Source organism: Coenobita brevimanus, chromosome 22 (assembly GCF_032717465.1).
Source record: "Coenobita brevimanus isolate Jiangsu-jjx chromosome 22, ASM3271746v2, whole genome shotgun sequence".
Classification (NCBI taxonomy): Eukaryota; Metazoa; Arthropoda; class Malacostraca; order Decapoda; family Coenobitidae; genus Coenobita; species Coenobita brevimanus.
The window spans coordinates 20,945,810-21,017,898 of record NC_136975.1 but is presented as its reverse complement, the minus strand read 5'-3'; positions in this window follow the sequence as shown (position 1 = coordinate 21,017,898).

The window sequence follows — 72,089 nt, the reverse complement described above, 5'->3', positions numbered from 1 at the left end:
GAGTTAATGAGAATGAGAGGGCAAGAGAGGGAGTATGTCTGATAAGCAAGAAGTGGAAGGAGAATATAAGAGAGTATGGAACAGTGGATGCAAGCATTGTATGGGTGAGGATGAAAGTAGGTATACAATCATGGGCGATTGTGTGTGTGTATACGCCAACATTGGACCGAGTGGCAAGAGTGAAAGATGAGTTTTGGGCGAGTGTAGAAGCATGTATGGACAAGTTTGAGAGGAGTGAGAGAGTGTTTTTGATTGGAGACATGAATGACAAAGTCGGGAATGTATGCGTGGATGGAGTGGTTGGTCAGTGGGGTGTGCCAGCTGAAGTAGATGGGAATGGTACTGCTTTGTTGGACATCTGTGCTGGTAAAGGGTTAGCAATAGCTAACACCTACTTTTGGCATGAGATGATCCACAGGTATACATGGAGAGTTATGAGGAGGATGGATGGTGAACTTGTTGAACGAAAGGCAATGATAGACTGTGTGTGTGGATGAGCGAATGAGAAGACAAGTGGTGGATGCATGAATGTGGAGAGGGTGGGGGAATGGAATCTTGGACCATCACTTAGTCATGGCCAAGGTAAGGCTGCAAAGAAAATGGTTCAAGAGACGAAGGGGAAGACAGGAGGAAACAGCTCCTGTGAGAAGAGTGGAGAAATTGCAAGACAGTGAGAAAATGACAGAGTATAAGAGCATAGTGGAAGAATGATTGGGAAGGTATGAATTAGAGCAGATTGAAAATTGTGCAAATTAGGGACCTTGCAATTGATTCGCGTTTATGTACGTCGATGGGATTGGCAGTGACAAAACGTGTGGACGTTAAAGAACGTCGACGGGACGCCGCGGGTTAATTATGTTATCACTCACACTGATAGTAGTAGGTGGGTGCTCATTGTCCACTCACCTGATATAGTCCTGTCTACTTCTTTCTGCATGCCTACTATGCCCTATTATTCTGTGTCCCTCCTCATCTCTCCATATTTCTCCCATACTCCCTCTCACTGCTACTCTTCTTTTCACTTTAGGCAGCTGTACACTAAATGACAAGCCAAATGGGTGGAGAGGCAAAAGCGGCGTCCACCCAGGAACCACACCTCCACGCTAATCCCCGAGACTCTCTGAGGCGAGGTGCTGTAAATATCATGGAAATGTCAGTTCACTGCATAAGCCTATCCTGCAGGGGTGGTTACTTGCTTGGAATTGCTAGATCTGTTTGATCAGACAGACTGTAGTACCATAACAACAATTGCAACAACAGCTACAGGGACAGTCAGTGGAGCCCATTTCTCTGAGAAGAGCAACGTAATTTCCAAACCACTTTTCACAGTGAGTTAAGTTTTCTCATCATTGATTAGGGTTTCACAAAAAGGTTTCCCGATCCAGAATTTGTAATACGATCCGGATCAGTCCCAAGTGTTAATCGATTGTTCCATGGGACATGGGCTATCTACCCACCAAATTTGGTCCAAATCTCTCTTTTAGTTTTTGAGTAATCCTGCTAACAAACAAAGAAACTAACAAACAAATAGGAGTAAATGCATGCTCTTCTTGTCAGAGAGAATTACAACAACCCTCACTGACACACTCTCATTACAAGACCATAATTAAAAAAAGAAAAAGAATATTTTGCATTATATTGACACTTTCAGTAAGATGATGCCTTTTTCACTTAATTATTTGCAACCCATAGAAGATATTATGCAGTTAAAGAGAGGTATTTAGAACTGCAGGATTTACATGTTGCCTCCACTAATTCTCTCAGTACGAAAGACATTTTGAAAACATAATACTATTGTATTCATGTATCAAGAATAAGAAAATCACATTACTACAAATACCCCAATATGGATTAAGAACATCTTTAATAGTTTAATACTCGCCACTCGCACCCACACAATCTCATAATAAAAAGCCATTACTCAGAATCGCACAGTCACCTTAATCTAACGATGTATTTTCATTGTTCTTTTTGTATCCAGATAATTCAGTTCAGGTTATGTAAATCTTTTTGGACTGAAAGAAGTAATACAAATAAAACAAGTTACAGTACCTATTTACTTAGTGTGTAATCACAAAAAGAAAGCTTCGCCATAACTTTTTATGGCATTGTCTTTGTAGTTATGCAAATGCAGCTTTTCACATAATATTTCTGATAAATATATAATTTAGATTTATGCAGATTTTAAAATTAATACACACACAAAAAAAAGTAGAGAAGTATTTTTTGTTGTTGTTTGTGTGATTATCTGCCAAATAGCTATAACATAAATAGTTTTTTGAGATTACTAAGTATGAGGTATGAAATTTTGGCATCATAAACTGTGACTTTTAAAAGTAGTTCTAGGCCATTCATAGTTGGAACATGTTCTTAGATTAACCTAGGGTAGCTTCTTGTGTAATATCAACAAGACCTGACGACAAAGCTGTGGAAGAAATAAATGAAGCATAGCTACATTTTTCATTTGCTTCAATAACTGGCTAACTGTATGCTTAATTGTAACCATAGTCCTTTAAAAGATTGAGAAGGATCATAAGATTATTTCTGTAAAGTTACAGCTGTACGGGTGTTGTGGCTTTTCCTTAAACTTGTTACAAAGAAAACTCTGAGTATATTTGAATTCGGTACCTTTCACTAAGCTAAATGGCAAAATATTCAGGCAAAATTCTCTGCAAACTTTTTTATCATAGGGTTTTCAACCGAATAGCTGGATTCCAATAAGTTTCTGACATATTTCAATTGCAAATATGCAAGTTTTGCAATAAAAATGAGTATACGACCTTCAAAAATAGGTCTACATCATTTAGTTTGCCCCAAGTTCTTGGGTTACCCTAGGGTACCTTCTTGCATAATATCACGAAGATCTGAGAAAAAAAAAAAGGGGGGGGCAAAGAAAAGTAATAATACTTACCTATCTATCTATCTATCTATAGCCCGACGCCCTAATCCTGCAAAGGGTGGCCGCAGACAAAACGCCTCCAAGTCACTCTGTCACCCACCATTTGACTCCCCTCCCCCCAACTCACCCCCCCTCCCTCATATACCTCTCAACTCCATCCCTCCACCTCATCCTCGGTCTACCCCTCCCTCTCCCTCCCTCCACTTCACCCACATACACCCTCTTAGTCAGTCTTTCACTCTCCATCCTCTCCACATGTCCAAACCACCTCAGTGTATTTCTCCTAATCTTTTCAACCACATCCACATCTACCCCACAACGTTCCTTCACTTCTTCATTCGTCAACCTGTCCCTCCATGTCACTCCACATGCTCCTCTCAAGTAACTCATTTCCACTGCTCTCACTCTTGACTTGTTCCCCTCTTGCAAGGTCCACGCCTCGCCTCCAAACGTCAGGGTAGGGATCACAATACCATCATGCAGAGACTTCTTAACTTCCATACTCACCTCCCTATTTCTCATCACTGCTTTCAGTGTGCCAACAACCTTCCTTCCCTGCTGTACCCTTTCAAAACAATAAATTTCACCATATATATATGATGAAGCTTAATCAAATATACATCGCCAGATTGAACAGGGTGAAGTACTAAATCTAGGGACTGTCACCTGAAACTATTGAATAAAAGCCTTAACTCTCACAGCTCACAAGAAGTCTTATCACAATGATGTTATTGGGGAAAAGTATACTATCAAACACTTCCATGACTTTTTCTCATTGCTATCTAGTTTAATACGCCATGGATTGATGGTAACATTATTAACTCTGTCAGGAGGCTTTGGCTCAGTTATGTCAAGTAGATTAGTAACTCAGTTATTTTTTGCTACTAGCACTTACACACTCTTATCACAAGAGCGCCAACCCTTTACCGGGCACACGTTGAAATAATTGAATACTCTTTTTTTTTTTTTTTTTTTTTTTTTTTTTTTTTTACCTTAGGCCGTGTTAATTCAGCCCTCTCTAAGACTTTTTTAGTCTTGTGATTTTTTCGAAAAAATTATTTACAGTGTAAATCACAGTTAATGACGTGCTCAAATATGGTCCCTCCCCGGTCAATGGTAAAAAATGACATGGTAAAATTTATGATATTGGATAAATAAAGGCAAAGAAAAACAGCACAATGTTTACTATATTATTAAAATACAATATTGTAAAGAACAATACCGGGTACTTAAAAAAGTAATATGATTATTTTTGTGAAACCTTATTTACCACTAAAACTGGCAAAAACTGGCTTTTCCTTGTAATTACACTTTAGGCAACAGTCTCATGGTACTGCAGGAAGCAGTTTCTTTCCTCAGTGAGGCAAAAGTGCACCCTGCACACCCTGCAGAGGAAGCTGGAGCATATGATGTCCCCCTTTTTACTGCAGAACTTGCAGGTCTGTCGTGTAATTTAGATGGGGACATGAAACAGCGTGTTGTTGAAGCACACTGAAGCATCCAGTTTGTGGCTGCTCTGTCCTTGAATGGCTGAGGGGAGGTCCACACTGTTGCTGGGGCCTGTGGATGCCACTGAGCTTCTATGGGTTCGAAGCACTGAGGGTTTCTTGCAGCAGGTTGAATAAAACACATCTACCTGGAAGTCCTTCAGTGACATCCCATTTTCATTCTGTGCCTTGCAGTCCTGGCAATACAGCAATTAAGCACTGGTGATGCAGAGGTCAACAATGTAGGCAAACAGCCTCATGTACCACCTTTTTGACTTCATGTGGGTTTTGCACAGGCAGACCAACATGTCACTCTTGTCTGCTCCCCTTGTGTTGGCATTGTAGCTCTTCACTACATTTGGGCTGGGTAAATCCTCCTTTTTCTTTGTCTTGTTGCAGTACCTCTGGCATGTGGTCACTGGCTCCACCCAGGTCAATTGACGGTATGGTAACAATCTTATTGTCCGTCCACTGGAGGGCAAGGATACCGTCGTCACTTGTGATGTAGTTGTAGGCACCACGAGGGACACTCTTTCTCTCCATTTCCTTCACTAACTTCAGAGAAGGCTTCCCAGTACTGTTGTCCCTTGCAGTTCTTGTGTACCTACAGTCTTTCCCCTGGAGATACCTCACAAGCTTCAAGCTGGTAAAGAAGTTGTCCACAAAGATATCAGTGGTTGAGGACATGGTCATGGTGCTGGTCAGGACAGAAACTATCTGGCTGGTGTTTCCGAGGGCTTCTTGTTCTGGGGTCAGGGGGACACCATGGCTCTGGAGGATCGTCTTGCCTTGGTAAAGCACCATATCATGGACAAACCCATCCTCAGAGGCTCTGGAGAAGAGCTTGAATCCCCATTTGTCTGGCTTGTTCTTGATGTACTGCCTCAGGTTCCCTGCAGTACTCCCCTTGTAGCCCACCATTACCTCGTCGATGGACTACTTGAGGGTTTGAGACACGCTACGGAAGGCTGTGTTGATGAAGGTGAAGAAGGGCTGGATCTTGAAGAAGTGATTGATGGTGCCAGGTAGCTGTGAAATGTCACTGAAATGCAGTGTCCTCCTCAGAAGTCAAAATCTCTTTGACGACATTACTTAAGCCACTTGGGGGACCTTGGGTCTGACAGACCAGTAGTCTCATGGTGACGGAGCTCCAATGACACCCATGTTCACTAGCAGAACCACAAAATTCACAACTTCATCATCGGTGGTTAAGGTGGTGTCGACGTCCTTTTGGATGGTATACAGGTTGGTCTCGTGTGATGTGCTTGATCCTCTGGGTTCTGAAGAATGTGAGGAAGTAGTGTTGTGGAGTCTTCACATACAGAGGTTCAGGGTGTTCAAAGGTGGGCTGGGCTGGATAGGTGATGTCCTCTTTATTCCAGGTTGTAAGTCTGGTAGGTGCTTTTTTGGACTATGGCCCCTTCCCCTTGGACCCTCGTGGACTGCTGACTCCCTCCTCTTCTTCCTAATCCTCGTCCTCATCCTCAGATGATAGTGCATCCACCATCTGAAGTGGAGGCCTGACACACTTCCTCTTGGGGGCAGGGGGCGCATCACTTGGGCCTGGAGTCTCTGGGTCATGGTGGGGCTCTGGCAGGAAGTAAGGTTCAGCTACGTCATTGTCATCATGCAGGCCTTCTTCCTCACTGACTTGGGGATGGCTGGCACAAGGGCATCACCATGGCACTGCTTGTGGCGGTAGAAAATCTCCGTAGGCAGCTGCGGGAATGAAAATAGCTGCTGTAATATGTGAAAACTGACCGAGATTACACTAATGCCCCTATTTCACAAATAAAAAATCAAATAAGTGGGTCAGTGATTTCACTGGATCACATGAAAATGTTATGAGTGGCCACAAGCCATGTATCATTGGGTACCATTTATCAAAGTTATAATGAGTTACACATAGAGAACTACCAAAAATAATGCTTATACCATGATCTGGGATATGTCTGTATATAAGGCCTTCTTCACTAACACTAGTTTTATGGCATTCAGGCATATGTCCATGTATGGGGCCTTCTGCTGTAACACTGGTCGCCTATAGAACTGGTCTATGTCTGTATTTGAGCACTACTATTTTTGCATGTCAGTTACACAACTTTCCACAACTTGCACATAAATTTCACCTACATCAGTGTTTAGTACAACTGTTCACCTGTATCATGTAGGCATTTCATCAACTTAGGAAATTATGAAGAGAGGCAGGCTCGTGGTCGTCGGAACATCTAGGGGCAAACATACACACTTTGTGAGATCTGGGAGAAGACTGATGTTTGAGGCACTCTGGTCTAATCCTGGAGTGGATAATGCTGTGACGTCATGGTCTGTGACGTAGCTGATTGGCTGGGTTGCTTGACGTCACGGAATACACACACCAGTCGGCTCCAGGGCGCAGTTTTGGACGCCCACTTAAGTGCTCATATATAGTCATCTGCCCCTAACAGAGAACTGAATATCTTGAAAGCAAGAAGCACGTAAAGAGATCAGTGAAGATGAAATAGAAGGAGGTAAATGTTGATTAGAAAGAGAATGAATGCAAACTACTCTGAAAATAGGAAGTTATTCTGGAAAGAGGTGTGGAAATATAAATGTGAAAGAGGAAAGAAATGTGAAGATGTGAAGGATGCAGGTGGTAGATTATAAATCCATGGGGATGAAGTAAGGTTCAGATGGAAAGAATATTTTGAAATCTTGATGAATGGGAATACAGAGAGCAGAGCCAATGTGAACATGACTGCTTTTGGGGGTGTGCAGAGAAGGAATGCAGTGCCAAGAAACGTGACCCTGGCACAGGTGAAGAGCACTGTGAAACAGCTGAAATATGGGAAAGCAGCTGGGGTTGATGGGGTGCATGCATAGCAATTAACTGTAGTGGAGAGAGCAAAATGAAGTGCTTGTTGGAGATATGTAAGAGGGCATGGATGAGTGAAACTGCCAACAGAGTGGAAGAAGCCCATGATTGTACCCGTGGACCAAAAAAAAAAAAAAAAAAAGGTGAGCGAAGTGAGTGCAAGAATTATCATGGCATAAGTTTATTGAGTGTGGTAGGGAAGGTATATGGAAGAATTATTATAAAGTAAGAGAGATATCAGAAGTCCTATTGACTGATGAACAGGGTGGCTTTAGGAGTGGCAGAGGATGTGGATCAAATATTTGTAGTGAGACAGATAGTCAAGAAGGCATGTGAGAAGGACTATAAGGTGTTCATGGCATTCATGGATTTGGAAAAAGCACATGCCAAAGTAGACAGGGAAGGGTTCTGGAAGGTTTTTCACATATACAGTGTAGATGGTATGATGCTAGGTGCTGTCAAGAGTTTTTATGATGGTAGTGAAACATGTGTAAGGGTTAATGGGCTTCTAAGCGTATGGGTCACAATTGGTGTGGGCGTGCGTCAGGGTTTTATGATGTCCCCATGGTTGTTCAATAGATACATATGGATGGGGTGATGAGAGAAATAAAAACACGAGGAATGGAGAGGGGGATGGGGTTGGTTATGAATGGTGATGGGTAGAATATCTTAACCCGAGGCATCCAGTCGACGTATGGGTACATTGCAACATTTTGCATTTGCCAGTCCCGACGACGTATTGGTACGTTGCGCAATTGCAAGGTTCATAATTTGCACAATTTTCAATTTTCGCGCGTGATTTTTCGTACATATACACGGGACACCTTCCTCTATTCCTCTACAAGATGCCATGCAGGTACAATGCCTTACACCGCATAACCTCCCCCCCCCACATCCCATTGTCTCGGCAATTCACCTGTTACCAGTGACCTGGCCAATAAAGACATTCAGGACCAGAGTGATTCCACGATCGATGACAATGTGGAGGACAAAGTTTACATAGCATTAGAGGAAGAAACAGTCAGAAATAATGATCAGGTAACGTGGCAAAAAAAGGTCAGGTATGGTGATCAGTTAGTGAGTGAGACAATGCTTATAATGCCTATATTACTGTTTGAAAACCAATATACTCTCATATTACATATAAATTCGTACCAAGTAAATAAATAAATAACGTTTATGAGTGGTGTGAAATAGTTACCCTCCCATAAAACTCGTTTTCTTTGGTGCCAGCCTGCTAGAAAACCCAATAAGGTATGGAGGTACTGCTACCTGGATAGAGTATTTTAAATCTCAGGTGAGCGATTTCTCTATGAATTTTCGATGTTTCTCATCAAAAGCAGAGGTTTTAGCTAAAAAAAAAAAAAAAAAAATCGAAAATACCTCGGGACTGGGGGGTGTCAGAGGTGCGAAATAGCTCGGGATGTGACGGGTTAAATTCGTTGTATGCTGGTGTTGCAGTACTACTTGCAAATACTGGACAAGAACTTGGCAGACTAATGCAGAGCTTTACTGATGTCTGTGAGCATCGTGCCTTGAGAGTAAATGTAGAAAAGAGTAAATTGATGGTTATTGAGAGAGAAGGTGACTACCACTGCGGTGTTACAGTGAAAGGAGAGAGATTGGAATTGGAGAAAGTTCAAATACCTGGGTACAGTGATAGGCAAGAGAGTAAAATATGCAAAAGAAGTGGAAAGCAGAGTGACACAAGGAAGGAAAGTAGCTGGTCCAATGACGGCCTTGACAAGAAACAGGCTTGAGTGTTGCAACTGCACGAGGCTTGCATGAAGGAGTGTTAGTGCCAGCTTTAACATATGGATGTAGGACCATGGTGTGTCATGAAAATGAAAAGTCAAAAGTGAGAGCAGTGGAGATGGGACTGTTGAGGAATGTATGTGGAGTACAGAGTGTGGACCGGATGCGAAATAATGTGATTCGTGAAAGATGTGGAGTGAGGAAGACTGTGGACACCAGAATCGAAGACAGGGTACTGAGATGGTATGGTCATGTGGAGATAATGGATAACAATAGAGTGGTGAAAAAGGAGTATCTGAGCGAATTTGAAGGAGGGAGGAGGCGGGGTAGGCCAAGAAGGTGGAGGGATAAGGTGGATGAGTGTGTGAGGAAGAAATGTTTGGAAGTTGGTGAGAGTCGGGGGACTGACAAGAGATCAAGCTGGCTGGATGTATATTGTGAGAAGCGCGTGATCGGGGATTTGTCACCCCTTTTTAATGTGACAGCATCCGGACTGACTCTATTGGATAAGTTTATGTGAAGCTGCAGAAAGTGGTGAATGTTTTTGATGTATCAGATAGAGCCAGGATTCCGGGGGCTTGAATGGTGAGTGAATGGAAGCGTGACCCATTGGACTGGGCAAATTTGGGCTGTCTGGACATTGCTACTCCTTACCCTGCCCTAAGTTGGGAAAGGAGGTCTGGATGATGATGATGATAATTATTGTGAGGCTATTTTTATGTGGGTCTTCCTATGTCTTGATTGTGTTAATATTGATGGTAGACTTCCAGTAAAAAGGATTAGATATATTCGCAATAGAACGTTTCACTACGAAAGGCCTTTCTTAATCTGAATAAAATTATCAGGTAGCAGTTAGAACAAACTAAAATGACGTCATCGGAATTCAAGAGATTAAAGAGCAATTACTCTTAATCTGCAGGTTACAAATAACATTTGTGATATAGTTCATTATTGGTAGGATTTCATTAAGAAACAGGTACTTTAATCAGCAAAGTACAGTCGAAGACAAAGGTTGGCTTAGTGTTCCATATACATCTGCATCACGTTTTGGCAATATCCTTCATTCCTTCCTAACGCATCCTGTCAAAGAGAAACACCTACAAATATCTATCTGTCTATCTATCTATCTATCTATCTATCTATATATATATATATATATATATATATATATATATACACCATCATCATCCGTTTGAGTATCCACTGCAGGACCGGCCTATCCCGACCGAAGTCGGGACGATACAGCCAATATATCTTTACCAAGTGGCTTAGGCTGTCTAGTAGAGATTGTATGCAGGGAGAGAAGTGCTTGTAAGTGTAACTGTAGTGTTGGAGTGGCTTTGGATGTGTGTGTAGTCTGTGAACCAAGTGTAATCGGCCCGCGCAAGCCAACTGGGTGCAAGCATACTTTACAGTAAGGGACACTGGTTCAACCACAGCATCCCTTGTGTCCGCCAATGTAGTACGTGGCTATATGAACACTCCCAAAGTTTATTACCCTGGCGGGATGCGAACCTGGCTCACCCGTGTACGAAAATGCACAGTCTACCACTGTACCACAGAGGCTCATATATATATATATATATAATAAAAAATAATAATTTGGTTTTACGCCAGGTATCTCCGAAGGGCTAAGGCGTTGCCCATGGGTAGAGGACTTTGGACTGGAGCGTGTAGCATTTTATAACCGGATGTCCTTCCTGATGTCTACCAATGACCCTTGAGTGGATTTGATCCTCCGACCCTTCCCATCAGAGCGGAGCGCTCTCAACCACTGAGCCACGGCTGCTACAACTTCATATATATATATATATATATATATATATATATATATATATATATATATATATATATATATATATATATATATATATATATATATATATATATATATATATATATATATATATATATATATATATATATATATATATATATATATATATATATATATATAATATATATAATATACATATAATATATATATATATATATATATATATATATATATATATATATATATATATATATATGTATATATATATATATATATATATATATATATATATATATATATATATATATATATATATATATATATATATATATATATATGTATATATATACATATATATATATATAATATATATATATATATATATATATATATATATATATATATATATATCAATCTATATACCTAGTTTGCTTCCCCCAAGGAAAGGGATGTAGCCGAGACGACGACACACTCCCCATTTACTCATCCATTCAAACACATTCATTCGCATCTTAGCCCCAAAGGGGAGAACGGACAGATCCTCACTGCACCACACCACACAAGGGTCAACTGAGGAATGCAATCAGTGACATCCGCAGCAGGGCACGACAGCAGAAATGGTTTACCCCTGCCACATCATAAAAGTCCCATCCCCTTACCCTCACCTGACCTGACTAGCGGATCAGACTAAATGCGGGAGAATATCCCCTCAGGGCTGCAGCATCACTTATTCATTCACAATTTTTCTCCATTTATTTCTCTCATGCACAGCCACTCTTCCTTGCTCAACAGACATCCCTCTCGCATCCAACGCTCTCTTCACAATGTCCATCCATCCTATTCGTGGTTTTCCTCTCAGCCTTACACCTCTCACATCAGATCTAGTTATCTTTTTCACCAATCGCTCATTATCCATTCTCTCCATATGCCCAAACCATCGCAACACCCTCTGCTCAACTCTACCAGCCATCTCCCGAACAACTCCAGTTCTCCTTCGCACTTCATCATTTCGCACCCGATCCATACGTGTCACTCCACACATACTCCTCAGACACCTCATCTCCAATACATTCAAACTTTTCCTCTCTGCTACACCCATTTTCCATGTTTCAGCCCCACATAATGCAGTCGGTACCACAACACCCTCATACAGCCTTCTCTTTACATCCTTTCTAAGTGAACAACATTTAAACACTTATTTCATTCCTCACAGCACCTTTCCTACTTCATTTATTCTAAACTTCACTTCTGATCTATTCTTCCATCCACAGCAACATGTGACCCTAGATGTTTAAAACAATCTACCTCCTCAAGCATTTCACCATTCAAAACTATATTCATCCCCCTACCATCTATCAACCTCGTACACTTCATCACTTTACTCTTATTCTCATTTACTTTCAATTTCCTCCTTTCACACACCCTTCCAAACTCCTCTACCAACTGTCTCAATCTCTCCTCTGAATCAGTCACCAGTGCAGTATCATCTGCAAACAGCAGCTGCTTCAGAATCCACTCTCCACCATCAACATGCACCAGATTCAGACCTCCACCTAAAACTCTTGCATTCACCTCTCTTACAACACCATCCATGTAAATATTAAAGAACCAAGGCGACATCACAAATCCCTGCTGCAGCCCCACTCTCACGGGAAACCAATCACTCACAGCATTTCCCACTCTTACACACGCTCTACTATTTACATAAAACTTTTCACCCCTTTTAGTAACCTACCATCAAGTCCCTACAATCTTAAAACAGTCCACAAAGCCTCCCTATCAATTCTATCGTATGCTTTCTCTAAATCCATAAATGCCCAAAACACATCCTTACCTTTCACTAAATACTTTTCACACTCTTGTCTCACAGCAAACACCTGATCAACGCATCCCCTCCCTCTCCTAAAGCCACATTGCTCATCACCAATCACTCCATCTGTACCCTCTCAGACTCTCATAATTAACACCCTACCATACACCTTACCTACAACACTCAACAGACTTATACCCCTAAAGCTAGTACATTCATACTTATCACCCTTGCCTTTATACAACGGGACCACACAAGCAATTGTCCAGTCAATTGGCACCATACCTTTTTCAAAGCACACATTCAACAATCTTACTAACCAGTCAACAATAGTCACTCCACCACCCTTCAGGCATTCCACAGCACACCCATCTATACCTGCAGCTTTCCCAGTTTTCATCTCCTTTACTTCCTTCTCCACTTCCTCCTTCGTAATCAAAGAATCATTTAACTCTCCCAACACATTTATCCCTTGCACCCTTCCATCCGCCACAATCTCAGCCACCCTTTCCTCCTTTACATTTAACAGTCTTTCAAAATACTCTGCCCATCTCTTCCTTACTGCACCCAGTTCAAATTAACATCCTTCCATCCTCTGATTTTACTAGTTCTTCCTTCCCAGACTCTCCCTTTCGCACCCTTTTCACCTCCTTCCAAAACATTTTCTTATTCTGTTGAAAATTCTCTGTCAGCTGCCTACCCCACCTCTCATCTGCTGCCACTTTAGCATCACGCACAGCCCTTCTCGCTCTATTCCTCTTTTCCTTATACCTTTCATATGACATCTCATCCTTCCTTTCCAGCCACACTTCATATGCACGTCTCTTCTCAGACACAGCCATACTTACTTCCTCGCACCACCATTCACTTCCTTTTCTTACACCACCACCCACACGTCTCACACCACACACCTCTTCTGCATGCCCCACCACAGCACCCTTAAACAACTGCCATTCCTCCTCCACGCTGCCATTTTCCCGATCTTTCACTGCGTTCCACTCATCTTTCAATTTCTCCAGATACTCTATCTTTTTCTCTCTTTTATCCAATTCACTCACTTTCAAAATCTCCCTGCCAAACCTAACCCTCCTAGCTCTCACATATCTCTCACCTACTCTTAACTTTCCCTCCACCAGGTAGTGGTCAGACATACCTCCACCCTCCCCTCTCAGAACTCTCACATCCAACAATCTTCCTATTACGTTCCTAGACACAACCACATAGTCCATCAAAGCTCTATCAACAACCCTTCCACCCTCCTGTCTCACCCATGTATACTTATAAATATCTTTTATTCTCAAACAGCGTATTCCCAATCACCATCTCTCGCTCAACACACATCGTTATCATTTGTTCCCCATTTTCATTTCTTCCAGGCACACCATGCATACCAACTACGCCTTCAACTGCTACATTTCCCACTCTAGCATTCAGATCTCCCATCATTACCACATTCACATTCGCTCCAAAGCTCTGCAGACACTCATCAACATCATTCCAGAAAGACTCCCTCTCTTGTTCATCCCTTTCACTACTAGGCCCATATGCACTCACAGACACCCACAACTCACGTTCAAATTTCGCTTTCACCCACATCAGTCTCGATGACATCTTCCATTCAGTCACACATTGCCGTACTTCCGAACTCACTAACAAGGCCACACCTTCTCCTGCCCTTCCTCTATCAACACCTGACAATCTTCCATTCACACTTCCAAACATAGATTACCCCTTCCCTTTCATCTTCGTTTCACTCAAAGCTAACACATCCAACTTTCTTCTCACAATCATTCTCCCAATCTCTCTCTCTCTCTCTCTCTCTCTCTCTCTCTCTCTCTCTCTCTCTCTCTCTCTATATATATATATATATATATATGCTGATCTTTTATTAACATTGGATTATTAGTCAGCAGAGGAAAGTGGAAAGGGGAAAAGGGGAAATTTTAGTCTAGTTTTTGTATCTATGGGCTTTCTCAACAGGTAACAGAAAGAAGAAAAATGTAAGAAGCAAGAGAATTGAAACACTGTACTGGGAAAACATATATTCATGAGTGCACGTGTATCAGTATATGTGCATATGAACGTGTTTCAGCTTCTGTGTACCTGTTTAAACTCCATAATTGTCTCAAACATTAAATAATAGCAGGATATACTTGTAAATATTCTTTTGTCCATATCAAATACATAAAGGCCTATCAGTCATTAATGCATCCGATTTCCCCAGTCTCTGAATTGAATAGTCAGACATATGAGAGCTGGCAGGGTTAGACAGCAATATAACTGTCACGAATAATGTATGGAAAGAGGACTGATGAAAAGATTTAACTGGTAAGCTGGAGATCAGGTGAAACTGATGGAGTTGTCTGAAAATGTTGAGTAATATTGGTAAGAGCATGATATATTGAAGTACCCTCTCTCTCTCTCTCTCTCTCTCTCTCTCTCACACACACACACACACACACACACACACACACACACACACACACACACACACACACACACACACACAGTCAATTAATCAACTGTACATATCATGCATTTACTCAGTAATCTTACCTCACCACACTACACTTCACTGTACTCCAAAGCATCACACTTCAGATTTTTTTTTCTTCAGCCAAACAGCACGAACTAAGCACACCACATGACAATACAATACTGTACACATTGCACCATTAAAACACACTTCCCAACTGTACAACATGAATTTATTTAATTCCACAAGATACCTTCAAATTCACCTCGCCACAATAAATTACACCACATCACACGACAAAACACAATAGCACAATACAACATACTATAGCACACCAATCCACAAACTCCCGTCTTATGCGCCCCACCCCACAACGAAACACCATCAACCTCATTCCACCACACCGGAGGACACCACACCATAGGCTGATTTGAAAAGGTGCCGTATCACGTCACACCTATTTATTTCACGCCACACCACAATCATCACAAAGTATCATCATCCTAATCACACCACACCACAGGACACCACACCATAGACTACCATACGATACTACAGTGCACACTAATATCGATTGGATCATACCATATTACACCTACCCATTTCACATCACATCTCACCTCACCACAAAATATTGCCATCCTTTTCATACTGCATAATGGAATACCACACCACAAATACCACGCCACACCAAAGATCACACCAGAGTAAAATACATCAGAATAAACACCATCCTTCCACACCTGCATTCCATAATATAACACCGCATAGTTATATGAACAATACAGTTCATATAACTACGCATAGTACACCGTCAAAAGCTCCAGCACCACAACTTTTACCCTACAGGCAGCGTCAAATCAAGGATGTATTCTGCAAACCCACTGCTCTGCTTGCCCGCCAGTTGATATAATTCATTAAGGGGCAATTGTGAACGTTCATTACTGCTCTGAATTTGCCCACGAAGCGACAGCCTGTTTTTTATTAATTTAGTTTTATTTTTTTTCCGAGGTGTGTCCGACTCTGGGCATAGGCTTCACAGTCCGTTACCAAGGCCCAGTAGTCCTACAACAACACTCCTCGACATGTCATCACTTCGGCGCTAACACCCACCGTCCATATTGAATACATGTCAGGCTGTCTCATAAAGGACTGGTGTATTGGTATTAGCGGGTGTATTTTTACATGTCTACGGGTGGTCTGGTAGATCAATAAAGTCTGTTTTAAAGGAATTCAAAACCTTAAACTGTTCCCAGCATCAGCGGGGATTCGATCCTGTTTCCATTAGGACTACAGGCCAACTCTCAACCGATTCGGCCACCGCTTATTGTGCCTACAGTGTATGTGTGTGTGTGTGTGTGTGTGTGTATATATATATATATATATATATATATATATATATATATATATATATATATATATATATATATATATATATGTGTGTGTGTGTGTGTGCGCGCGCGCGCGCTCACTTGAAAATGTCTGAAAATGTCCAGATAGGGTGACCAAGGAGAGAGAGAGAGAGAGAGAGAGAGAGAGAGAGAGAGAGAGACAGATAGACAGACAGACAGACAGAGGTGAGGAGGGGAAAATGAGTTGACTGAAGAAGAATGAAATTTGAGGTGAGAAGGGGAGGAAGGAGGAAGCATTCATGCATTAAAATATCCAAATATTTAAGATGTCTATGTAAAGAAAATGAATTCAGTGATCCTATTTTATTTCCCACCTCGTTTTAAAACTATAGTATCGGTCGTTTTCTCCCTAACCTAACCTATAGCCCCCTCCACCTTTCCCACATCTTCCCTACCTTTTTCTCTTCCTTACCTCACCACCCCCTATCTCGAACCCTATCCTACAGCCTTCACCCTCAAACTTTGCCCTTCACCACCCGTTCTCCTCTACATCTTCTTGTTACAGCTTTCAACATTTCTTTGTAGTATTAATTAGTTTCCCTCTTTTTCACTTGTCCTGTACTTCCCCTTCCCCTTTCCCCACCTCCCCTAGCCTTTCTCCATTCTTCCTAACCACTCGCTACCTCCTCGTCTTTTCTTTCATGACCCATTATTTGCATTCCCCTCATACAGCTTTCATCCACTTTGCTGGTGGCGGACAGTGGTATAATTGTTAGCACATGCAGTGCGCAACTAGGAACAGTTGGGCTCGATTCTCGAGCAGGTCAGAGTCTTGGTGAAAGTTTGCTTCCCCTTCTATATCTCTATTTTCACCGAGTGGCAAAATCTAAGAAGTGGATGTAAAATCGATACTTGTTATCGTATTTTGGGGACATTGTGACGCTAACAATGTTGTCCTCTTTAATGACCTTTGTGTTGTGGACAGCCACTAACCCTAAGCTTCCTTCTTCAGCACTTTCTTAACCTTTTCATGATCGGAACAACTCTAAGATTTTAAACCAGCCATTGCTAGTCAACTTATTCGGCTAAGAGTGCCTTCTAAGAGCCTGAGTGTTAATGGTACTTGTATTTACAATCCAGATTCCTATGATCTTTGCTCTTCAGAGAGTTCATTTCATTACCTGCAACAAAATGTTGCAGTTGCTCCAACTATGGGTGTGCCCATCACATTTCCCTCTCTCCCTTCCCCCATGCACTCCCCTCCACTTCTCCCTCTCCCTGTCACCACTCTCCGACTTCCCCTCTTCCTCTCACACTTCCCTCTCCCCCCTTCCTCTCCCTCTTCTCCCTCTCCCCTTCCCTTCTCGACTACCATCTCTCTCTCTCTCTCTCGAAAAAATATATATATATATATATATAATGTTTCAAAATGGTTGCAAAATTCATAATTTTTGGCTCGTAACTAACTCAACATAAAGCTTCCAACCAACCGTTTGCAAATGTTATTGATGATGCTCGCTAGAGAGAGAGAGAGAGAGAGAGAGAGAGAGAGAGAGAGAGAGAGAGAGAGAGAATGGGGGGAGCCAATATGATAAAAGTTCTGCTTTGTGCTCTCTATTATTCATGCTGATGATGGTACTGATGCCATTTATGATGATGGCGAATATTAGAAAAGCGTAAATAGCCCTGAGGAAATACTTGGGTCTTTCCCGTTAACCCTACTTTCCGTTAGGAACGAAATATTTCTACTCCATATTTAACTAGACCTTTAAAAACTTTAGTGATTAAAACACGTAATTAGACATCATATTATTCATTAGACCTCACTAAATTGGCTTTTTTGGGAGGGGGGTGGAGGAATCTTGTTACCTTCAGACGTCTGTATTCAAGCAAATACAGACTACTAACACTGCTTGTTAACCAAGAATATATCTACCTACTTCGAGTGAAAGTCTCCTTTTTTTTTTTTTTTTTTTTTCTGGCCTATCAACCATTGGAGCCGAAGCCCATGGTTAATAGGGCCGGATATATATATGTATATACATTTAAACATATATACATATATATACAAACATATATATATATATATATACATACACACACACACACACACACACACACACACTTCCATGCATACATACAGACACACTTTCATGCAAACGTACATATATATATAATAATTTTAATTTTATTTATTTTTTTGTATTTTTATTTTTTTAATTTTTTGGGGTTTTATATTTTTTATACCTTATAAAGACAAACTAATCTAAAGACCCTAAAACTAATCACCTAACAGACAAATCGCTAACCTATACTAAATCCTACAAAGACAAATAGCTAGACTTACACTAATGGTAAAAACACCTCGACTAACAGAACACCATCGACTGCAGATATGTAATGCCTTTCTACATGACATAGCTGCACTCATCACCTGGTGATTGTCAGTCGACGCACAACCTAATATAGAGGACATCAATATATGAAAGGGAACCAGACGAGTCAGGAACATTTCCATATACGTCAGCTGTCAGCCCTAATTAGAATAACTTAAGCAAGATGGTATACTGTATTTACATAATATGTACAAAAAGTGAAGAACCTCGGCCAACAGACCACCATCGACTGCAAGTGTCCAATATCTTTCTATATTGAACACTTACACTCATCAGCTGGTGATTGTTAGTCGAGGAACGAGGTTTAATGTAGGGGACATCAATATTAGAAATAGATCAGTGGGTGAAGGAACTATTTCAAATACGTCAACTGTTAACCCTAATTAACAGTACTATATATACATATTTACAGGTGATAAAAACTATAACCATACAGTAAAAAAGTCACATCACTCTGATCAGTCCGGTCTCTCTCAGGAAAGCCATCAATTTATCAGTCATAACAATGTCCCCATCACCCAGGATGGTGGAAAGGGTGAAGGGGACGTCTTCTGCACCGCAGTAATTTATAAGTGAAGCACGTTCACGAATAAATCGCCGACAGCGCAGGATACTATGACTGATAGATAACACCGCATTACAGATGTCACAGTGCGGTGGGAAGCGTCTTTCCATATATGGTTTCATGTGAGTTAAAATGGTGGCATTAAGCCATAGCTGTGCTAATACTTTTTCCTCAAAGCGACTAGAGCGCTTGGCGGTGTCCCAGTCGCCTAGGCACGGCTTACAAGTTGGAATATTTAGTCTGGTTCGCTGACCTTGCCACAGAAGATTTATTGATTTCTTTTCGAGAGATAGACTCGACCGTAGATCACGAGGAACGTCCCAAGTCTCCTCGAGCCCTACAGCCGACTTTGCAAGTAAGTCAGCCTGCTCATTGCCGTAGATACGACAATGACCAGGCACCCAGATCAGCGTGAATGACTTGTTGCATGAATGCAACTTATTAACGATGCAGCCCTGGATCTCGTGAGAGTCCGCAGTACAAGATGCAATTGCCTGAAGGGCTGATTTTGAATCTGAAAATATGACAAATGAGTCATGCCAAGAATTGAGAGCACAGTCTATGGCTTTGTCAATAGCAAAAAGTTCGGAGGTAAACACAGATGTATGAGTCGGCAACCGATACCTAAGTGCACATTTAGTCGACCACACACTTGCACCCACACATTCAGTCGACTTGGGGCCGTCGGTGTACAATTGATGGGACCCCAAGTGACGAACAATGATGTTACGAAACAAGTGGTGGACCTCCGCCTACGGCGCCTTGGCCTTTGGTGCTGGGAGCCATGATACATCCACTGTAAAGCCGGGTGATTCCCAAGGCGCTATATTTTTAAACACCAACTTGTCAGTCACTGGGGTCCACACCAAGCTCCTGAGTCAGTAAGTGGAGGCGAACGGCAAGTGGCCGACGCACCCCCTGCAGAAGGTGGTGGTATTGACGCAGGGGGGTACAGGCCACATTGCCGATATAACTTTTCCTAAATGTCCTTACGCCGTAGGACAAGGCCAGGTGGTCATGGCGAATACGGAGGGGAGGCACATTCGCCTCCACTTCCATACAAGCCACACGAGTACACCGGACGGCTCCAAGACATATTCGCAAACATTTAATCTGTAGCACATCCAATCCTTTCAGCGTTGCATCGGATGCCGAGCCATACACCTGTGTGCCATAGTCTAGCTTTGATCGAATAAGGGACTTATACACCATTAATAAAGATTTTCTGTTGGCACCCCAGGTAGTATCCGCTAGGTACTTGAGGACATTTAACAGTTTATCACAACGAGCAAGCAAAGTATTAACGTGAAGTTTAAAATTCATTCTACGATCAAAATGTATTCCTAAAAATTTTACAAAATTTGGAAAAGGTACCGCCTGATTATCCAAAGTTAAGCACAAATTAGGTACGTTACGATTAGTGAAGACTATAGCAGCACACTTACGGACGGAAAACTTAAATCCCCACTGCAAGGCCCTTTGGTGGACGGAGTCAAGGGCTGCTTGAATCCGCCCAGCCGAAAATTGTGCATTACGGGAAGAGTGCCTTATTGCACAATCGTCAGCATAGAGCGAGTATTTAAGATTCCTCGGGATGGGAGCTGATGACAGAATATCATTGATCATAATGCTAAATAAAGTAGGACTAAGCATACTTCTCTGTGGCATCCCGTTCTCCTGGATAAATAAATCCGATGTTACGTTACGGGGCAATTTGGCAGAGAAAGTTCTGTCCCATAAGAATTTTGAAATAAAAATAGACAAATTTCCTCTTAAACCATAAGCATAGAGCTTCATTAGTATACCGCGTCGCCATGTCATGTCATAGGGTTTATGGATGTCCAAGAACACCCCTATCATGAATTCTTTATTGGCAAATGCCTCTGCAATACAATGCTCCAAATTCATTAAATGATCTAGTAAACTTCTGTATTTACGGAAGCCACATTGTTGATCATTTAACAAATTCTTTGACTCTAAAACAAAAAGAAGCCTATTGTTTACCATACGTTCCATGACCTTACATAGACAAGAAGTCAACACAATAGGACGAAATGAAGTGGGATTCATAAGACGACCAGCCTTGTTGGGTATCGTATGACGAGCGCAAAGTGCCATGAGTTTGGGAACGTTCGAGACGCCCAAATCTCATTGTACAATGCTAACATCTTAATCAGGTTGTCCTGATTAAGATGCTGGATCATACCGTACGTGATGGTGTCTGGTCCAGGGCTGGTGTCTTTACAGGATTCAAGGGCAAGGAGCAGTTCATCTAGCATAAACTCTTGGTTGTACGGGGAGTCTATGTCTTCTGTGGCAAAGTCTAATATCTGTAGCTCAGCCATGCGTTTATGATGTTGAAAACGCTGAGCTACTTACATGAGAAAAACTCCTGGCGAGGATGTTAGCAAAGTCCATGGACTCGTCAAAGATGTTATTATTTACCTGAAGGGTGGTGATCGGGAAATATGGGCCTTTATTATTTAATATTCTTATAGTGGACCAGACTTTACGTAATTGTGTTGTACGAGTCACCGTGGACACAAAGGACCACCAGGAGTCACGTTTGGCCCTTTTTATTATTCTCCTTGCCTCAGCCCGTGCCTGTTTGAACGCAATAAAATTTTTCTCAGTGGGCTGACTATCAAAAATCCTGTATCTCCTATTGCGTTTTCTTAATGCTTGTCGGTAATCCGGCGTCCACCAATGTGCTCTATGCTTTGCATGAACTGTAGAAGTCTTGGGAATAGCAGCCTCAGCTGCATGTAATATGGAAGCAGTTATATTTTCGACCTTAACATCTATGTTCTCCCCAGATTTATCTAAATTGGCAATCCTTGAGAAGGATCTCCAATCTGCTTTCTTATAGTTAAATTTTGGAGGTGGAGGGTCCGAAATGATGTCATGTGTATAAGAAAGACAGATGGGTAAATGATCACTTCCCAAGGAGTCGTCGTAAGGGTCCCATGAGAAATCTTGATGTATACCAGGGGAGGCCAAAGATAAGTCAATGGCCGAAAAGTTACCAGTACGATCATCTACACGAGTCGCTCTACCATCGTTCAGAAGACAGAGGTTGGACTGTAGTATTAGAATGGCCACTTGCTCCCCACGACCATCGATCTTCAAGCTACCCCATTGATAATGATGGGCGTTAAAATCGCCCAACACTAACTTATTGCCAGGGAGATGTTCAAAAAGTGAATTTAAAGCATCACTATCAATGGGGCCATGTGGAGGACAGTACAGAGAGCAAATAGACAGATACATGTTATTAAACTTTACTCTGCACGTGACCGCTTCCAGAGTAGAATTTAGAATCACTTCCGTTTGTGGGTGTGATTTGTGTGCGTATATGGCGACTCCATGACCTTCATATCTTCTATACGAGTGGTAGTGTTTTAACTGTGGAGGATCAGGGTGATCCTCCAGGCACATCTCCTGTAAACAAATAATGTTTGGCCTGTGTATTGACAGCAAGATTGCTATATTTGGTAACTTATTCCCGACACCTCTACAATTCCACTGTAATACAGTGAAAGCGATGGTTTAAGATTTACGTTGGGGGCCAGTGTGTTTAGGCTTTTTTTGCTGCCCGCCAGAAGGCGAGCGACTACCGGCGGACCTATCCCGGTGCTTGCTTATGGAAACCTCCATATTTTCATCAATTACGAGGGTCCCGGATTCCACCGAGGAAGAGCTACCCTTCCTCTCCCTCGCTGGGCCAGGAGCAGGAAGAACACGAGGACGTGACTTAGTAAGGGTGGTCATATTACTCTTGCAAGAGTTGTCAGACTTCGTTTTAGGCTTGACTGACTGAGAAGCAGCAGCAGCCTGAGAGTAGGAAGTTGTAACAGGGGTATCAGGTTGAGAGGTGGATTGGACAGGAGGCTGAGATGGAGAGGTAGAATGTGTGGCAAGAGGAACCGGTTCAGGGTCAGTCTGTGTCCCAGCAGCGCACATCATGATGTCCCCGCCGAAGCATAGGACCTATTCGGCGTAGGAGTTGCATGCAACTCCTTCACCTTTTTCCTTGCTTCATAGTAGGAGACACCCTCAGTCGCCTTCACTGTGCAGACCTCTTTCTCCTTCTTCCACTTGGGACAATCCCTAGAGGAAGTGGAGTGAGCACCCTTACAGTGGAAGCAACAGATAGTCTCTGATGTGCATTGCTCAGCATCGTGACCCTGTGTTGCACATTTGCCACAGACTGACTGTGACGCCCGACAATTCTTAGCAATGTGCCCATATAATTGACACTTCATGCAACGGAGTGGGTTGGGGATATAAGGTCTGACATTAACAATTTCATAGCCAACTTTGACATGTGCCGTGAGTGAAACTTTGCCGAAAGTCAAAACAATGGTGGCCGTCTTCGTCCTCATGCCTTCGGAAAATCTAGTTATAAACTGGGCATCGATGACATCTTGCTGAGCAAGGTTCTCTATGATGTCTTCCTCACTCATCACCATGAGATCCCTGCAAGTGATAACCCCCTTGCAGGAATTCATGGAAGTTGGGATCTTGGTTTCGACATCATTGATATGAAACTTACGCAGCTTCAGCAAGTCTTTAACTTGGGAGGAATTACTAGTCTTGACAAGGAGGTTAATTACTAGTCTTGACAAGGAGGTCTCCATTTGCAAGTTTTTTTTACTTGTTCCACCTCCCCAGCACAGCCATCAATAACCTTCTTGATCATGAAGGGATTGAGACTGCTCAAGGGAGTGGAACCTAGAGCATGAACAATCACAAACTCCACATTTTTTACATTTATGTCCAGAGGCAAACGAGTCTGGGGCCGTTCTGTTTGGGGGCTGTCAGTCCGTTGATCGGTCGGGGGTCGGTCAGGACCACCTCCCCCCCTGAGGGGGGGGCATCCTCCATAGTACCATTCCCCCCTAACGAGGGAAGTGGGAAGGAGGAGAGAAAACGAGCAAGGGACTATCACCCTGGGACCTAACACCTAACTCTGAGGTTGCCCTCTCAAGCCACTACAGGGAGGCCCGACCGTGTCCGTTCATGCCCCAGAGCGATCAGTGGGGGGGACCCTCCATGGGCGATAAGCAAAGGTAAACTCAGTAAATAGGAACAGACACCTACTGTTCCAAACTATTAGGGAGGGGAGGAAAGTTAGAAACTAACTAGCCTAACGTCACCAGAAGGGTGAAAAAAAAAGCTAATGCCGGTGAGGCAGCCCTGAAAACTAGAGAAGAGCGCAACGAAAAACACGTCTACACTCCTCACGACCATGCATCATAGTCCGAAAGTCTCCATAAAACTGAACGCAATCGCTTGGTGGTGGCAATGAGAGACTTCACCAGGTCCTGTTTCAGAAATCTGCCACGAGGTTCGCTTCTGTCGCCCAGCTCTAATGCGGGGTAGGCACTGAAAACGTAGCCAGTGCTTAATTTCTTTTTAATTTTGTCACAAAGTAAAACACCTCAAAACATATTGTACTCATCAAATTACCCAGATGGCATGATATGCTACAAAGAAATTACAATATGGGAGCCCTTTGATTATATATAATGTATTATAAATGTCATTTTGTAAATTCAGCTTTCGTCAGTTTACTCATCTCTGTAAGTATAGAGACAAAACCTAGGGAATTTCACTAGAACCATCCATGAAACAAGATAACAGTGATTAAAATATTTGTCATTCGTTAGTATCCACAAAACAAAATAGATGTGTAGCCACATATTTAGCAGCACCTTTCGATATGCTGCCCTGCCTGACGTATGACTTTTCCTAACAATACGGACCTGTTGGACGTCTTGGATATCATAGTAACCAAAGTCTATCACAAAAATTTTTTAAATGTTCCCCTGGCTCCACTGCACAGTTTAGTAAGTTTACACTTCAACTCCTCGTACTCTGTTATGGTTATAGTGTCGTACCGCACTGATGTTTGTTTGGATTAATATGGCTGATTCACCAACTAACCAATCGTTCAGTACATTATTTTCACAGGAACTGCTTACTTCTTAAAATCATACTAAAACACACACATCGGAAGTCCGGAAGGTAATCTCCTTTTACTAATTGCACAAGATTTATTTGAATATATGTAAATTTACGGCACACTATTTTAGTTCCCAAGCTAAGATTCTCTGAAAGCTTGGTTATTCTTTCTTTACAGATATATATATATATATATATATATATATATATATATATATATATATATATATATATATATATATATATATATATATATATATATATATGCACTTGAATGAATAGGAAAAAATATTCCTATAAATAGCTATCTATCTATCTATCTATAGCCCGACGCCCTAATCCCGCAAAGGGTGGCCACAGACAAAACGCCTCCAAGTCACTCTGTCACCCACCATTTGACTCCTCCCCCCAACTCACCCCCCTCCCTCATATACCTCTCAACTCCATCCCTCCACCTCATCCCCGGTCTACCCCTCCCTCTCCCTCCCCCCACCTCACCTACATACACCCTCTTGGTCAGTCTTTCATTCTCCATTCTCTCCACATGTCCAAACCACCTCAGTGTATTTCTCCTAATCTTTTCAACCACATCCACATCTACCCCACAACGTTCCTTCACTTCTTCATTCGTCAACCTGTCCCTCCACGTCACTCCACATGCTCCTCTCAAGTAACTCATTTCCACTGCTCTCACTCTTGACTTGTTCCCCCTCTTGCAAGGTCCACGCCTCGCTTCCATACATCAGGGTAGGGATCACAATATCATCATGCAGTGACTTCTTAACTTCCATACTCACCTCCCTATTTCTCATCACTGCTTTCGGTGTACCAACAACCTTTCTTCCCTGCTGTACCCTTTCACGGACTTCATCCCCCAAAGTTCCATCCTTACTCATCACACTACCCAAGTACTTGAATGCACTCACATTCTCCATATCCTCACCATCCAACCTCACTGCACACTCTGTGACTTCATTCCTCTCAAACACCATAACTTTACTTTTGTTTACATTAACTTTCAGCTTCCTCCTCCTACACACTGTCCCAAATTCATTCATCAGACCTTGCAACTCCCATTCATCTTCACTCAACAATACTGTATCATCAGCAAACAGCAACACTGGAAGCTTCCAAATCTCACCCTCATTCATTAGGGCCACCCCCACATCCACTGCCATACCTTGCACCTCCTTTACAACCCCATCCATATATATATATATATATATATATATATTAAACAGCCATGGAGACATCACACACCCCTGTTTCAGTCCCACATTAAGATCAAAGAACTCACTCAGCTCACCATCCACTCGCACCGTAGCCCTAGCTCCCTCGTACATACTCTTCACAGCACTCAACAATTTCCCCTCCACTCCATATATTCTTAATACCTTCCACATACCTTGCCTATCTATTCTGTCATAAGCTTTCTCCAAGTCCATGAAGGCAGCATACACTTTCCTTCCCTTCTCTAGATACTTCTCCACTAAACATCTTAGAACAAATATCTGATCTACACACCCTTTTCCCTTCCTAAATCCCCCTTGTTCTTCTCCAACTAGCTCCTCTGTCATATGCCTAACCCTATCAATGAGTATTCTACCATATATTTTACCAGTGACACTAAGAAGGCAAATACCCCTGTGGTTACCACATACTTCTCTCTCCCCTTTTCCTTTGTACAGAGGAACAATTATACCTGATTTCTAGTCCTCTGGAACCCTTCCCTCTTCCCAAGCCAATCTACACAACTTCCATATCCACTCCACAACAATCTCACCCCCATACCTAAGCATTTCACCACACACTCCATCAATTCCTGGGGCCTTTCCCAGCTTAATCTTCTTCATCGCTTCCACTACTTCCGACCTACTGATCTCTTCCTCCCTCCTCTCATCTCTTCTTCTCCCAGCCATTCCCCAACCACTTATACTCACACTGCTCTCACTCTCTACATTCAACAAATCCTCAAAGTGCTCCTTCCATCTCCTCAATTTCTCTCTCTTCTCCACCAACAATCTATTATTCCTATCTTTCACTCCCCTACTATTTCCCCTTTCACATTGCCTTACTTTCTTTACCACCTTCCAAAACAATTTCTTACTCTCCCTCCATTTCACACTCAGATTCCTCCCAAACTCTTCATCCACTTTCTTCTTACTCTCCTTCACCAGTCTCTTAACCTCCCTTCTCCTGCTCACATATACCTCTCTCTTCTCTCTCTCATCTTCTCCCCTACCTCTACTCGCCAACCATTCACCATATGCCTTCTTCTTTTGTTCCACAGCTCGTTTCACCTCATCATTCCACCATGCTGTCCCTTACACACCCTTGCATCTCCTCCTCACTCCACAAACCGCCTCACACTCTGTGCTTATCTCTTCCGTGAATATCTTACATACGTCTTCCACCCCTTCCATCTGCTCTAGCTCATACCTTCCCAATCTTTCTTCCACTATGCTCTTATACTCTGTCATTTTCTCACTATCTTGCAATTTCTCCACTCTTCTCACAGGAGCTGCTTCCTCCTGTCTTCCCCTTCGTCTCCTCAACCACTTTCTTTGCAGCTCTACCTTGGCCATCACTAAGTGATGGTCCGAGACTCCATTCCCCCACCCTCTCCACACCCTTGCATCCAACACTTGTCTTTTCATTCGCTCATCCACACACACGTAGTCTATCATTGCCTTTCGTTCAACAAGTTCACCATCCATCCTCCTCATTACTCTCCATGTATACCGGTGGATCATCTTATGACGAAAGTAGGTGTTGGCTATTGCCAACCCCTTACCAGCACAGATGTCCACCAAAGCACTACCATTCCCATCTACTTCAGCTGGCACACCCCACTGACCAACCACTCCATCCACTCGTACATTCCCAACTTTGCCATTCATGTCTCCAATCAACAGCACTCTCTCGCTCCTCTCAAACTTGTCCATACATGCTTCTACTCTCGCCCAAAACTCATCTTTCACTCTTGCCACTCGATCCTCTGTTGGAGCATACACACATACAATCGCCCATGCTTGTATACCTACTTTCATCCTCACCCATACAATCCTTGCACCCACTGTTCCATACTCTCTTATATTCACCTTCCACTTCTTGCTTATCATCAGACATACTCCCTCTCTTGCCCTTTCATTCTCACTGACTCCCGCACATATACCTACACCGCATTCCCATTCTCTCATCCTTTCACCTTTCCATTTAGTTTCAGTCAATCCACATATATCCACTTTTGCATCCTCAAGCACCTGGACAATCTCTCTCTCTTTCACTTCATCATTCACTCCTCTCACATTCCACGTTCCTACCCTCAGAATGTCCTTTGTCCGTTCCTTAGTCGTCAACGTATGGTCCGTCCGGGTCCGAGGCGCTTTATTTGCTTTTTTAGTTAGTTCTTTTTACGGGGATGGGTACTAACCAACCACCAACCCTTTTAGTCGCCTCGTACGACAAGCAGGGATACTGGGGGAGTATTCTTGAACCCCCCCTACCCCCAGGGGTAGCAATATTATTATAAACTTAGTATTAGGTACAATTTCTCAGATCTTTAAAACCCGGCAAAAATATGTAATCAAGGCTGGGCGACGCTAGACCACATAGTGGCAGACCTCTGAAACAGGGTTTGGTGAAGCCTCTAATTAGAGACTATAAAACACGTCATCGGAGTCAAATTGGTTAAAACCTTTAGTTGACTTTGCTAGATCTTTAGCACAAACTGTTTCACACACACACACACACACACACACACACACACACACACACACACACACACACACACACACACAGACACTCTCTCTCTCTCTTTCTCTCTCTCTCTCAATATCACTGCACAATTTAGTATATCAGCCAGCTAAACCCTTATATACGTGTAGCATATATTACGCCTCGTTTGTGGAATTGCCCAGGTCACATGAACTGGGCACCAGTTGAGTTCAGTCTGACAGCCCAGTAGATGAGCTCCACAAATTAACTGCATTGTTACTAAGACGGACAATGTCGTATAGGAAATTAAGTCTTTCTTACATATGTATGTGATTCAACACATAATTTGCGCAATAATTCAGTGGCACGGTAACATCAAGCTAGGACATAAGAATACAACAGTCGGCCGACTGTAACTCAAATTTCTCTGTCAGGACAAGCCAATAGTCAGAACAGATAAAGAACATATTTGATAGCAGTATCTACCCTAGTAACATTTAAAGGGCAAGTAATCATTTACCGGAGGACAAGCTCCGGGGATCTTACCCTGGCTAACACCTGTAAAGGATGGACCTCTACCACTGAGCAAAATTTGCTTTCCTTGGTATATATACATATATATATATATAAAAAAAGTGAAAACCGACGTTGCCCCTCTCTAGGGACCATTACCCCATCCCCCGGGCGTGGGGAGTGGGATTACTCAGTTCATGAACTGCGCAGATTAATTGCCTAGTTAATATATAGGACATATTCACAGGGACGTAGTCGATGGATAGCGCTATTTTTTTTTTTTTTTTGTGCCATTGTGGTGTAATTCTTTATCTCTTTATCTCTTTTCTATCGCTACTTTAATGGTCACTGCTCCTCTGAACTGTCTGCTTGCATTCCTCCACCTCTACGACGGGCGCGTAGCACCCGTCTGGCAGCAAACTCTCATCCCTTTTCTGTCCAACTCTCTAATGCAAGAGTTAACCGTTACTCCCAGTCTTTCATTCATGCAACAGGTCAGCTCTGGAACTGTCTCCCTCTGTCTGTATTTCCTCCTGCCTATGATCTCCAGTCTTTCAAACGCAGTGTGTCCAGGCATCTCAAAATGATCGGATCTTGAATTTGGCTCTCTATTGTATTTTGTTTTTCTCTTGGAGGGAACTGTTACTGCGGGCTCATGGCCTTTGGTTCCTTCTTCCTCGCATAAAAAAAAAAAAATTCGGTACGACACAAGGATCAGTGATCTAGATTTACCGACATTAAGAAGTGACCACAGTTTCACATACGAATCATTTCAGAGCTTACACAGCCAGGAGTGGATTTTTTTTATTTTTAGGGGGTTACACGACAGGCACATACAGTTACAAGCACAAAATGTACAAATTGATTTTTGTACATGAATATCTACGCTCTCACAAACATGAAAATACACCATAGGTTACATACCTGCATCATAGGACTAAATGTACTTTGAATATATACATGAGCTATAATACTTAAACGAGTATCAGTACACACACACACACACACACACACACACACACACACACAAAAGTAGACATCTATCACCTATCTATCTTTAACACCATACATTACTCCTGTTAGGGTTGCTAAAAACTAATCGACTCCATTTAACCATGTATTCTGCCATCAGATTGTCCTCCCTCCATCTCCATACCATCCTCTCTCAATTATCTCATCACTTCGCCTCTTTATCTCATCCACGATAACTCCTTCCCCCTCACCTCGCCCACATACACCTCTCTACTCACAAACACTTCTCATTCCCCATCTATTTCATATGACTTAACCATCTTAGAATATTTCTCATACACCGTTTTCATTGACATCTGTCATCATCACAAAGATTCTTGGCTTCCCTATTTGTCTGTCTGTGTCTCCACGTAACTCCACATGTTCCTCTCACATAACTCACACCTACTGCGCTCACTCTTGTTTCCATCCATGAGGGTTCAAGCTTTCAAGGTTTGAGATGGGGTCATAGTAGTCATGCAGCTCCATTTTAAATACATGCATTTTCACTTACCTATTCCTTATATATATATATATATATATATATATATATATATATATATATATATTATATCTGATCCAAACAACCCAGTCCCTTCCTAAAACACCTTTGCTCTTCTTCAATCTTTCCTTTGTTATTTTCCTAAGTTGTTGACTGATATTCTTCCATATAACATTCTTCCTGTAATTATAACACATATCTATTTTTCCTTTTCCTTTGCATATGAGAAAAATTCCGCATTATTTCCAAAACCCTACCTTCCATCTGGGCAGAACTCCACATCTTCCATTTCCATTTCATCACTATATCTTCCGCGTATTTGAACAATTTGCCACGCACTCCATCAATTTCTTTGACTTTCTTCATGTTGTCTATTTTCACCGTTTCTGATACTTCCATCCTACAAATCACTTCTTCCCTGCTCGCATATCTTTGTCTCCCAGCCATTGTCCATCCACTTATCCTTCTGTTTCTTTGATCTTTACAGTATATTCGATAAATCATTCAAATGTTCTACATTCTCTCACGTTCTGTTCGTTCATCATCATCATCCTGACATTCTCATCTTTTACTTCTCTTTTACTTCCTTTTTACCCTGCCACACTTTCGTGATCTTCCTAAACAATTCTTAAGTTTCCTTTACATTCAAAATTCCTCTGAACTCCTCATTCACTTTTTTGTTACCCTTGTTTGCTAGTCTCTTCATCTCTTCCCTCATCTTTACATATAACTCTCTTCTCGTTCTCTCAACGTCCTTCATTTCTCTACGTCCAGTCAGTGTTTACTGTCGTTTTATTTTCCACAGTAGTAAATTATCTCATACCATAGACATGAATTTGTTCGTAAATATCTTGCACATGCTATCCACCTCCTTCATCTGTTCCATAACATGTCTACCCAGTCGTTTCTCCATTTCGGTGTTGCATTCTGATTTTTTCCCCTGCACCCTTTCTACTTCTTTACAGGAATTGCTTCCTCCTTTCTATCTCATCCTCTGTTTCCTCATTCTTTTTGCACCTGTCTTAGACACTACTATGTAAAGAAGAGACAGTCCCCTCACCTAATCTTGATACACGCGCGTCTCAACTATAAATCTTCTAATTCGATCATCCACACTGACGTAATCAATCATTGCCACATGTTCAACAAACACACCTCGCATCCGTCTTAATATTTGTCATGCGTATCTTTGGATCCTCTTCTACCTCAAGATAATATTGGCTATTGCCAAGCCCTTCCCTGCCCGAATTTTCAAAGGAGCACTATCATTTCCATCCTCTTCAGTGGATAAACAAGACTGAATAACCATCACACACACATATATATATATATATATATATATATATATATATATATATATATATATATATATATATATATATATATATATATATATACGTACTGCGAGGTTGGATGGTGAGGAATTGGAAAATGTGAGTACGTTTAAGTACTTGGGTAGTGTGATGAGTAAGGATGGAGGTTTGGAAGGTGAAGTGCTTGAAAGGGTACAGCAGGGAAGAAAGGTTGTTGGTTCCTTGAAAGCTGTGATAAGAGACAGGGAAGTGAGCATGGAAGTGAAAAAGTTACTACATGCCAGTATTGTGATACCAACTCTAACGTATGGAAGTGAAGCTTGGACGTTGTTAGAAGGACACAAGTCAAGAGTGAGAGCAGTGGAAATGAGTTATTTAAGAGGAGCCTGTGGAATCACATGGAGAGACAGGCTGACAAATGAGGATATAAAGGAGCGTTGTGTTGTGGATGTGGATGTGATAGGAACCATTAGGAGGTATACACTGAGGTGGTTTGGCTATGTGGAGAGGATGGAGGGTGAAAGACTGACGAAGAGAGTGTATGTGAGTGAGGTGGAGGGGGGAAGAGGGAGGGGGAGGCCGAGGATGAGATGGAGGGATGGGGTGGAGAGGTATATGAGAGAGAAGGGTGTGAGTTGGGAGCAGGGCAGTGAAATGGCGGGGGACAGGACGACGTGGAGGCGATTTGTTTGTGGCCACCCCAAACGGGATTGAGGCGTCTGGCAATAGATAGATAGATAGATAGGTTCCCTCTTTACATATGTTTTCGAGCAGGTTTACAATGTTCTCATTGATTCCTTGTTCTCGCAATGAATTTATAATTGCAATGTGCTCCACTGAGTCGAAAGCCTTTTCGTAATCAACAAAACCTAAGCACTTTGATTTATTATATTCTATAGTTTTCTCAATTAGCTGGTTCATTGTATGTAGATGACCAATGGTCAAATACCCGCTTCGGAATCCTGCCTGTTCACGAGGTTGGTTTTCCTCCAAAATTGTTGCTATTCTGTTCGTAAGGACTTTAATGAAGAGTTTGTAAATGACTGATAATAAGCTAATGGGTCGATAGTTACTAAGATCTTTTGAGTCACCTTTTTTGTAGAGTAAAATAACTATTGCATTACGCCATGTTTTGGGAATTTTCTTCTGCTTTATGCAGTGGGTAAATAAGTGAGCAAGCCTATTTTGTAATTCTACTCCGGCATCCAAAAGTAAATCTGTTACTATTCCATTTTCTCCCGGTGCCTTCCCTCTTTTCATATTTTTAAGACAAATATTTACTTCGTCTGATGTTACCTCAGGTATTTCACTTGTGTCAACTGATAAGTTAGCTATTGGTACTACTGTCATTGATGCATACAGTTCTTTGTAAAATTCTTCAACTCGCTTCATCATCTTATCTCTGCATTTAATGATTTCACCGTTTTTTTCTTTCAGTGATACCATTTTATATATATATATATATATATATATATATATATATATATATATATATATATATATATATATATATATATATATATGTAGCTTGTGGTCCTCCGACAGCAATCATCATTGACATATGCTAATCTGTTAATACATAATAGTCTTCTTCTTCAATCTTAATACATAATATTGATTATAATATTGTATAGGTATAATATTCATGATAATATTGTACCGATCCAGTAATATTACATTTTTAAACAAGTTGTATACATAACTGAACAAATGCAATGGTTGTTACATTACATTTTGTAAGATGTGTATGTATAACAGACATACGCATATAACTGTGCAATGATAATACTGCTAGGTCATTACATTATATATGGAATTATCCCTTTAGTAATGTCTAATATTTCACCTAACTTATGTGATGATTCTGGTAATACAGAATTTTAGTAACATTGTATGAATACTTACATATGAAGTGTTACATATCGTTTGTATTTATATAATTGTAGCAAGTGTAACATAATGCAATCGTTTGTCGTTACATAATTGTTAAATATCGTTTGTAGTTACATAATTGTAGCAAGTGTAACATAATGCAAACGTTTGTCGTAACGTAATTGTTATATATCGTTTGTAGTTACATAATTGTATCAAGTGTAACATAGTGCAATCGTTTGTCGTTACATAATTGTTACATATTGGTTGTATTTATATAATTGTAGGAAGTGTAACATAATCCAATCGTTTGTCGTTTCATAATTGTTACATATTGTTTGTAGTTACATAGTTGTAATAATTGCAGTTCTGACATCGAATCCGGTCATGCTGCGGTCGATGCTAGTGATGAAGTGCCATGCCACTTGCTTGTGGAGAACACTAATTTGCTTTTTGTTTCACTTATAGGAGTTTATGTGATGATGTGCCCTGCCACTTGCTTGTGGAGAACACTAATTTCCTTTTTGTTTCACTTATTGAAGGAGTTTATGTAATGATGTGCCATGCCACTTGCTTGTGGAGAACACTAATTTGCTTTTTGTTTCACATATTGAAGGAGTTTATGTAATGATGTGCCATGCCACTTGCTTGTTGAGAACACTAATTTGCTTTTTGTTTCACATATTGAAGGAGTTTATGTAATGATGTGCCATGCCACTTGCTTGTGGAGAACACTAATTTGCTTTTTGTTTCACATATTGAAGGAGTTTATGTAATGATGTGCCATGCCACTTGCTTGTTGAGAACACTAATTTGCTTTTTGTTTCACTTATAGAAGGAGTTTATGTAGTATTTTGGCATTTGTAGTAACACTTACGCTTATTTTCATTTGTTTATGTGATCTTACTCTATTTTTTTTTTTTTGTATGTATTGATTTTCTATAGTTTGTTTTTTCTTCGTTTGTCTACGCTTTTTCGGTTTTGTCCGAGGTTGCATAATTGCTGGCTAATTCCCTTGGGACCCTTTTTAAAGGTTTAGTTTATATTGCACAGATATTACTGAAAATGATATTATATAGCCCCATATTTTGTTATTTTATATAAAAAATATATATACACTATATACAGTATTAGCTATATACACTATATACAGTATTAACTATATACACTGACTTGTTGTTCACTTGTACCTATCGTGGGCAATATATGGGTCAGCACTGTGTGGAAATCTTTGTCTTCACGATTGTGTGGAAGATGTTGTTCATTCTTGCTAATGTCATTTGTGTTGGCCATTTTTTTTAATTTCTTTTCCTGGTTTTCCTTGTAACTTAATTTGTGTGTTTCCATTAGGCAGCTTTAATTAATAAATGTTTAATACGGTTCTTTTAATCGCTCACTGAGTAACGGTGATAGTATATTTTCTTTATTACTTTGTAGATGTTATAATGTATAGTTGTATGTATGAAGTATGTATTTTATGTAGGTAAAAATGGTAACACTCGTTGGTAGTAAATAAATGCTATAATAAATGAATGAATATATACAGTGTAGAATATTTATTGTTGGTGATTATTTAGTGATTGAATTATGCAGATAACTGAAGTAAGTATGTGTGTATGTGTGTGAATGGTCATGAGACGCTGCTCGTGTGCCTACCAAGCATTCCTTGAGTTAGAGTGTGTAAGCATGTTTACCATTGCTCAATTCTCGCTGACACACAACCTATCTCATCCCCTGACTTGCTGCTTCTATCTGTCTATCTATCTAGCTATCTATCCATCATGCTGTCTATTATGATTTGTGATTATAATATGGAGTCCTGACATCGCTCGGCGACTCAAAAGATCTTGGCAACTATTGACACAGTAGCATATTACCAGTTATTTACAAACTTTTCACTAAAGTCCTTACGAATAGAACAAAAACAAATTGGGGGGAAAAAAAACAACAACCTCGTGAACAGCCAAGATTTTGCAGTGGATATTCGACTACTGATCTAAATTCAGTGAATCAGCTAACTGAGAAGACTACTGAACATAATAAACAACAGTGCTTTGGTTTTGCTAATTTATGGAAAAGTTATGGTGAATATAAGTTAAAAAATCATTGCAGGAAAAAAGAGTAAATGAGAATATTGAAAAACTGCTCGAAAACATATTAGGGGGAACTCCTACAATTAACCCACTGCGTCCTGTTGACGTACATATGTACCCAAACATGTTGTCACTGTTACTCCCATTGACGTTTATAAATGCGCTGCAATTGCAAAGTGTGTCATTTGCACATTTTCAAATTTCGCGTGTGATTTTTCGTATGTTATACGCGGGACACCTTCCTGTACCCAAGGTCAGGTGGGGACAATGCCTTACCCTGCGTGACCTCCCCTCTTGCTGCATGCCATTGCCTTGGCAACTCATCTGTTACCAGTGACCTGGCCAGTAAAGACATGTCGTGCCACAGTACAAAATTCAAGGTGAGAGTGATTCCCCAATCGATGACAATGTGGAGGACAAAGTTTACGTGGCGTTAGAGGAAGAAATGTGCAGAAGTGATGAGCAGGTAACATCGCCAAAGAGGGTGCAGTATGTTGATGTGTTTGGTGAGTGAAACAATGCTTATGTCACCTATATTACTGTGTGAAAACCAATATACTCTTTTTCTACATATAAATTCGTAACAAATAAATATCTACCTATTCTGAGTGATTTGGAATAGTTAACCCCCCCATTGAAAACGTCTTCTCTGGAGCCTGGCTCGAGGGAACACAGTACTAGGTGAAGGTAGGGTCACCCGTATCGGGCATTTATAAGCTCAGCTGAGCACTTTCTCTCTGAATTCTCGATGTTTCTCATTAAAAACGGAGGTTTGATAAAAAAATCGAAAATCTCCTGGGATTGAGGGAGGTCATTGGTGAAAAATCTGCCAGGACGTGGCGGGTTAAATTACATCATCATCATCATCATATCTAATCCTGTGTTCCCCATGAGGAGCGTAGTAGTCCGAGACTAGGCAAATTGGTCTTGATATTTAAGATGGGAGTGGCCAGCCTCACTCATCCCTGAGTGGCAATGCATGAGCAATAAACCCCAACCAACCCTTGGATATAAACCTTCACCGGCTCAATCCGATTGGAGCGCAATAATTACCCAGTAAACCACCAGGCGCCAAAATTTAGTTATATGGTTACCACCCAGCATAGTAAATGGTTTCCTGGTGCACAGGAAACCATTTGGTTTGTCACTCAGTGTTGGGTCACCCACAAGCTGAAGGAAGTGGAAAGAATGAAGGGAAGAAAGACAAAAGAGGGAGTGTAAAGTCACCCGTAGGCAGAAGAACAAGGAAAGAATGAAGGAAAGAAAGACAGAAGAGAATGGAAGGAAAGAAGGATGGAGAGAAAAGGGCAGACATCCGAGAGCAGCACTACATCGAGTGAGTGGATGGTGAGTGCCCCCACCTACCACAGTGTATATATATATATATATATATATATATATATATATATATATATATATATATATATATATATATATATAATTTCCTGTGGCACCCCACGGGATGCATAGGGCCTCAATGAACTCTTTCCACCAATATTTGTCTTTTGCCATCTCCTTCAGGTCCCACCAACACTCCTCTCCTGCTTCTGTTTTCATTGTCCTCAACCAGGTTTCCCTCGGCCTACCTCTACCTCTTCTTCCTCTAGCAGTCCACTCTGGCACATCCTGTATTAAACTACCTTCTTTTCTGTATATGTGCCCCAGTTACTTCTAGCGAGACAGTCTCACATATTCATTAACTAGTTCCACTCTTGTAATATCCCTTACTCTTGCATTTGTAACTCTGTCTTGCCACTTTACCCCAAAAATCCTTCTCAGTATTTTATTCTCAAATCCTAATACTTTCTGATCTGTTGCAATTGTACTGTACCATGACTAATGCCCGTAAATTAAAATTGGTCTAACCATGGACTTGTAAATTTTCAGTTTAGTATGTACCGAAAGCATATTATTGTATATACTGTATATATCTATATATATATATATATATATATATATATATATATATATATATATATACAGAGAGAGAGAGAGAGAGAGAGAGAGAGAGAGAGAGAGAGAGGGAGGGCCTACGCCTTGTGAATTGTTAATGAAAGTGATTGGATGTTTCATGCAGGAGCAGCTGAAAGGTTTAAAAAAATAGCACGAATTATTACAAAAAATGTTTGAGTTTACAACATGACCTTTACCTTCTGCAAATAATAATAATTAAAGAATTTCATTGTCGTCTACCTTGCAACCCATTCAAAAACCAATTTCACATCAGATCAAAGCTGTTTACTTCACCATTAGCTTTACCTGTCATCTGATTGTTCTGAAATTCGAATAACTTAATGGTTGTCGTAATATGAACCATTCCCCAAAGTTTGGTCTACATCGGATGAAAACTGCCTGAGCTGACTTCACCTTGTGACCAGGACCTTTGATCTACTATTTTACAAAACAATCGGTCCCCATTACGAGTGAACCTCAACTCATTCACATTTCTAATCCAAGTCAGAACAAAACTGTTTTAGCAATCTGTTCGCACATGAGCACAAGGGTCAGACTTTGGCCTTTTCCTGTGACCTGGACCTTTGACAGACAGCTTTCAAAACTTAATCTCTTTGTTCTTACCTGGCCCTCCACCCTACCAGTAAGCTATGTTTTAGATCTGATCAGAACTGTTGATCTTGCCTTCTGCTCTTGGACTTTGACCTGTGATTGTTCTCAACAGTAAATTCTTATTTTCCTCCCTTGTCTTCTACAGTCACGAAAAGTTAGGTCTCACTCGGATTAAGGATGCTAAAATAAAATCGCCCTGTGGTACTGCCTGTTGATCTAATGTCCAAAAATAATACATTCACTGACCCTCAACCCTTCCACCAAGTTTGGTTAAAATTGGATCAAAAATTTTTTTGGTATAAATGTTAACACACACACACACACACACACACACACACACACACACACACACACACACACACACACACACACACACACACACACAGGTCACAGGTCAATGCACATGCACAATTACCTGCGACCTTCATCTTCCACTAAGTTTTCACAAAACTGAATTACTCTATGCATGCATTACCATTAGCCCTTTCCCCATGAGTGATTAAAACTGGAAAATAAAAATTGTTAAAAATAATTCTGCTAGATTAGGTTTTTACCGAGCCCTATGAGCTTGACCTTTAATTCACTGTTTCTAAAAAAAAATTCCATGGCTGACATAGGTCCTTCCAGCAAATCTGCATAAAACAGGATGAACGTTATTTGACATTATTTACAGCCCCCGGCTTCCCCCTCCCCCCGACACACTCACACAGTCAAGACGGGGAAAAAAAAAATAACACCTTATTTCGCTTCGGGAGCAAGAAAGTAAAAAGAAAAATAATGCAAAATTACCTCCTCCTAATGAAACATGACCCGGTCAAATATAAAGGATGAATACTGAGATAAATCCTTACTTGATTAATGTAAATTACATTGATTTGGATTATATAAAGTGACAAGACATGAACTAATTCGTCGAGTGTTTTGATGAATAATGATCTATATGACGAATAAGTGCTTCATTAGGTATCGATACGATGACGCATTATTTAAGCTTTTTCTTATTTCATAATGATTGTATTTAACGAGGTAGAAAATTCGTATATGAAAAGTATAGGGATGTAATCTGTTACTTCCCCACTTGGAAAAATGTCTCTTGTAGGTGAATACAATAGCATGGAGATGGCAAGAGTATACAGGAAAAAAAGTCCTCGTAGTGATGAGGTGAACGCTTTGCTTTCTTCCAGTGAGTCATAGGACAGTGGTTGCTAAGACAGTCATCACTGACCCTTCTTGGTCGAGACACTTCTAGTATTTCATTCATGCTAAATCCAAATGATTTTCTCTAGTTGTGAATGAGTCATAGAAACTCAAATGTTAACACTGTCACATTAAGCCTCTATGGTCGGCATACCTGTGCAGTAGTAGTTTCCTGCAGCTGATGCCAGTTAGATTCTTCTGAATTCTTTACACTCTGGCTTCGGCTTTCCTGTCATTCTCTTACTAAATATATCTGTGCTGTTTACTTATCCCCTAATTCTACTGTCTATCAAAAATTCTTCGACTATCTTACTTCTACGGTGGAACACATTCTATCCATTTCTCCTTTCTCTGAAGTCTCCATTCTAGGAGATTTCAATGTTCACCACCACCTTTGGCTCTAATCTCCTTTCACTGATCCACTTCGTGAACAAGTCTACATCTTTTCTATCCTTAATGACCTAGAGCAGCTTGTACAGCACCCTACCCGTATCCCAGACCGCCATGGAGAGAGCTCCAACATACTTGACCTCTTCCTTACAACTAATCCTTCTGCTTACGCTGTTAACCTTTTCTCTCCGTTGGGCTCCTCCTCACAACCTTATCACCTTAACCTATCCTATCACTCTGGTATGGCCTGTGGACCCTCCAGGGAAACATCACCTGTGGGATTTTGGAACCGCGGATTGGGAGATTCTTAGGTTGTACTTCTTTGATTTTCCCAGGTGTGACCTCTACTTCAACATACTCTTCAAGAAGGGCAGTGGCTACCATACAGAATCCTCTCACTGCCTTTGGCCAGGCAGTGTTATTTATCAGTCTAAGTTTGTCATATTACCTGTTCTTGCAAATTTCAAAAAGCTATAGACAGTTGCGATTGGAATACTACAAGAAAACTAAAGCACTACAATATACATTTAAACATACAAAGACAAGATATAAGACCTTGACATCTTCAATGACTTAATTTCAAGAAGATGAAACTGGGAGCAGTGTCTGAATATTACAACGGCTGACCAAATCGCTTGTAAAGGAGGGAATACTTATTTGTCCCTATAAAAAATTTTGCCCAAGGGTGCCAGAGTGGCATCCGTCAGATTCTTGTTCAGGACATGTGGGAGAGCAATAAACAACCAAAAAACCTTATATATACTCTAAAGCAAGGTTCAGCTAAAAAAAAAAAAAAACAACACACACCCGTCTTCTGGACTAGTTAGCAAAAAGTTTTGTAAACTTATTGGTAATATTCCTTTCCCCCTCAGCCGTGTACTCTACTTGAGATAAAATGTCTGGGCATTAATGGCGACCTTACGAACACTCTTAGCTGAACAAAATCATTTCATTTTAGACAGAGTAGAATGTCAAAGTTGTCCCGACAGTGTGAGTGTTGATGAAATCATTAACACTCAGGTTCGAGTGATTCACTCTCAGATGAATTATATCGTCTGACGTTTCTGCAATACAGTACCACAGAGAGAGAGAGAGAGAGAGAGAGAGAGAGAGAGAGAGAGAGAGAGAGAGAGAGCAAAGTCTCTTTGGAAGATTAGAAAGTCATGTAAAGGGTTAATCAGTTTGGGGAGGCGGTGGCTGAATCGGTAGAGAGGCGGCCTGCAGTCCTGAAGGACCCAGATTCGAATCCCGGCTGGGACAGGGAACAGTTTAAGGATTTGAATTTCATAGAAGCAGACTTTCCTGATCTACCAGATGACCCGCCGACATGTCGTAAAAATACCCCCGCTAATACCAATACACCAGTCCTGTATGAGACAGCCCTAGCATGTATTCATTATGGACGGTGGGTGTTAGCGCCGAAGTGGTGACATGAGGAGGTGTAGGAGGACTACTGGGCCTTGGGATAGGCTACTGCCCCCGAGATATAGGACCTGAAGCCTTTGCCCAGAGTCGGACACATAAAAAAAAAAAAAAAATGAAACTTTAAGTATGAGTGGAATGATTTAATTATTTCAGTTGCTATGTCTTAATGGTTGACAGGACATAAAGCTGGACAGACTATGAAAGATGAGCTATATCAAAAGTGCTCAGGACGGACAGCGACGCGAAATTACGTGTATGTGCCAAGTTTGATCCAGATCACATCAGATATTAATCAATTATTTTATCAGTGTTACATATATATATATATATATATATATATATATATATATATATATATATATATATACTGTATATATATATATATATATATATATATATATATATATATATATATATATATATATATATATATATATATATATATTGTTACGGAACAGAGAGAGATAATGAACACTTCAAGTGAGAATACTAAGATCACTACTGTCCCGCAAAGTTCCAGGTTCAAAACAAAAGACTTAGGTAAAATTACAAGTTATAGTTTAATGCCCAAACTAACAACTAAACATTCAGGACTCATAAGGATAATGTAATGGCAAAACAGGTTACATAGATGGTTAACTGGAATAGCCTCTATTAACACGAAATTAGCAAGAGCAAATTTATCTAAGTCAGCCCTGATAAAATGAGAAAACCGGATGCTGAGTTAAAGCAAGATATAATATTATTACAGATACAAAATATTACTAACACTGGCTGACAGTATGGAACCAATATGAATCATAAAAACTTTACCAGGCTTACGAATTAACGCCTTAGGCTATACAGTACAAGAAAAATGGTAATAACACTTATACTCAAATTATACAGCAGCTAGATGGTTGGAGACTTCCTGAGCACTCACAAAATTAATAATATACTGTACGGGGGAGGACAGAGATGTGAACAGAATGAGGAGTAGATCTAAGTGGCAACTGATGCAGAGACTGAGCTCATTATAGAGGGGTCATCAGAGCTTGATTCAACTTGTAAGAAGGACATGCAAATGAAGGCATAGGGGATGAAGAGTTGACAATCCTGCTCTGAACAACAGAAAGAACGACTTACTCTACTATAAGGGGGAGAAGTGGGGAGTGAGGTAGAACACGCAAGCCTGGTCACTATGGAAGCCACGTGGCTAATCGTGAACAAACATGCACCATACTGTACATTAGGATCATACAAAGGATGATGCAATCATGAACAAAACTGTATCATAAGTTAGAATTATACAAGGGATGATGAAATCATAGGGTATGTAACACCTCCCCACAAAGAAAAAGAAATTTACAAAGGAAATTCCTTATTACTCTAAAACAATCTGTCTAAAGTCTAGATAAGCAATCTGCAATAACATTTTCTTTCCCCTTGACATGTTGTATGTCTAATGTATACTCCTGAAGAAGTAGACTCCATCTTGTCAATCTCTGATTTTTATCTTTAAACTTACTAAGGAATTTCAGTGGATTATGGTCGGTATAAATGACTATGGGGTCAAAACCAGATCACAAATAAAATGAAAAATGCTGTAAACCCAAAATCAAGGCCAATGCTCTTTCTCAATAGTTGAGTAGTTCTTTTGAGGTGGAGTGAACTTCTTACTGTAATAAGATACAGGGTGTTCAATACCCTGATCATCCTCTTGCAGTGAAACAGCCCCAGCTCCTGTATCACTTGCGTCAACAGCCATCTTAAAAGGCTTAGCAAAATTTGGAGTAGTGAGCACTGGCTGACTTAATAGGATACCTTTAAATTTGCTGAAAGAGGTTTCACAGTTATCGGTCCAGAAAAATTTAACTCCCTTTTTCAATAGGTCTGTAAGTGGTGATAAAAGAATTGAAAAGCTAAGAACAAATCTCCTGTAATAACCTACCATTCCCAGAAATCTTTGTAGCTCTTTCCTACTTTTAGGTCTGGGAAGATCACTTATAACGCAAACCTTAGCTTCTGGTGGTGCAACGTGTACATCACCAATTACGTACCCAAGGTACTGAACTTTAGCTTGACCAAACTCACACTTTGATAAATTAGCTACAAGATTAGCCTGAACCAAACACTCAAGAAATTTACTGACATGGCATAGGTGATCTTTCCAGTTGTCACTGAAGATAAATACATCATCAATATAAACAACACACCCTGCCAAACCCTCTATTACAACATTCATGAGCTCCTGAAAAGTGGCTGGTGCATTCTTCATACCATATGGCATTACAGAACATGCAAAAGTCTTTCCTAGTGTTACAAAACATGAGATCTCCGTAGCACATTCAGTCATAGGTACTTGCCAGTATCCCTTTAACAAATCAAACTTATATATGTACCTAGCTTTTTCGATCTTGTCTATGCAATCTTCCACACTAGGGAGAGGGTAGGTGTCTGTTTTGGTTATCTGATTAACACATCTGTAGTCGATGCAAAGCTGCTGTGACCCACCTGGCTTAGGGACTAGAGTGACAGGAGAACTCCACTCGCCCTGACAGGGCTCAATCATCTTGGGATCCAACAGGTAGCCAAGCTCCTTCTGGATGAGAGGAACTTTCACTGGGTTCACACGGTAAGGAGGCAGTTTAATTGGCTTTGCATCTCCAACATCGACATCATGCATCAACACAATGGTTCTTCCTGGAGTGTCACGGAACACTTGCGGGTACTCCTGCAGTAATGCCGAAAACTCCTGCCGTTCCTCGGGAGCTAGATGAGAAAGCTTAGTCTGGAGATCATTCATGATATCAGGATTCTTCCCCAAACTATCACTCAGGCTCATACTGCATGGGAGAGCTTCACTTGCAGACTCGGGTGGAACAGCTACAGTGCAGACTGGGTTCTTTTCGTTCCGCCTGTGATATAACTTTAGCATGTTGATGTGACAAAGTTGCTTGTTCTTTCTACGATCTGGTGTGGTGATGACATAGTTGACATCACTGAGTTTCTTCTCCACGAAATAAGGACCACTAAACTTGGCTTGAAGAGGTTGCCCATGCACCGGTATCAGAATCAAAATCTGATCTCCTGGCTGAAAGTGGCGTACCTTGGACTTCTTATCATACCAAGTCTTCATCTTCTGAGCAGCTCCTAAATTCTCTCTCGCCAGCTGTAAAAAGTGGACAGCCGTTCTTTGAACTTCATCACATACTCCAGCAGGTTGACGTCATCTTCCTCCGACAGCCAGCATTTCTTGAGTAGCTTAAGGGGTCCTCTTACTTCATGGCCAAACAGTAGTTCAAAGAGTGAGAAGCCCAGTGATTCATTTGGAGATTCTCTTGCGGCAAATAAAACGAATGGAAGACCTTTATCCCAATCTTTCTGATGTTCCAAACAGTATTTCCTGAGCATCAATTTGAGTGTTTGACGATATCTCTTCAACGCTCCTTGGGTCTGGGGATGGTAAGCTGAAGACGTGATCTGGGTGATGCCCAACTCTTTCAGAGACTGATTGAAAACATTTGATATGAAATTACTTCCCCGGTCTGACTGTACCTCCTTGGGCAGACCAAACTTGGTGAAGAACCCTAGCATTTTCTTAACCACATTCTTTGCTGAGATATTTCTAAGTGGAATGGCTTCAGGATAACGAGTAGCCATATCAATCAGGGTCAACACATAAGAAAATCCTGAAGAAGTCTTAGGAAGAGGGCCCACAATATCCACCAACACACGGGTGAATGGCGCCTCAAAAGGAGGAATGGGAACTAGAGGTGCAACCTTTTCGGTCTGATTACACTTCCCCACAACTTGACAGGTGTGACAAGACTTACAATACCAGGAAACATCTCTGAAGATACCTGGCCAGTAGAAGTGTTTCAAAATGCGTGCCACAGTCTTTCTCACTCCAAGGTGTCCTGCCAAATTGGAATCATGAGCCACTCTAATGATATCCTGCCTACAAACACGAGGGATGACAACATGATGTACAACCTCCCATTCACAGTCAGCTGATGCTGTTGGTGGTCTCCACTTCCTCATAAGTACTCCTGACTTTATTATAATAACAAGTAGAAGCACCAGCTGACTCTTCCTCACTGCAAGCAGAGTTAGCTAGACCTTTCAACTCAGGATCAGCAACCTGCAACTCAACCAACTCTTGACGAGACAAATTATCAACACTACGGGGTACTGCCTCATCTGGTGAGTGGTCCAAATTAGCAAGAAAAGTGTCAGCTAGGATAACATCATCATCATCATTATCCTCTAAATCACCAGTAACTTTAGACTTAGCCCTAGTGACAGCACATGCAGAAAACACATCAGGGACATCACAATCCTGGGTCGCAGTCACTGGTTCACCAGACAACTGAGGAGCTAGACACACTTGACTTCCACCAATATAATTTCCAAGTAAGAAAGTTACACCTGACATTGGGAGTGTCTCAACCAACCCAACCAAAACGGAACCATTAACAAAACCAGACTCTAAATTCACTCTGCCTAGAGGGACAGAGAAGTAATTATTCCCTACACCTTGTAAGATTACAGTTTCATCAGAGGAATTAACATTAGAGCCAAGAACACTGGTCAGCATAAGGGATTGGCAAGCACCTGTATCACGATATATTTTAACTGATTTCCTGTCATTACTGTCCAGAGGACTGACAAAACCATCAGACAGGAAATTAGCACATGAACTCTTGAGAGTGTCACCCACGTTACTGCTCAAAAGAGGAGCTTCATCATGAGAATTTAATTTACCCCTCAAAGCAGGTTCAGTTAACTCGGTTAAAGAATTCTGGGAACTCTCAAGGGTGGACACTAGACAAATTGACTGAATATTTAAAGACTCCTTTTTGTTCACATCACGCTGTCTCCTGAAACATTTCTCCGTAGTATGACCAAGCTTACTACAATAAGTACATTTACTTTTCTGAAATCTAGAGGTGGAGCTGGTATTTACTTCCTGAGAAACATCATCTTTATTCTCTTTCCTGTTACCTGTACTCTGAGTAGAGGCAACGTACTTACTCTCAGCTTTCCTTTTTTCTTTAGAATATCTCTTGTGAGTATAACATATTCATCAGCTAAAACTGCAGCATCAGACAAATTATCTATTCTTTTCTCATCAAGATATAGGCTTACATCTTTATTAATACACCTTTTGAAGTGTTCCAGCAAAATCATCTGCTTAAATTTATCAAAATCAGAATTTACTTTCTTAGAATTTAACCACTGCTCTAACAGATATTCTTTGATTTTTGCATACTCAACATGGGATTGCTTATCTTGCTTAGAAGTTGTCCTAAATTTTACTCTATAGGCTTCAGGAACAAGCTCATAGGCCTTAAGAATCAAGCTCTTAACTGCATCATAATTATCAGATTGATCCTGAGGCAAAGATGCATAAATTACTTGAGCTTTACCGGTGAGAACACTCTGAAGGAGTACTGGCCAATACTTTTTGGGCCAATTATAAGCTGTAGCTACCCCCTCAAACAACTGAAAATACTTTGTTAAATCAGATTCGTTAAAAGGAGGGACAAGTTTAACATTTTTAGCCACATCACAATCATCAGAGCTAGATGATCCAGTTCCACCTTGTTTCATGCGATACTCATGGTCTGTCTGAATCCTAGCAAGTTCAATTTGTGCCTGAGCCTGTGCCTGTGCCTCCTGAATACGAGCCTGAGACTCAGCCTCCTTAGCACGTGCCTGAAACTCAGCCTCCTTAGTGCGAGCCTCCAGCAGGACTAGCTGAAACTTAGCTATTTCAATCTGTGTTTGCTCCTCTGGAGGAGTTACATTAAACAAGCTTTTATTAATCATGCCAACAATTTGATCTTTAGAATGATGAGAGCGAACAGCAATTCCCGATTGTTGAGTAACAAGCCTAAGTTCATTCTTTGTTCTGTTTTCTACATCACACACTGTTTGCACATTTGACAAAAAATCTTTGGCTTTATCAAGAGTAGTAATAGTAGACATCATGAATAAATCACAGTCACAAAATATAAGGCAATATCCTTATGATAATATCCTGAATATCCTGGCGAGGTCACCAAATTAATGTTACGGAACAGAGAGAGAAATGAACACTTCAAGTGAGAATACTAAAATCACTACTGTCCCGCAAAGTTCCAGGTTCAAAACAAAAGACTTAGGTAAAATTACAAGTTAAAGTTTAATGCTCAAACTAACAACTAAACATTCAGGACTCATAAGGATAATGTAATGGCAAAACAGGTTACATAGATGGTTAACTGCAATAGCCTCTATTAACACGAAATTAGCAAGAGCAAATTTATCTATGTCAGCCCTGATAAAATGAGAAAACCGGATAATGATGAGTTAAAGCAAGATATAATATTATTACAGATACAAAATATTACTAATACTGGCTGACAGTATGGAACCAATATGAATCATAAAATCTTTACCAGGCTTATGAATTAATGCCTTAGGCTATACAGTACAAGAAATATGGTAATAACACTTATACTCAAATTATTCAGCAGCTAGATGGCTGGAGACTTCCTGAACACTCACAAAAATAATAATATACTGTACAGGGGAGGACAGAGATGTGAACAGAATGAGGAGTAGATCTAAGTGGCAACTAATGCAGAGACTGAGCTCATTATATAGGGGCCGGCAGAGCTTGATTCAACTTGTAAGAAGGATGCGCAAATGAAGGCATAGGGGACGAAGAGTTGACAATCCTGCTCTGAACAACAGAAAGAACGACTTACTCTACTATAAGGGGAGAAGGGGGGAGTGAGGTAGAACACGCAAGCCTGGTCACTATGGAAGCCACATGGCGAATCGTGAACAAACATGCAGCATACTGTACATTAGGATCATATGAAGGATGATGCAGTCATGAACAAAACTGTATCATAAGTTAGAATTATACAAGGGATGATGAAATCATAGGCTATGTAACAATATATATATATATATATATATATATATATATATATATATATATATATATATATATATCAGCAGCAGCAGCAGCCATAACTAGCCCACTGCTGAACAAAGGCCTCCCCCAAACTTTTCCACGAATTCCTTGACTGAGCCAATCTTTGCCACGTTTTCCCTTCAAATTTCTCTATCTCATCTCTCCATCTTCTGTCTGGCGTTTTTCTGCTACGCTTACATACTCTTGGTGTCCAGTTAGTAAGCATCTTGCTCCATCGATTATCCCATATTCTTGCTATATGGCTTGCCCACCTCCATTTCTGTTCCTTTATAACCCCAACAATATCTTTGACTTTAGTCTGCTCTCTCACCCAGGTTGATCTTTTCCTGTCTCTTAAAGACATTGCCAACAGAGACCTTTCCATTGCTCTCTGAGAATGGATTAAATTTATTTTCCATTGATTTGGTTAGTTTCCAGGTCTCATAACCATATGTCATAGCTGGAATTATGCATTCATTATATACTCTTCATTCCATACAAACTGGCAAGCTACTTTTCATAATGTATCTATGTTTACCGAAAGCTTTCCATCCAACTGTAATGCGTCTTTTTATTTCGCTATCATGATCTTTCGTTAATTTTAGTACTTGTCCCAAGTAGTTGTACTCCTCAACTTCTTCAAGAATTTCATCACTTATTCTGATGATGCTCTTTGGTGTTTGTGGATTAAACATTACTTTAGTTTTACTTCGGTTCATCTTCAGTCCTACTTTCAGACTTTCTCTGTTCAGGTCATTTAACATTTCTTGCAATGCCTCCGCTGTTTCTAAGATTAGGACAATGTCATCTGCAAATCTTAAATGGTTTAGTTTTTCTCCATCAATGTTCATTCCTTTGTTTTCCCAGTCTAGCTTTCTGAAAATACTTTCTAGGCATGCTGTAAATAATTTTGGTGAAATTGTATCTCCTTGACGCACGCCCTTCTCAGCTTTAATTTTTTCTGAGTCCTTATGTAATTTAACTGTAGCGGTTCCCTCTTTATATATGTTTTCGAGCAGGTTTACGATGTTCTCAGTCACTCCTTGTTCTCGCAATGAATTTATAATTGCAGTGTGCTCCACTGAGTCGAAAGCCTTTTCGTAATGAACAAAACCTAAGCACAGTGATTTATTATTTTCTATAGTTTTCCCAATTAGCTGGTTCATTGTATGTAGATGATCAATGGTCGAAAACCCGCTTCGGAATCCTGCTTGTTCACAAGGTTGTTTCTCCTCCAAAATTGTTGTTATTGTGTTCGTATGGACTTTAGTGAAAAGTTTGTAAATGACTGATAATAAGCTAATGGGTCGATAGTTAGTAACATCTTTTAAGTCACCTTTTTTGTAGAGTAAAATAACTATTGCATTACAGCATGTTTTGGGAATTTTCTTTTGTTTTATGCAGTGGGTAAATAAGTGAGCAAGCCTATTTTGTAATTATACTTTGGCTTCCAAAAGTAAATCTGTTACTATTCCATCTTCTCCCGGAGCCTTCCCTCTTTTCATATTTTTAAGACAAATATTTACTTCGTCTGATGTTACCCCAGGTATTTCACTTGTGTCAACTGAAAAGTTAGCTATTGGTACTACTGTCTTTGATGCATACAGTTCTTTGTAAAATTCTTCAACTCTCCTCACCATCTTAACTCTGCATTTAATGATTTCACCGTTTTTTTCTTTCAGTGATATCATTATATATATATATATATATATATATATATATATATATATATATATATATATATATATATATATATATATACATATATATATATATATATATATATATATATATATATATATATATATATATATATATATATATGTAGCTTGTGGTCCTCCGACAGCAATCATCATTGACATATGCTAATCTGTTAATACATAATAGTCTTCTTCTTCAATCTTAATACATAATATTGATTATAATATTGTATAGGTATAATATTCATGATAATATTGTACCGATCCAGTAATATTACATTTTTAAACAAGTTGTATACATAATTGAACAAATGCAATGGTTGTTACATAACATTTTGTAAGATGTGTATGTATAACAGACATAAGCATATAACTGTGCAATGATAATACTGCTAGGTCATTACATTATATATGGAATTATCCCTTTAGTAATGTCTAATATTTCACCTAACTTGTGTGATGATTCTGGTAATACAGAATTTTAGTAACATTGTATGAATACTTACATATGAAGTGTTACATATCGTTTGTATTTATATAATTGTAGCAAGTGTAACATAATGCAATCGTTTGTCGTTACATAATTGTTAAATATCGTTTGTAGTTACATAATTGTAGCAAGTGTAACATAATGTAATCGTTTGTCGTTACATAATTGTTACATATTGGTTATATTAATATAATTGTAGGAAGTGTAACATAATCCAATCGTTTGTCGTTGCATAATTGTTACATATTGTTTGTAGTTACATAATTGTAATAATTGCAGTCCTGACATCGAATCCGGTCATGCTGCGGTCGATGCTGGTGATGAAGTGCCATGCCACTTGCTTGTGGAGAACACTAATTTGCTTTTTGTTTCACTTATAGGAGTTTATGTGATGATGTGCCCTGCCACTTGCTTGTGGAGAACACTAATTTGCTTTTTGTTTCACATATTGAAGGAGTTTATGTAATGATGTGCCATGCCACTTGCTTGTGGAGAACACTAATTTCCTTTTTGTTTCACTTATTGAAGGAGTTTATGTGATGATGTGCCATGCCACTTGCTTGTTGAGAACACTAATTTGTTTTTTGTTTCACTTATAGAAGGAGTTTATGTGGTATTTTGGCATTTGTAGTAACACTTACGCTTATTTTCATTTGTTTATGTGATCTTTCTCTATTTCTTTTTTTTTTATGTATTGATTTTCTATAGTTTGTTTTTTTTTCGTTTGTCTACGCTTTTTCGGTTTTGTCCGAGGTTGCATAATTGCTGGCTAATTCCCTTGGGACCCTTTTTAAAGGTTTAGTTTATAATGCACAGATATTACTGAAAATGATATTATATAGCCCCATATTTTGTTATTTTATATAAAAAATATATATACACTATATACAGTATTAGCTATATACACTATATACAGTATTAACTATATACACTGACTTGTTGTTCACTTGTACCTATCGTGGGCAATATATGGGTCAGCACTGTGTTGAAATCTTTGTCTTCACGATTGTGTGGAAGATGTTGTTCATTCTTGCTAATGTCATTTGTGTTGGCCATTTTTTTTTTTATTTCTTTTCCTTGGTCCCTTGTAACTTAATTTGTGTGTTTCCATTAGGCAGCTTTAATTAATAAATGTTTAACACAGTTCTTTTAATCGCTCACTGAGTAACGGTGATAGTATATTTTCTTTATTACTTTGTAGATGTTATAATGTATAGTTGTATGTATGAAGTATGTATTTTATGTAGGTAAAAATGGTAACACTCGTTGGTAGTAAATAAATGCTATAATAATTGAATGAATATATACAGTGTAGAATATTTATTGTTGGTGATTATTTAGTGATTGAATTATGCAGATAACTGAAGTATGTGTTTATGTATGTGCATGGTCATGAGGCGCTGCTCGTGTGCCAATCAAGTATTCCTTGAGTTGGAGTGTGTAAGCATGTTTACCATTGCTTGATTCTCACTGACACACTACCTATCTCATCCCTTGACTTGCTGCTTCTATCTGTCTATCTATCTATCTATCTATCCATCATGCTATCTATTATGATTTGTAATTATAATATGGAGTCCTGACATCACTCGGCGACTCAAAAGATCTTGGCAACTATTGACGCAGTAGCATATTACCAGTTATTTACAAACTTTTCACTAAAGTCCTTACGAATAGAGCAAAACCAATTGGTGGGGAAAAAAAAACAACCTCGTGAGCAGGCAAGATTCGGCAGTGGATATTCGACTACTGATCTAAATTCAGTGAATCAGCTAACTGAGAAGACTACTGAACATAATAAACAACAGTGCTTTGGTTTTGCTGATTTATGGAAAAGTTATGGTGAATATAAGTTATAAATTCATTGCAGGAAAAAAAAGTGTAAATGAGAACATTGTAAAACTGCTCGAAAACATATTAGGGGGGAACTCCTACAATTAATCCACTGCGTCCTGTTGACGTACATATGTACCCAAACATGTTGTCACTGTTACTCCCATTGACGTTTATAAATGCGCTGCAATTGCAAAGTGTGTCATTTGCACATTTTCAAATTTCGCGTGTGATTTTTCGTATGTTATATGCGGGACACCTTCCTGTACCCAACCAAGGCCAGGTGGGGACAATGCCTTACCCGGCGTGACCTCCCCTCTCCCCGCATGCCATTGCCTTGGCAACTCATCTGTTACCAGTGACCTGGCCAGTAAAGACATGTCGTGCCACGGTACAAAATTCAAGGCGAGAGTGATTCCCCAATCGATGACAATGTGGAGGACAAAGTTTACGTGGTGTTAGAGGAAGAAATGTGCAGAAGTAATGAGCAGGTAACATCGCCAAAGAGGGTGTGGTATGTTGATGTGTTTGGTGAGTGAAGCAATGTTTATGTCACCTATATTACTGTGTGAAAACCAATATACTCTTGTTCTACATATAAATTCGTAACAAATAAATATCTACCTATTCTGAGTGGTTTGGAATAGTTAACCTCCCCAATGAAGACGTCTTCTCTGGAGCCTGGCTCGAGGGAACACAGTACCAGGTGAAGGTAGGGTCACCTGTATCAGCTGAGCACTTTCTCTCTGAATTCTCGATGCATCTCATTAAAAACGGAGGTTTGATAAATAAAAAAAACGAAAATCTCCTGGGATTGAGAGAAGTAATTGGTGAAAAATCTGCCAGGACGTGGCGGGTTAAATTACATCATCATCATCATCATCATCATCTAATCATGTGTTGCCTCATGAGGAGTGTAGTAGCCCGCGACTAGGCAAGTTGGTCCTGACATTTAAGATGAGAGTGGCCAGCCTCACTCATCCCTGAGTGGTAATGCATGAGCAATAAACCCCAACCACCCCTTGGATATGAAAACCTGCACAGGCTCAATCCAACTGGAGCGCCTTAATTACTCACTAAACCACCAGGCGTCATAATTTGGTTATACAGTTACCACCTAGCTAAGTAAATGGTTTCCTGGTGTACAGGATACCATTTGGCCTGTCACTCAGTGTAAAATCACTCATAGGTAGAAGGAAGAGGAAAGAATGAGGGAAAGACAGACGTGGATGGAAGGAAAGGAGGATTGAGGAGAGGAAAGGACAGTCACCCAAGAGCAGCACTGCAGGACTATGAAAAACGTAAGATTGAGAAGGCGTGCATCAGGTAGATACAATTTCTCCAAAAGTATAAACAGCATGCCTAGAAAGTATAGGCAGAAAGCCAGACTGGGAGAACAGAGGAGTGAACACAGAGAAAACCTAAACTGCTTGAATTACAGATGAGATTGTCCTACTCCAAGAAACATCAGAGACATTGCAAGAAATGTTAAATGGCAGAAATAGAGCAAGGCTCAAAGAAGGGCTAAAGATGAACCTGAATAAAACTAAAAGCAATACCAGCTATGTCCTACGGCTGAGAACTTGGAAACTGCCAAAACCGATGGAAAACCAACTAGTCCTTTCTCGAAGAGCATTGGAAAGATAAGTGTTGGGAGTATAATATCCCAATTGCTTCTAAAGCGGCAGATCACATTGTCTCACCGACACTTTCAGAAACTGGAAGGCCAATCGATCTCTAAAAGATAAGAAAAGCCCTGGCCTTAATGGCACACCATCTGAACTAATCTAATAATTAGTTACTTCACCAGTGCCTCCTTCATCTCATGCTGACTATATTAAACAAAGAACGAATTCCATCTGAATGGCTTACTTCTTATAATGCAACCATCTACATGTAGAAAGGGGACCACTCAAAATGTGAAAACAACAGAGGTGTCTCATTCCTTGTGAATGCCAGCAAAGTACTGGCCCTGTTTTTTTTTTTTTTTTTTTTTTTTTAATGCAGGGAAGAAGGAATCAAACACCAGAAGCCCGTAAGATTGTTCCCTCCAAGAAAAAACAAAAACAAGATACCAGAGACCCAAACTCAATATCTGTTCATTTCGACATGCATGGGCACACTGCATATGAAAAACTGGAGGTCATAGGCAGTTCCAGAGTTAACCTGTTGCATACATGACGGACTGGGAGTAACGTTTAACTCTTGCAATAGAGAGTTGGACAGAGAAGGAATGAGAGCTTGTTGTTAGATGGGGCTACGTTCCTGCTGTAGTGGTGCAGCGATGCAAGGAGACAGTTCAGAGGAGGAGTGACTATTCATGTTGTGACAGAAATGAGAAAAAAAATGCATGAGTGCAGTGAAGAGAAGGAGAGATAATACGACGAAAAGTCTTTGGCTCCGCTTTGTTGAGTAGAGCTGTATGGGGAAGCCTCTCCACACATGAGAGTTATACTCTACACAATGGCGAATATAACCCATGAATTAAGTCAACAACTGTGCATGGATAAAGAAGGCACGGAGTCAGCTTAGCACACCTAATCACATGGAAACAGATTATACAAGAGATGTAATATGGTCTTTCCAAGAATAATCCCGACAGAATGAAACTCCAAATATGTTTAAAGATGATGCAAGATTGAGTTGAATATTGGTAAAAATTAACAGGATACTCCTACGGAATGTTTTGACAGGTTGAAAGATGTAAGAAGTGTGTTTTTGAATCATTAAAAACAAAAAGATTACCTTTACCCCAGTCAGAGATATGAGCCAATTCAGCCATTAGATGTGCCATAATCTCGTCCCTTGTTTGTTGAAATACTTCCTGAGATTAACACTGGGAGAAGCAAATGGAAAGGTGCAGTGTGTTATCGTCAGGGTATGAATGGATAGGATTACACGTACACTCCTGAAGGTCATTCATGAATGGAAGGAAGAGGCTTAGTGGTAGTACAGAACCCTGATGAACAACATTATTGATAGCTCTAAGAGAAGAACGCCGGCTGTCTACAACAACAGCAGAATGATCCAAAAGGAAACTAGAGATGAAGATACAGATAGAAGGATAGAAACCATAGGAGGGCAGTTGGGAAATTAAAGTTTAATTCCAGACTCGATCGATAGCCATTGAGATGTCAAGTGCAATGGCAAAGCCTTCGCCAAAGTCCCAAAATGTGATGGCCAGGAATCTGAAAGGTAGGTGAGATCACCAGCGGAGCAACCCTGGCGGAACCCATACTGACGATCGGAAAGAAGCTTGTTATAGGAAAGGTTTTATTTATATATATATATATATATATATATATATATATATATATATATATATATATATATATATATATATATATATAAGAATAAGTTTAAAAACTTCTGTAATACAGGATGTTAAAGGAACTGGGCGATAGCTAGAGGGCTGGAATTAGTCACTCTTCTTTGGGACAGACTGAATGAAAGCAAACTTCCACGTAGAAGGAAATGTGTAAGTTGACAGACGAAGGCGAAAGAGATTACCTAGGCAGGGTGTAGGCACAAAAGTACAGTTCATGAGGACAACAGGAGGAACCCCATCAGGACCATATGTGGTGCCTTGTTAATAATGAGGCCGGTGATGGCAGAAAACACATCGACTGAAGAAATATTAATATTAGCCACAAGGAATCCAGAGAGGGGAAGTGATGGAGGAACTGGAATAGCAACCATAGCAACGACCTTGAGCCAGAATGGCTCAGGCCTGCTCGCCTCACCACAGCTCCACACCACCGCCTTACACACACACACACACACACACACACACACACACACGGAGATATTGTGAACAAAATAATTATTCACGTACTGACCATAATTGAAAATATATTCCACTATAACAGAATTTTTTTTTTTCATCATAATAAATATACACACACATGAAAACTTTCCATAAAAAATCAGGCACTGATTTCATCATGAATGAAACTCTCTGCTTCCTTTATTCATATAAACAGACACAGCAGTGATGTGAGGCTTGCCTCACCGCATTCTCTCCTCCCTCTCTCCTCCACCTCCTCCCTTCTCCACTCGACTATATTATCCACTATAACAGAACTTCTTACCCTGTGATTTGTACTTTTTCATCATAACAAACATACACAAGCGAAAACTTTCAATAATTAAATTAATAAGGCACTTATTTCAGCATGAAACAAACTGTCTGCTTTCATTATTCACGTAAATAGACACATCAGATGTGCAAGACACCGCACCTCGCTCTCTCCTCCCTCCCTCCTCCACCTCCTCCCTTTCTCCACTTCTTGCCTCCTCTTCCATCTCCTCATCCATGCCAATATCTCCCTCCCAAGGATCGTCACTACCCTCTGAACCATTCCAATCATCGGAAATAGCAGATGAATGTACAGGGGGAAATGATGGGTGCACAGTGGAGGACTCACATGATCCACCCTCCTCCTGCAATGCATAAATATCGACATTCAACATGGCGGTCACTTTCCTTAGAGGAAGAATCACATTCTCCACTCACAGTTGGCAATAATGTCACCTCGAGTTCTCTCCCAATTGCACTATCACTAAGGTCTTTTCTTTTCTGGTCTTCGGACTTCATTGGTGTTGAAGTTGGCAGCTGTGGGTGCTTAGCCATGGATCAGAACACAGGGAAAACTTATTGTGCAGGTTTATCCATTATGGAGGTATACAGGTAACTTGAGCGTGACTCGGATATGCGCAGGAGGGTTGCCAGTGGCTGTGTGTGGTGAAAATAACCGGAGGAATATTCAAACAATGCCGTGAAACACTAGCTCCTGTATACGTGTCACAGGGATGTCCCCAGGTTGTCACATAAACATGTCACCTGGACGCGATGGGTAGACCTAAGAATGAATATATGATCTACACATCCTCTTCCCTTCCTAAAATGCCCCTGTTCTTCTCCTCTGATTAATTCCTCCGTTATTTCCCTACCTCTGTCAATAAGTATCCAACCATAAACTTTTCGTATCACACTAAGAAGACAAATGTCCCTATGATTACCACACACTTAATTTTCCCCTTTTCCTTTGTACAGGGGAATAATTATACATAACTTCCAATCCTCCGGGACTTTACCTTCCTCCCAGGCCGATCTGCACATTTTCCACACTCATTCTACTACTATCTCTTCCCCATGTTTCACCATTTCACTGCACACTCCATAAATTCCTGAGGCTTTCCCCATCTTGACTTTCTTCATTGCTTCCACAACTTCAAAGCTACTGATCTCTTCCTCTCTTCTCACATCCCTCCTTCTCCAAGCCATTACCCATCCACTTATACTCAATTACTTTTCATTCTCTGTTCAACAATTACTTAAAGTATTGTCTCCATCTGCTCACTTTTTCTCCCTTCTTTACTAGAAATCTACCATTTTCATCTTTCACTCCCAAATTAACTTCTTTAACACCCTGTCTAACTCTTTTCACCTCTTTCCAGATAATTTTCTTACATTCCCTCCACTTTGCACTCAAAGTTCATCCAAATTCCTCATCCACTCTCTTCTTCCTCTCTCTTCCTCTCTGTGTACAGTATATCTATCAGTGGCGTACCTGTGGGGGGTGGGGGGGCTGTTTGAAACTACCCCCCGGGCCCCCAATTGAGGGGGGCCCTCAAAAGCCTTAAAAATTTATAAGCTTTTTAATTAATATTTAAAAGTATATATATTTATCATCCCGACAATCCCGACTGAGGTATTAGATAAATTTTGAGAATTAGGGGGGCCAGGTTCTTTGCGGGGTCCCCCTCCAGGAGGGGGGCCCCGCAAAGAACCTAGCCCCCTGGGCCCCCAAATCTCTAGGTACGCTCCTGATAACTATCTTTTGTCTCTCAACTTCCTCCACACCCCTGTTTCTCATCCACTCACTATATGCTTTCTTCTTTTGTGTCACAGCCTCTCTCACCTCTTCATTCGACCATGCTGTTCCCTGCACCCCTTTTCGTCTTCTCTTCACCCCACACACCACCTCTTATGCTGCACAGATTCCTTCTGTGAATATTTTTCACACACCTTCCACGTCCCCAATCTGCTCCAACTCACATTTACCCAATCACCGCCAAACTTTTCTCTAATATTCTGCATTTTTCCATCCTCATGTAACCTTTCCACCCTCCATGTATGAACTACTTCCTCCTGTCCTTCCTTTCTTCTATTCCTCCATTTCATTCGAACCTTGACTTTCAACACACCAAGTTGTTGCCAGAAATTCCACTCCCCCAACATCTATATGCTCTTGCATCCATTACAAACCTTCTCATTCTATCATCCACGCACGCATAATCAATCATTGCCTTCCGTTCATTCAGATCGCCATTCTCCCTTCTCATCACTCGTCACGTATACCTGTGAATCATAGTGTGTTTGAAGAGGGTATTGGCTATCACAAACCCTTTCCCGGCACAAATGTCCGCTAGAGCACTGCCATTCTCATCGACTTTTGTAGGCACACCCCACTCACCAACTACTCCATCCACCTCCACGTTCCCTACTTCTCCATGGATATCTCCAATCAAAAACACTTCTCACTCCATTCAAACTTTTCTGTACGTTTCCACATTTGTCCAGAACTCTTCTTTCACTCTGCTTACCCGATCTTGCATTGGCGGCACATACACTAACACATTTGCCCACATTTGTAGTCCAACTTTCAGTCTTACTCACACAATCCTTGAGCCAACTGATCCATACTCTCTTATATTCTCCTTCCATCTCTTACACACAACAATACACACTCCCTTTTTTGCCCTCTCATTCTCACCCACTTCTGAGCATATACCCCATCCATGCTCCCATTCTCTTACACTTTCACCTTCTCATTTAGTTTCAGTTAATCCTCATACACCGATTTTTGCACCCTGAAGCTCCTGGACAATCTCTCTCTTTTTCCTCATCATTCGCACCCCTTACAGTCCACGTCGCAATCCATACCAGGTCCTTTGTTGGGTCCTTAGTCGTCATCTGTTGGTCAGTCTCGGTCCGAGGTTTCTTCTTAGTATTTTTAGTTAGTTGTTTTCCGGGGAGGGGCACTAACCCTCCGCCAACCCACTTGATGCCACTTAGGGAACACATGTTGGTTAGTTATGAGGTTACCACCCAGCGTTGTCAATTATTTCCTTTATTTTTTTTTTATAGATACTGAATGGAGGAAGGAAAAACAAAGGGAAAAAATGGTCCATGTGCCTAAAGGCATCCTTCATTCATAAAATATTTATAACAACTGGATGTGAATTGAAGTGGATTAAATGTTTCTGGGAAACAACTCCCAGGAAGTGAATTCCAGAGAGTAGTAGTTCTGGGGATAATTGAATTTTGATAAGCAGAGGTTCTGCATTGCGGGAGAAAGAGTGTGAGTTCATGGGCGCTCCCAGCTGCCCGAGTATTTCGAGAGAAAATGTGAAGGGGAGGCACAGTTGAAGCCAGTTCGTCAGAGCACTAATGGTAAAAATATCGATAAAATAATGCTAAAGAAGCAACATCTCTACATACTGATAATGGAGAAAGTCCTGCATAATGGCAGGATTATTGATTAATCTAATGGCTTTATTTTGAATTTTGTCCAACTGCCTCAGTGCAACCGCTCCACATCCACTCCACAGTGGTGAACAGTATTCGATCTGAGAACGCACATGACTTTTGTATATTGTGGCCATCTGCTCGTCAGTGAAGAACTCATGAACTCTGTACATAAGTCTCACATTTTTGGAAGCATTATTAGCGGGGGAGGGGACACAATCTGGCCGCACTATGGGGTGGTACTGCTACTCAGCGGCCAGGTTGTGTTAGGAAGAATACTGCCACCGTATTCCCTGCGTGTCTTAAAAGGCGACTAAAAGGGGCGGGGTGAGGGGACTAGGGACCCCCTCCTCTGTGTTTTAGTTCCTAAAAAGAGACAGGCCAGAGAAAGGGATGGGGGATTGAGTTATCTCCGAACCATGAAGATTGGGTCTATGAATGTGCGTGGACGTAGTACGATTGAGGCTAAAAGGGAGGAGACTGGGAGAATGTTTGTGAGAAGAAAGTTGGATGTGTTAGCTTTGAGTGAAACGAAGATGAAAGGGAAGGGTGAGTCTATGTTTGAAAGTGTTAATGGAAGATTGTCAGGTGTTGATAAAGGCAGGGCAAGAGAAGGTGTGGCCTTGTTAGTGAGTCCGGAAGTACAGCAGTGTGTGATTGAATGGAAGGAGGTGTCACCGAGACTGATGTGGGTGACAGCGAAATTTGAATGTGAGCTATGGGTGTTTGTGAGTGCATATGGGCCTGGTAGTGAAAGGGATGAAGAAGAGAAGGAGTCTTTCTGGAATGATGTTGATGAGTGTCTGCAGAGTTTTGGAGCAAATGTAAGTGTGGTAATGATGGGAGATCTGAATGCTAGAGTGGGAAATGTAGCAGTTAAAGGTGTAGTTGGTATGCATGGTGTGCCTGGAAGAAATGAAAATGGGGAACGGAGCGAATGATAGGGATGTGTGTTGAGCGAGAGATGATGATTGGAAATACGCTGTTTGAGAAGAAAGATATTTATAAGTATACATGGGTGAGACAGGAGGGTGGAATGGTTGTAGATAAAGCATTGACGGACTATGTGGTTGTGTCTAGAAAAGTAATAGGAAGATTGTTGGATGTGAGAGTTCTGAGAGGGGAGGGTGGAGGTATGTCTGACCACTACCTGGTGGAGGGAAAGTTAAGAGTAGGTAAGAAATGGGTGAGAGCTAGGAGGGTTAAGTGTTGCAGGGAGGTTTTGAAAGTGAGTGATCTGGATAAAAAAGAGAAAATGATAGAGTATCAGGAGAAATTGAAAGATGAGTGGATCGCAGTAAAAGATCAGGAAAATAGCAGTGTGGAGGAATGGCAGTTGTTTAAGATTGCTGTGGTGGGGCATGCAGAAGAGGTGTGTGATTTGAGACGTGTGGGTGGTGGTGTAAGAAAAGGAAGTGAATGGTGATGCAAGGAAGTAAGTATGGCTGTGGCTGAGAAGAGACGTGCATATGAAGTGTGGCTGCAGAGGAAGGATGAGGTGCAATATGAGAGATATAAGGAAAAGAGGAATAGGGCGAGAAGGGCTGTGTGTAATGCTAAAGTGGCACCATATGAGAGGTGGGGTAGGCTGCTGATTGAGAATTTTCAACAGAATAAGAAAATGTTCTGGAAAGAGGTTAAAAGGGTGCGAAAGGGAGAGTCTGGGAAGGAAGAGCGAGTAAAAGCAGAGGATGGAAGAATGTTAATTGAGATGGATGCAGTAAGGAAGAGATTGGCAGAGTATTTTGAAAGATTGTTAAATGTAGAGGAGGAAAGGGTGGCTGAGATTGCGGCGGATGGAAGGGTGCAAGGAATAAATGTCTTGGGAGAGTAGAATGATTCTTTGATCACGAAGGAGGAAGTGGAGAAGGCAGTAAAGGAGATGAAAACAGGGAAAGCTGCAGGTATGGATGGGTGTGCTGTGGAATGTCTGAAGGGTGGTGGAGTGACTATTGTTGACTGGTTAGTAAGATTGTTGAATGTGTGCTTTGTGAAAGGTATGGTGCCAGTTGACTGGGCAAGTGCTTGCGTGGTCCCGTTGTATAAAGGCAAGGGTGATAAGTATGAATGTACTAGCTTTAGGGGTATAAGTCTGTTGAGTGTTGTAGGTAAGGTGTATGGTAGAGTGTTAATTATGAGAGTTACAGAGGGCACAGATTGAGTGATTGGTGATGAGCAGTGTGGCTTTAGGAGAGGGAGGGGATGCGTGGATCAGGTGTTTGCTGTGAGACAAGTGTGTGAAAAGTATTTAGCGAAAGGCAAGGATGTGTTTGGGGCATTCATTGATTTAGAGAAAGCGTATGACAGAATTGATAGGGAGGCATTCTGGACTGTTTTAAGATTGTATGGACTTGATGGTAGGTTACTAAAAGGGGTGAAAAATTTTTAAGTAAATAGTAGAGCGTGTGTAAGAGTGGGAAATGCTGTGAGTGATTGGTTTCACGTGAGAGTGGGGCTGTGACAGGGATGTGTGATATCGCCTTGGTTGTTTATTATTTATATGGATGGTGTTGTAAGGGAGATGAATGCAAGAGTTTTAGGTCAAGGTCTGAGTCTGGTGAATGTTGATGGTGGAGAGTGGAATCTGAAGCAGCTGCTGTTTGCAGATGATACTGCACTGGTGGCTGATTCACACACTCGCAGCCCACCTCTCGCCGAGGCAACACCTCCACCGCTGTTCCCAGCGGGACCAGCCCCCCTTAGCATCACCGAGGGGAGTTGGCCTGTTCCATCCACCAGGAGGGCGTCGGCCTAGGACCTATCCTCCCGGAGGTCTAGTGAGCAGTTTTCTTCCCTCCGCCCATCTGGACCAGGGCCTGCCCTCCCTACGACCGTGTCCGGGCCTCTCTCCTTGGTCTCCATCTGCTACGGGGCTGGGCGAGTCGTAAACCCTTTTCCACCCAGGGCAAGGGGGTTGAGGGCAGCATCGGGGCGGTTTTACGTCCAGCACTTGTCGGCGCCCCTTCCATTGGCGCCTGGCAGCCCACCGTGCTTTCGCCGTCCCGCCCTGCCCTCCTCGACCATCGTGTGCTTGTTTGCCTGTACCACCGCGCTTTCCCCTCGCCTTGTTCGCCACCTCGTCAGCCTTTGTGCCGGCCCAGCTATGCTCTCATGGGAGAGCTATTTTCTGCCACTTCCCTGACGGGCTCTCCTGTTTGCCCGTTCCCCACCAGAGCTGTGCGGAAAATATTCAACACACAACACAACACACGGCTGACTCAGAAGAGAGATTGAGACAGTTGGTAGAGGAGTTTGGAAGGGTGTGTGATAGGAGGAAATTGAAAGTAAATGAGAATAAGAGTAAAGTGATGAAGTGTACGAGGTTGGTAGATGGTAGAAGGATGAATATAGTTCTGAATGGTGAGTTGCTTGAGGAGATATAGTGTTTTAAATATTTAGGGTCACATGTTGCTGTGGATGGAAGAATAGATGCAGAAGTGAAATTTAGAATGAATGAAGTAGGTAAGATGCTGCGAGGAATGAAAAAAGTGTTTGGATGTCGTTCACTTAGAATGGATGTAAAGAGAAGGCTGTATGAGGGTGTTGTGGTACCGACTGCATTATATGGGCCTGAAACATGGAATATGGGCGTAGCAGAGAGGAAAAGTTTGAATGTAATGGAGATGAGGTGTCTGAGGAGTATGTGTGGAGTGATGCGTATGGATCCAGTGAGAAATGATAAAGTGCCAAGGACAACTGGATTTGTTCAGGAGATGGCTGGTAGAGTTGAGCAGAGGGTGTTGCGATGATTTGGGCATATGGAGAGAATGGATAATGAGCAACTGGTGAAGAAAATAACTAGATCTGATGTGAGAGGTGTAAGGATGAGTGGAAGACCACGAATAGGATGGATGGACAGTGTGAAGAGAGCGCTGGATGCAAGAGGGATGTCTGTTGAGCAAGGAAGAGTGGCTGTGCATGACAGAAATAAATGGAGAGAAATTTGTAAATGAATTAATGATAACGCAGCCCTGAGGGGATATTCTCCCACATTTGGTCTGATCAGCTAGTCAGATCAGGTGCGGGTAAGGGGATGGGTCTATTATGATGTGGCAGGGGTAAACCAGTTCTGCTGTCGGGCCCTGCTGCGGATGTCACTGATTGCACTGCACAGTTGACCCTTGTGCGGTGTGGTGCGGTGAGGATCTGTCCCTTCTCCCTTTTGGGGCTAAGATGCGAATAAATGTGTTTTAATGGATGAGTAAATGGGGAGTGAGTCGTCGTGTCTCGGCTACCTCCCTTTCCTTGGGGGAAGCAGCCAAGGTAAATAGATAGATAGATAGATTGATAGATTTTTAGCAAGGGATTTAACATAAGCTGTCCAGCTTAGGCTGAGGTTTAGAGTAACACCTAGGCTATCAATTATAGTGGATATGGGAATACTGACATCATTTAAAATTATGTGAGAATCTGAAGGATTCTTTCTGTTGGAGATATTAATGTATTTAGTTTTTTGAACATTAAATGAGACCAGATTTGTTTGTACCCATTGATTAATTTTAGAAAGGTCCTTGTTCAGAGAGATTGCTGTGTTTATTTGGGTAATTATAATATCAAATTGTGTAAAGGAGGTACTAAATGTGAAAGAACTATGAAGGGTCAAGTCATCAGCATAAGAGTGTATTGGGTTGTGGGTGACAGATAGGAGGTAATTTATATGAATAAGAGGATTAGCACCAAAACTGATCCCTGAGATACGCCAGCATTTATGGAATGAAACTGAGAATAAATTCCATCTACCATGACCCGTATTTTTCTGTTATGAACGTAAGAAGAAATTAAAGGAACCAGTGATGCAAGGCCATAGTGTGACATCTTAGACAATAAGGTCTGGTGCTATACTCTGTCATATGCTTTTGATATATCAAGTGCTATTGTGTGTGTTTCACCGTGTTGGTCTATTGTTTTGTTAATCTGATGGGTAAGAAGGCAAAGAATGTCTACAGAAGAATATTCTTGTCTAAATCCATACTGCCAATCATCGCTTAATTTATTGATTTCTAGATGCTCGATTATGTGTTTGTTAATTAGTGTCTCAAAAACTTTACCGAGAATGGAAGTTATTGCAATTGTTCTATAGTTTGATGGGTCAGAAGTTGCCTCCTTTTTAGGAACAGGATGGATATTTGCTTCTTTCCAAGAGGCTGGAAAAGTGTAGGTACGGATGCATAAGCGGAAAAATTTTGCCAATACAGGAGCCAACACTGAGGAGCAGTTTTTAAGTACTATTGAAGGAATTTCATCTGGACCAGTAGCTTTGCCTGCTGAGAGATTCTGTAATGCAGCTTGTACGTATCTGGTGTGAATCATGAAAGGAGGTATTTGAGGGGAATCAAAATCAAGTACAGGAATATTGTGATTCTCTGTATTCAGGGTTGAGTTTGTTGAAAAAATGTCAACAAGAAGTTTGGCTTTTCCACGTAGGTCACTTAGTAAATTTCCATTGGGAGACTGTAAAAATGGAATGAAAGAGGTGTTAGTGAAGTTAGTTTTGAATGAATTAAGGATTGACCAGAACATTTTATCATTTTGATTGTTTAGTAGTTTGTTAGCTTGTCCATGTAGAAAGTTTGATTTAGAAAGATTGATAGTAGTTTTGGCATGGATTCTGATATTTCTATAATAGTTAAAGGCTTCTTTGGTTTTGGTCCTTGTATAAGTGTTATAGGCTATTGTTATATGTTCTGTTACTCTAGCACAATTGTGGTCAAACCATTTAGGATAATTATATCTTTTTCTGTCACAATAATGGGGAATGAATGTTTCCATGCCGACTTTAATGAAATCCTGTATGTGGCCCAATGTGGAATTTGCATCCTGGGAGAAAAAGAAGGTCCAAGGAACATCCATGAAAAAATTATGGAGTCCCTCCCAGTCTGCCTTGTCGTAGTGCCATTTAGTCACCACGACGGGTACAGAGCAGGAGGGTGTGGTAGGTGTTAAACTGGTGCCTTGAATCAGACAATGATCAGAGGATCCGAGAGAAGACTTCACTTCGACATTATATTTATCTGAATTGGTTGTTAGAAACAAGTCCAATAGGTTGGGATTTTGATCGGGGTTGTCTGGTACACGGATGGGTTGTCTGACTAACTGGGTGAGATTAAATGAGTCTGCAAATAGCTCACAATCAAGACCAGAGTCATCAGTTCTGGCTGAATAAGTGAGCCATTCAACATTATGGACATTAAAATCACCCAGAATAGTAATTTCTGATGCAGTATTAATGTTGAGGACACTTAGTTGTGAAGACAGAGAGTCAAATAAACTCGGCTCTGGAGGGGCATTAGGGGAACGATAAACACAACAGAAATACTTAATTTTACCAAAAGATTTTAATTTGTATATGGAATAGTAAAAATAAGGACAATTAAAGTTAGTAGTCTCCTCCAGGGCAATTTCTGATTTAGCAGGGCAACATACACCTCCTTTGAGTCTGAAAATCAAGATATAACCAGGAAACTGAAAGCTAGCTAAATCAGAGGTGAAGCTTACTTGTGTGTCTGTCAAAAATAGCAGATCAGGCGATTCAAACTGGAGGAAATTTTGAACAGAGTTGATGTTGGAGTGAAGTCCCCTTATATTGCAAAAGAAAGTTTTACTGCACAGACGAGCAGATTTAGGGCACCGCAACACTGGAGGTGGCATAGTTGCTTGATGACGACCAGGAGGGCCCTGTGCAGACGACCCAGCCCTGCCGGTGGTGGTCACTTGAGAAACCACCGCACTAATTCCCAGTATAGCAGCAGCCATGGTTCTTTTTATGGGGGGGAGAGCAGGGATGTGTTGTGGAATGTGTATGATATGTAATGGCAAGATTGGTGTTTTATGGAGAGAAGATAGCTGGTTTAAGGCAATGTGATATAATATGGATGTGTGTTTTGTGTAAAGAGGGCAGCCTGATGCCCTCTGATGTTTGAGGCAGAAAGATGTGTTACCAGCTACCAAGGCCTAGGAGAGAAAATGGAATCCAGGCTATTCCCTGAGTCTCCCGTTACCTTGGCGGTAGTACTTCCCTGGGCGGGGCTGCCTACTCCTACTACTGCAGGAAATAATTTGACTTGCCACTCAGTGTAGAGTTACCATAAAAACAGAGTACGGTTTAAGTGGGTGGATGATGGGCGCCCCCATCTACCGCCTACCACGCTGGCCAATGTATGGTCTGGTTATACACAAAGTATAATTAATGTGTTCTTTCTAATCAAACTTACAGATTGGAAACGGGATGTTTAACAAAATCCCTAGGACGCAAACTTGGGAATGCTCAGACAAGGGTGGAAGAAATTACCTTAGGGGTTACATACCACCCTAAACAGAGATTCCTGGACAAGAGAACAGAAGAAAGTAGGAGATAGAATCACTACAGTAACAAAAATAAATGGATGTGTGTAGGTCACGTCCTTCGTAGATCAGATAATAGATGGGTAACCAGGGTATCTGAGTGGCAGCCAAGAAATGGAAAGAGAAGAGGCAGAGGACGAAATGGTTTTATGAAATGCTTAGACGTATTGGGATTCGATGGAACAGATCTAGATCGAATATAGTAGAGCAGAAAATGATGGGAGAGGCCTATGTCCTGCCATGGACTGAGTTAGGCTGCTGCTGCTGCTGCTGCTGTTGATGATGATGATGATATTCACTTTTCGCGGAATTATGAGAGAATATACTGTATGAATTGCTGAACTTCGCCCCCCCTCCCCTTTCTCTCTCTCTCTTTCTCTCTCCCTCTCCTAGTGAGTGGCAAAGAAAGAGAGAGAGAGAGAGAGAGAGAGAGAGAGAGAGAGAGAGAGAGATCTAGGCTGGACCATCCATCAAGTGCTTCCTAGTGAACACCCGAGGAATATTGAGCACCACATGATACTCGCCTCTCTCTCTCTCTCTCTCTCTCTCTCTCTCTCTCTCTCTCTCTCTCTCTCTCTCTCTCTTCCATTTACACAAGTACTATTTCACTCATCACTTTCTCATTCTCTCCTCCCCAGCTCACTCAAAATCATTTACTCCCACTCCTACTCACTCACTTACTTCGTATTCTTTCAGAGTCACCCACATTTTCAGTATGGAACAACATTCATGATTAAAACTAGCAATTATATATATATATATATATATATATCAATATATATATATATCAATATATATATATATATATATATATATATATATATATATATATATATATATATATATATATATATATATATATATATATATATATATATATATACAAATTGGTGGTAACTGGTGGCGATCATCCTCCACGCACTTGACCTAGTGTTGCCTACTTACTCCATCACTTTTATCCTTCTTTTTCTGTGCCTGTCCTCCTCTCTTCCTGGTTCTCCCATCTATCCTTTCACTTTTCATTATTCTTGTTTCCTTTTCAGGTGGTCATTGAGTAAAAAGCCTAACTGTTTCATGTAAGCCAGGAAGCCATTTACATGTTTAGGTGGTAACCATACAACCAACTCATACATGTTCCCTAAGTGTCAACAAGAGTGTTGGTGGCAGGTTAGTGCCCCTCCCCGTATAACAACGCCAGACAACGACACCTTTCGGGATTATGGCGTTTTGCTATAGATAGATTGATCGATTGATTGATGAAGTGTAAACACACACACACACACACAGTGAGAGAGAGAGAGAGAGAGAGAGAGAGAGAGAGAGAGAGAGAGAGAGAGAGAGAGAGAGAGAGAGAGAGAGAGAGACAGACAGACAGACAGACAGACAGACAGAGACAGACAGACAGACAGACAGACAGACAGACAGACAGACAGAGACAGACAGACAGACAGAGACATAATTTGAGGTAGATGAAGTGAATGCAGTACATGAAATAAGTAGATAGCTGAAGAGATAAAGAGAGATAGACAGATTACTTACTTGCTTGAGATACATAGAGAAACTGGATGCTGCAGGAAGTGAGAATATGTCAGTGTCAGGTGTACTTGTGGTCACAACCCATCAGCACCGGAGAGAGAGAGAGAGAGAGAGAGAGAGAGAGAGAGAGAGAGAGAGAGAGAGAGAGAGAGAGAGAGAGAGAGAGAGAGAGACCAAAATATTTAAGTTTCCACTTGATTTTCACTAAACTTGATGGAAACGTTGAGGGCTATCCGAGATGTAAATCCCTAATTTAAAAAGCAATAGGTCAAAGGCCAAAGCCAAAAGGATTCGTCAAAGTCTGAAGTAACTGTTCAATATAAACGGCTTTTATTCAGTTTGCATGACACTTAATAGGAGGGTGAAGGTAATGAAAGAAGGAAGGAATTTTTCGAAAACATGTAGTCAAAGGGTAAAGTTGCAGGGAAAAGTAAAATTTCGACTCATGTGTCTGTGTGAAAAACAAAAATGACGAGCTACTTTGATCTTATTTGGTCCAGCCTTGATTGATGGGTTTTTATCAGTCAAAGGATTGGCTTATATTTTATGAATAGCAGGTTAAAGGTCAGGGTAACAGGACAAGGTCGAATTAATCATACATTATTCAACTTAGGTCAAGCTTAATAGTTAAGATTATGGCAAGGATAGTTTTTCTTTTCTTAGTACAGGCAGTAAAATGTCAGGGTCATAAAGATCGATAGAAATGCAATGTCGCTCAGAGCAGTGTTGTTCTTATTCCAAACAAACTTGGTGGAATGGTTAAGGGTGAAGCAAGAATGATCTAGATCTGGGTCAAAAGGAAAGGACAAATGTCACTGTCGCAGGACAAGGTCACCCCAGTGTGTTCACGTCTGGTGTATTTTCACTCCATGGAGGTGATCCGCGCTGTTTGGTATGACCATTTCGTATCGCATATGCTTTAGTTGATGTTGCTGTTCGTGGCTATGAACAGGGCTTTTGTTACTTTTTTTTTCTTTTCTTTTTTGTCCTGCATAGGTTTCCTTCCAGTACCTCAGTTTTTCTTGCCACTTTGGTAGGCTTCCTTCTTCATCAATGTGCGTCACTAACGCGATTACTTTTCTTTTGTACCAATCGCTTGCTTCATGTACTTTTAAGTGGATGCCAAGTCCTGCATGTGTCCCCCTAAGTAAATTCTGTCACACCCACAGCAAGGAGATCTTATATACGAAGCTTTTATCGTTCTTGACTGTTTCGTGCTTGCACTTTGTGATGTCCACGATCCTCTTACCAGTGTCATTAATCAGTGATAGGTCTGCGTGTCATACCTTGTTTTGGGAGTTTAGAGAGTTCGAGGTCGGGGCTGCAAAGTATTTTATGCTCCGTTTTACTGCTTCTCCTCCTTGTGTGATCGAGCTCGCCTTCCTCAGACATGTAGCTACAACTCCCTTAGGGTACTGTAGTTTTAGGAGTGTGTTTGTGGTGTGCTCCAGTTCTTCGTCCAGGTATTCCTGGCTACAGATCTGTAGTGATCCAAGAAAGAAACCGATAACTATCCAGTCTAGGTCCTCTCATCATGGCCACTGAAGTAGGAAATAAAATCGTCTCTCCTCGTTGGTTTTCTGTACACCTTGAATTTGACATCGGAACATTTCCTTAAGAGTACTGTATCTAGGAAGGGTTGCCATCTATTCGATTTTATTTCCACAGTAAGCTGCATTTCATAAGCACTTTCTTTAGTCTGTGTAAGAGGATTGCAGTACTGGTGTTCATGTGTGTTACAATCAGGCAATTGACCAAATAGTTATTTAACATGGCATCATCCGCGATGGTCTTCTTATAATTCTCCTTATTCAATAACTCCATGAACAAGGGAAGCTGCCATTGCAGTCAGTGGGTAACCCATGGGAAGACCCTCATGCTAGCTGTAATCTTACTTGTTAAAAGAGAAAGAACCAAACCTCATACATATCACCAATTTAGTGTAGTGCTCCCTGCTCACTGAAACTCTCGTCGTTCATGCAGTATGTTGTAGTGCTTCTTTCATTGGATTCCAGGTGCCGTCTATGGGAACACTGAGTAACAGATATATGAAAATTCATCAAACACTTGATTTGGAAGTCCACTGAATTAGGCTTCTCAGTTAAGTCAGTCGAGTTGAGTAGATGGACACCACTTATTTTATCCAGGATCATTTATAGCGGTTTAACCAGCTTTTGGGCCAGCCTGTGTGGGAAATTCCCTATTCTTAATATAATATATCTTATGGGTACTTCTGGCTTGTGGATCCTGGGAAACCCTCTCATTTTCGAGATTTTCAGATCTGCTTCGAGGAGCAATGGAAGCTTCTTTCCCTCATCGGAATTTCTGAATATTTTTTTCACGTTCTTGCTGAAGTGTGTAGCTTTGCACTTCACCTCTCCTTCTCGTCAGCTGTTGTTATCTCCTATTTGTTCTGAAGTTCCCTGAGGGCACTAATGTACCTTGTAGGGATGGAAGTAGCATTGCCCATTACTGCCATTGCACAACAGAGTATTTCTCCATGTTTGAAATTACTTTCCGAATCGCTCTTATTCCAGTTGCAGTTGCTCCAGATGTAGCAGACTAGTTTCTTGTTATGTTGGAGCTGAATTTCAGTTTGTGGGCGAGGGTCCCCCTCCACCCCTGTGTCATCGTCAGGTTATATAAAGATGAATTCCTGTTGAAGTCACTTCGCCACATATCTTTCCACTTGCCGTTTTCACATAGATGTTTCAGTTTGCATCCTACTTTTTCTTTGTGAAGTTGGTTTTCTTTCTCTATCTTCGTC